Source organism: Lactuca saligna, chromosome 7 (assembly GCF_052625555.1).
Source record: "Lactuca saligna cultivar CGN05327 chromosome 7, ASM5262555v1, whole genome shotgun sequence".
In the NCBI taxonomy this organism is placed as follows: domain Eukaryota; kingdom Viridiplantae; phylum Streptophyta; class Magnoliopsida; order Asterales; family Asteraceae; genus Lactuca; species Lactuca saligna.
Genome location: NC_136423.1, coordinates 16,141,616 through 16,213,704, shown reverse-complemented (window position 1 = coordinate 16,213,704; position 72,089 = coordinate 16,141,616). Strand labels below are relative to the sequence as shown.

The window sequence follows — 72,089 nt, the reverse complement described above, 5'->3', positions numbered from 1 at the left end:
GTTGATTTTTTTTATTTTATTTTATTTTTACTCATCACTAATCCATATTTATGGTAATGTTCGATTAACCTAATTAAGTTACCTAACTGCAAATGCAGCTAATTAATATAAAATAAAAAATACAAATAAAAACATCAAATTTAAAACTAACATAAGGACACGTCTATATTTCTACAACACATTTCATATGAAAACAATTATTAATTAGTTTTAAATTAAAAAATTTGACATAAAAAATGTGAAAATAAATTTGCCCAAGGATGAGCAACAAGATTTTTGTATAAAATATTTGCCAAGTTGCATGATGCCTACGTCGCATTTAAAAAAATTCAAACGATTAACAGACGTGACTACAACTAAATAAATAAAATCAAAATTAATTATTTGGAGCAAATATTATTCAAATAAAGAAAATGTTATGTTGGTGACACTTAAGCACGTGAAATATATAAAATTCATACCATTAAAGTTAATGTTACATAAATTATTACGAAAATGGATAATACCATATATTAAATATTTAATTATACTCGAACTAAATTTCGAGTAGTATCTGTATATTTTATTTGACAGTTAGGGTATCACACTTGTATCTCTTGAACATTCTCTTTTATATATATATATATATATATATATATATATATATATATATATATATATATATATATATATATATATATATACCCTTAAGGTATATAAACTTAGGTACCCAAACACACCATAATACGTTGTTTTCATAGATATATGCATTATAACGTTATTAAACTTCAACCCTAACTTGATTTACTTTCAAGATATTCAAAATTTCACTATTATCTTTCTTTTAAATCATATTTTTTTTCCAAACACATACTAGGCTATATATATTGTAATTGAAAATGAAAATTATGTAAGAGGGAGATAAATGTGTAACTTATAAAAATATTAGAAGTAAATCAAGTTAGAAGTTAAATTATAAGAACATTAGACAATTAGAATGTATTATATGATACAAAACGATGTAGTATGGTAAATTTGAGTACCTAAGCTTATATTCCCTTAAGGGTATATTCACTTTTCTCATATATATATATATATATATATATATATATATATATATATATATATATATATATATATATATATATATATATATATATATATATATATATATATATCCAGCTAAGCGACGGGTGCAAATAATTTCTTTTAGAAGTCAGTTTCTAAAGGCGATTAGTTTTTTTTACACAAATTGTTTTCTACATTTAGACAATTATCCATAAGAGTCATGTTAGCAGAAATGAAATCAATTAGTTTCTTTTCGGCGAACAATAATTAGTTTCAATTTAGCGATTCAGTTTCTGTACGACAAACATTGTATTATTTAATGTATTCGTCGTTTTTTGTATGTTAGATAAGTGTTTTCATATGTTTGATCTATTATGTTAAACTTTAGATCTACATTTTTTAGGGTTTGCGGAGGGATGGGAACCTACTGATCGCTAACATTCTAAACTAAAATTGTGGCTTCCTGATAAGCTCTTCAAAATGCCATGTTATAATTGGTTAGTTATAAAGAAATTGAAAGGGCGAAGTTAAAATTGATTGATTAAAAAAAACTAAAACTAGAATGCTATAATCGGTTATATTTTCAAAACATAATTTTCGTTGTTTTGGATGTCGATTTAGTTTCAGCTAGTGGAGCCTAGTTTCCTTCCGACGAACAATTTCAATTCAACTATTTCATTTCGGATACTTGTATTACAAAAACACGAATTGTATCGTAAGAATATACTTGGCTTATTGTCTATTTTTGGAACCAGTTTGATGTAAACCATAAGTTTATATTTTGTATTAGATCCAATTATAAATCGTAAAATGAATGCACGTCAAATTGATCAAAATTCAATTCAATTGTTTCATTTCCGAAACATATCATATTACAAAAACATGGTTGTATTGTAAGTATATATACACTTGATTTAGTGTCTATTCTAAAATGTCTTAGATATAAATCATAAGTTTATATTTTGTATAAGATCCAATTATAAATCGGAAAAACAATGCACTAATTATTTAGTTGTTGTTAAATAACAAAATCTAACCTATTATCTAACCAAAACATGAACAACTGATAACTAACTTTTAATCATCAAATGATCAAATTTATATAGGAAAATAAAAACACTAAGTGTTACATAAATATAAGTGTAGAATAAATTATCATTTTTAAGTAAACTTGTTTTATTTTAATAAAACACAGTTATGATTAAAAATAAATTCTTACTCTAATGGATCCAGGAACCCGATCAATACTCGTTTAGAAAATAAAGTAAAAATATAATATAGAAAATCTAAAAACTATTAAGAAAACATAAGCATTGATTACGACAAACAAATTTTGATATATAAATGTTTATTGATACTTTGTATCCAACTCTTAATATATATGGCTCAATAATTAACACTCAAAGAAATTACTTCTCAAAAATTGATGTTTCGTATTCAATGAAAATTTGATTTCCCCACAAAATGTGTCAACACTCATACATCTAGTAACCAAGCTTTATAATATATATACTAAAATAAAATATCTATTATAACATAGTTAAAATCAATACATAAAATGTGTAGCATCCTCCCCCTGGAATTGTGTGTTAGAACTAGAATTCTCCCCTAGAAAGTAGAGCACGTGCATTGAGGTTCTTTCGCAGTGGACGGCTGTTGAGGCATGTATTTCGCAGCATCATCGATAATCTTCTTAAGTTCGTCGACTTTATTATCCGCTACTTTAGCTTCAGACGTGATAGCTTTCTCAGGTTTATCAAAGACTAACATGAACTCTTCATAAAGGTTGGACACAGGAATTACAGTTGGATAAGGCTTAGGAAATATTTTCTTGATCTGACTTTCGTTTAACTGAATTCACTTTAGATAATTGTCATCAAACGTTACATAGTAGGTCTCTTCTATTTTCTTGGAGCGTTTGTTGAGAACCCTATATGCCTTGGATGTTAGTGAATATCCCAAGAATATACCTTGATCAACTTTCACATTGAACTTGTTATGTTGTTCTTTGGAATTGAAGATAAAACACCTGGAGCCAAAACATGGAAAAACTTAACGTTAGGTTTGCAATTATTTATGATTTCATAAGGAGTTATTCAGAATCGCTTGTTTAGGATAGATCGATTCTGGGTAAAACTAGCGGTAGTTATCGCATCAGCCCAGAAGCAGAGAGGCAAACATGCGAACATTATCATGGTTCGTGCAGCTTCACATATGGAACGATTTCTTCTTTCAACTACACCATTATGTTGTGGAGTGTAGGAAGCAGAAAATTTGTGTGTGACTCCTTTTTCAGCAAGAAATTCTTCAAATGCTTGGTTTTGAATTCTAGCTCGTTGTCGCTGTGAACGTTGCAAACCAGCTTTCGCAGTTGAAGCTCGATATGCTTGATAAAGTCCTTGAGCTTTGGCGTTGCTTCAGATTTCTGCTTAAGAGAGAACACCCAAGTGAAACGTGAAAAAATCATCTACACTTACTAGAATGTACTTACTACCACCAACGCTTTCAATAGCAGAAGGTCTGCAAAGTCCAATGTGTAGAAGTTCCAAAGGTTCGATGAATTTCGTGTTCACAATAGTAGGATGACTTTTTCTACTTTGCTTTCCCATCTTGCAGGCTGCACACAAATGATCCTTATCAAATTTCAGTAGAGGAAGTTGTCAGCATTTTAGCTAGGAAATTCTATTTATGTGTAACCGTTCATTTATTGTAAAACATGTACTCTAAGTAAATCTCACTCAATGCTCATTTAGATTCATCAATTATGTTCATCAAAGAGTCTGAAAACCCTAAGAATCCCGGTTTGAGTCCATATTGGACTAGGATTTCCTTATTGGGCCTAATGGACCAATAAGCACCCAATTCAACTTTATTGGACTTCGAAGCCCTAATTGGATCCTAATTGGACCCGATTCATAAATCTAAAACATTTTGAACCATTTGGGTCTAGAATGATTCGTTCTAACCCTAATGGGCCTTATTGGGCCATAACTAATCCAATTAACCTTAGTGAGCCATAAGCCCATTCTTTTATTCTATTTGTGTCCTGAATGCTTCCAAGGGCCCAATGGGCCAAAAAAAATTATGTTTAGGATCCAAAGATCCTAAATAAAGTTAATGGGCCTAAACTACTCCACCCCTTTCTCCTAGCCCAAGAACCCTCGACCCATCATCAAATAAAAAAATGAAAAATGAAATGGAAAAGTGGGGGAGTTGACTTTGGAGGTGCCACATCCATAATACTCACCATGTATCAAGGTATGATCTCTCATGTTCCCATGCAAGTCACCTCACTACCTCTCTCTCCCCTTTCTTCTTCTACTCTCGGTCGAGAGCCAAAACACACACACACACTCAAAAATTCTCTCCAAACATCTCTAAATCGTCCTCCTCCTTCCACCAAGATTTTCAAGATTTTGCATGCGTTCCAAGAAGATCCTTCACTAATCTCATCAATCTTTGGTAAGGTCTTGTACAACTAAGTTTGATTACTTCATTCTTTAGCTAAATCACTCCATATCAACATCTATTTTGTGATTTTACTTCCTCAAACTCCTTAAGTTCGAAATCAACTCAAGAAGTTTGCTAAGAATAAAAATTCTTTCCACTTCTTCTTCAAAAACCAAAACATCAAGCAAAGGTGAGTTCATGCCACCTTGTTTTCGGTTTTCATATGATTTTTGGGGGAGAATACATGTAAAATGTGTAGATCTATGTGTTATATGCATGTTTTGTGTGAATTCTTAGTTTATTTGGTAAAAATGTGTTAGATCTTGCAAATCTAGAAATTTTAAGTATTATTTAGCAAATATCTATGAACTATGACATTATATACATCACATTATCAAGCCAAAAGTAATCACATGTTAAGATACAAAAGATTTCAACAAAAACCTTGTTAAAAGGTCAAAATTGTCAAGAAAACAAAAGATAAGGGCAAAGAGTGTCATTTATGTTTTCATAAGGGCCAAACAGGTCCTACATGTATAAAAAGGTATTTTTATGTTAAACATACTTTAAAAGGGCCAAAAACGCAAATTTAAGCTTAACGGGCCAAAACTATTGGGCCTCATGGTTTTGGGCCCAATTTGCGAAAAAAATGAACTTTTGAGGTTAAAAAATGTTATTTGGCTAAATTTTGAGTCAAGAATGTAAATAAACCAAATTTAAGGGTGAAAATAACATTTATTTTCAAATTGGACCAAAAATGTAAAATTTTCCAAAATTGGGTCGAAAGTGTAAATTTTTACAAACAAGGGGCTAAAAATGCACTTTTCTGCAAATTAGGGTTCTAAATGTGAAAATATAACTTTTTGGGCTAAAACTGTAAATTTTTATACATTTGGGATAAAATTGCAAATCTTTATAAATTATGGACTAAAGTGTCATTTTTACAAACTTTGGGCCTTAATTAAACATTGGAAAATTATTGGTCAAAAACGTCGTTTTTTTACAGAAGAGGATTTTTATTATCAATATAATAAACCTCGAGCTAAAATAAACAACAGAGTAAACAAACGAACGAAACACGTCGATAACTATTTATTGGGCCTGATATTCACGTTACTTGGCCATTGGATCCTAAGGGCCCAATTAAGTGTATATTGAGCCCAATATTTTCCATGACATGTTTATTGGGCCTTGCGACCCACCTACATGTTAATTTGAGCCTAAGTTATGGATTACATGTTTATTGGGCTTTTGTGGTCCATTTACATGCTTATTTGGCCTAAATTACTCTCTTACACGTTATTGGGCATTTGTGGTCTATTTACATGCTAATTGGGCTTGGAATGTAATTCATATACTAGTGGATCATAACTATACCGTTGCATAATCATTGAACTTAGTATACTTATATATGTACTTTTCGAATACCAAAATTAATCACATGTACGTAAACATTAAACATAGTACAAAAGGGGTTGAGAATCTAATGAGACATGTCGGTTGGCACCTCTGAGTGTACAATCGTAGCTTGTAGTTTTAATCAGAGTTTCGTGGTAGGAAAGAGGGAGTTTGTGTATAGATCTATACGGGGTGACCCCCCACGCCTTAGTTGTTCTGCTAGACTAGGCCAGTCTAGGGCGACAAAATCCTTAGCAAGACCGGCATTTGGAAAAATACCAAGACGGGCAACCTAGTCATTATCATGTATGGTTATAACGGCTCATATAGGGATTCAATACCAAAAATTTAACCTTTCGAAGATAAACTCTTCGATTGTGTCGATGCAAAAACAACTTATTTAACGATACAAGAATCTAGACGTTGTTATAAAAATGAAAATATCGGATTTTCTAGGAAGATTATTCATTTACATTTATCATCTATTCACAACACAATGAATCTAAACTATACTCGTACAAGTTATAACTATGAAATTCACACATGCATTTATACTTGATTTTCACATCATTTTCCAGAAAATATCCGATTTTCTGGGTTTTTATGAACGATACAAAGACTTTTACTCAAACATACTTATGAACTCACCAACATTATATATGTTGACCGTTTTCAAAATAACGTGTATTCTCAAGTAATCGTTAAGCAGGAAGGAATTACGAGTGTGTATGGTTTCGTTTTGTGTAACAGCACTTATCGTATTTTTAACAAATTGAACTTTTGTATTTTAACAATGTACTTGATGTGAACAATGCTGGTTGTATTATGTAATATTGGGGATGAATGTGTTATGTTTCATGTATATTCATTGTGATGATTATTCAATTGTTAGTCACACGAGCTCTCAGACGTTTCCGCCGTCTGGTTCGGGGGTGTGACAGAAGTCCTCGCACATGATCACCAAGAACAAGCTTGTTGCTATCTTTAAAATTTAAGTGTGAAAGATGCTTATACCATAACCAGCTTTCGTCTGAGTGAGCTTTCGTAAGCAGACAAATGGCAGGCTTCCCTCGTATCGGGTTTAGATTCAGTGGATACATTTCAACCTTTCGTTGTGATTTTAGAAGAACAGTCTTGGAGTTCTTTTCAACGATTTCTGATCCTTCTTCATCAAATGAGACTTTCAATCCAGTTCCTACCACTAATTGCGAGACACTGATTAAGTTGTGTTGCAAGCCTTCAACGTAAGCCACTTTACGAATAGAAAATTCTCCATTCGTTATCATGTTATAGCCTTTTATTTTTCCAAAAGAGTTATTTCCATATTTTACGCTTCCAACATCCTTGAGAGCCCTGAACTCTTGCAATTCCCCCTTTCTTCCTGTCTTGTGACGAGAACAGCCACTATCGATGTACCATTCAGTGAACTGTTCGTCACGAATAAACTCCAAAATTTAAGCAGATTTAGGAACCCAAAGTTTCTTGGGTCCTTGTGAGCCTTTCACAAAATATGGAAAAGTAATATCAAGATTAACCAAATATGTTCGTTTTATAAGAATGGTTTCATCTTTTCGTTTGATGGTGAAAACTTTGATTTTGTTAACTTTTGAGTTAGTTTCTTTAAAATTAGAGGTTTCAGTCTTATTTTCAGTTTGATTCTTGATGGAATCCTTTTTAGCTTCCTTAGGATTAACATTTGGTTTCTTAGTTGGAGTTTTCGGCTCCGAGGAAAGCTTTCCCATGCCTTTGTCGTTATGAGACGTAAACTTTGTGGATTGAGAGTGATTAGGCTTTGGTCTCTCCTTTTGTTCCTTTGAGAAGAAGGGTTTTGGAATCCCCTTGTGCTGAGAACCCCCTGGACTATGAGAAGAAAAATGCGAACACAAATTGGAGTTTACTTGCGAAGGAACTTTCACTTTGTAGTTTATTCTCCTTTCATGGCGAACATAATCTGAATTTTGGTATTGCCAAAATTTTTCCTTTCATTGAGATTTCTTCTATATCTGTCATTCCTTTGTTGCTTTTGATCAACAAGTTGCTTTGATTGAGATTTCGTGGCGAACGAATCGTGGTTGGTTTAACCACCAGGCTAAAAGTTTTATCTTTTGGTTGGTACAACCACTCGATTGTCCACTTCTAATAAACGTAACTGTGCCAATTCCAGATTTGAACTACCGCAGACTTGTTTCATAATTTTCAACTGAGCGGCAGACCCAACACAACTGACAAATAAGTCGGCGTTAATTAAACTAGGAGTCAAATTTGGTAATGGGCGGTTCATTTTTCTAGTTCATTTTAGGATCGCAACTTTTGTCACAATAGATTCTGGGATGTTGGCTTTTCCCATTTGCTACAAGGCGAGATTTGTACCTGTCAAGAGTGCCATCAACCTTATATTTATTCTTGAATAAACACATAGACCTAACCACATTGGCCCCTATGGGTCTCGAAACAAGTTATTATTTATTAATATTTTCATTTGGGCAACCGTTGAATAAAATCAACTGAAAAGGGGTAATCGTTCGTACAATTTATTAGAAACAAGAGCATCAAATTCATCCTGCATGGCAATGGTCCAGTTGTGGTCACGAAGAGCATAGATGTGCGATTTAGGAAGAGGAGATTCAGAGGTGACATGAAGATTAAGATGGTTGATCGGTTTGGAGATCCCATGACGAGAGCAAGTGGTCATGGGGGTGAAAGGGAGGTGGGGGAGGAGGAGGTGGAAGAGAATCCCCGGTGGTAGTGGTAGGAGAGAGAAAGAGAGAGAGAGAGAGGAGTTGTTTGGAGTAGTGGGAGTAGGGATGGGAGGATTTGTTGAGTGTGGCTGAGAGTATAGGAGGTGACGAGATATGGGAGAAATGTCATCAGTGGTTTCAAGGAAATGATAAGAGGGGGGAGTGTTAGGAGACATGTAACGGAAGGGGAAGGATGACTCATCAAACACGACATGATGAGATATAATGATCTTGCAAGAGGCGATATCAAGGCACTGATACCCACGATGATCATATGGATATCTAAGGAAAACACAAGGTGTGATGCGGGGTGCCAGTTTATGAGGAGGGTGGATGTATGGATAGCATAGACATCCAAACACTTTGAGGTGTGTGAAGGTCGGTTTTGTTTGAATAGTTTGAGGTATGGAATTTGATTATCTATAGAGGTGGAGGGAGTAATGTTGAGAAGATGGGTGGCCATATGGAGAGCTTCCACCCAATAAGTGGGTGGAATGTGAGCTTGAAAAATGAGGTTATGTATGATGTTATTTATGGTTCGGATCTTACATTCGGACATGCCATTTTTTTGAGATGTGCGAGGGCAAGAGAAACGAAATTTAATTCCATGTTGGTCAAATAACCTGTGAAATTCGTGGTTATTGAACTCTCCCCCATTATCATATTGAAAAGATTTGATCTCTTCTTTGAATTGATTTTTAACAAAAGCACGAAAGTGTAAGAATTTGGTGATCACATCATATTTGTTGTGTAAGGGGTAAACCCAAAGAAAATGAGAGTAATGATCTAAGAAAAGAACATAATATTTTATTCCACTAATACTCAGTACAGGAGATTTCCATAAATCCGAGTGTATGATACCAAACTCATCAAATTCAATAGAAACTTTGTTGTCTTTAGTAAATTTACGGACATAGACAAGATTTTTGATAATATCGGGTGTAACAAGTACGCTATGTAAGTGATGGGGACGGTGTTTGGACGGAAGGAATGTGTGACCAGTGTGAGTAACAGGATTGGAGTATACCTGTGTCCGATGCTAAATGAGAAGTGGCACTTGTGTCCATGAACTAGGTGGAATCATTTGGCTGTTGAAGAGGCATGGAGCTAAAGGCTTCACCAATATTTGTAGCTTGATCACTTGCTATTGGAGGAAACCAATTCTATGGAGGCTGCATAGGAGTGGATTGGGAGACATGGAAAGCAGTTGAAGGCATTGACGCAGGGTGCTGGACGAGAATCTTAGGTTGCTGTTGGGAAGAAGATAGCAAGTTGCTGAGAGGTGGAGGCTGTTGTGGTGATCGGTAAGGGAACCAGGGGAAAGAGGCCACCAAGGTGAAGGATAATAAGCCCGGGGAAGCGGCTGAGAAGGCCGATGTTGCTACTGCTGTTGACGTCCTGCCGGGGGCTGTTGGCGACGGTTGTCACGACTGTTGTTGCGACGTTTTGTTGCATGGTGGACCTCGGTGGTGGTTGCTGCGATTTAGGGGTACAGGTAAGGTTCCCCCGGGGTTGAGATTGAGACCCATAAGTTGCAGTATGGAGAACCTGAGAAGATGAAGAATGATCCAAGTGGGCGGCATGCAAAGGACGAGTTCGATCAAACCGTTGTTCTTCAAGAACGAGCATGGAGCGGGCTTGAAGGAAGCTGCAAAGTGACTAACAATGGCGAATAACAATGACAATGTTGTCAAACTTTGGACCCAATCCATTGAGGAGATGCATGACCAAGGTTTTCTCGGGGACAGGAGACCTGATGTTTGTTAATAGTTCAACAACAACATTGAATTTCTGACAGTAGTCAACAATGGTTCGGTCCCCAAGTGCCATATAGCACAGTTCATTCTCCAGTTCTATATCATGTGCGTTTTTGTTATCTCGGAAAAGGTATTCAAGTGCTTTCCAAACGTCTCGAGCTTTGTAACCACTTTTGAGCACCATGGTGAGAAGAGGCTGAGTGAGAGTGCCATAGATCCACAGGGCAACGAGATTATCAAGATTGTGTCATGGCTCGTCATTATCATCCTTCGGAAGGGAGGAGCCATCAAGGTGACCATAAACTCCATAAGCTCTGCAGTGGGTCTCGAAAAGGACTCTCCAGGAGTCATAGTTCAGTTGATTCAGGTCAAGAATCAAGGGAACAAATGACTTAATGTTGTTGATGCTAAAAGGAATCAGATTGGAGTCTGCCATGAAAGAAAAGAAAGAGAGAAGAAGGGAAGAAAAAGCGATCGACAACAGCTAGGGTTAGAGGGGGAAGAGCTCTGATATTATAATAGAATGGAAATTCTCCTTCGTCGCCTTTCTCAATTATCAATCAAGTATATATACAATAAACAAATATAAAACTGGGTCTATACAGAAGAATGGGCTAATCAATACATGAGCTAAAAGTAATATACACTAATAGTTATGTTTTTTTTTATTAAAAATGAAGTTTTTGTTTAAATTAAATTGTTAAAAAATATGGTACCCCTCTTAGTGTGAGGCAGAGAACCATATTTTTGTATTAAAAGCAGACATAAAGCTTATGTTACAATGAAATAAATATGGTAAGTATGACACTGTGACATCGCTTAATTCGACTCACCCTTCTAATTATGAACACATGTCATTAGCAAGTCTACTCACTCTACGACCTATGTATGTCAACCTTGCTTGATTTTTCCATTAAAATTTCTGACTCGACCATTATTAGTATAGTATACTTCCAAAGTCATATATAATTTATTTGACAAAGTTATTAGTAAGCGAATATATTGTTTGAGACGCATAAGTTTTTTTTGTTGTATTAATAAGGTGGTTAGATTAATAAGTAATCAGTCACTCAAATTAAATATACAAGTTAATGTTAGAAATATTTTGGTTTTGTCTTAAAACCGAACATCAATCATCGTCTTTTACACACCTCGGTCAGTTGCACTATTAGTAATTTAGTATGCTTCATTTTACCTACTTTTCTATTTTCAAAATGTTTTATTGAATTAGTGTTATTGCATATATATATATATATATATATATATATATATATATATATATATATATATATATATATATATATATATATATATATATATATATATATATATATATATATATATATATATATATATATATATGGGTATGTTAAAATATAGATGATATCTATTGTGTAGACGTGTGTTGACAGTGTTATTCTATGATAATGACTAAGATAATAAGTTGTTTAGTCATGTGAATATCTTCAATCTCATACAAATATTGTCATTATCATGCATTCTCACTAATTATTTTTAATTTTTGTTCTCACGCATTGTTTTTCATTAATTTTCATTCTTACAAAATACGATTATCAAGAACGCATTCTGACATCCATATTTTTTTTTTGTTTTTTACTCTACGTATGAAGTAACTATAATGGGGATAAATTACCTACTTGCTTGCTACCAACACCAAATGAGACTATTCTCCGACATAACAATTTCCCCCGACTAATCAGTTTCTAGTTGGTGTAGGATACCGATATATGACTGACTGGTCACTTAATCCTACTTCCAAAAAGATTAACCACATATGATGTTATAATATTTAGATGCAAATTTGTAACAACATTAATAGAATCTTTCACTTGTTATCAAGTATTTGCAAAACAAAGTTCATTGCAAGATATTGAAAAAACAAACAAATAGGTTTTGTTTATAACCTTAACTTAGAAGCCAACAAGTTAACCATCCAATAAAAATTGATATCATAATTTGCCATAGCATAATTTAACGTTATATCTAACATAATACCGTTGATTACTCTTATGACAATCGAGTATAATAAGAGACTCTATAAAATTGGTTAAATAAACTCATTTTGAATAAAGTGTGCAGTTGAGGTTCTTGAGATAAAACCCATATATAGTAAATACAAAATGTAATTTGTCTGAAATATATAGTCCAAAATATATAGTCCAAAATTCGGATGAAAAATTATGAGATGTTAAAATTCAAAATATATAATCTTCCTATTCTAATAGAAGAATATGTTTATTCTTCTTTTGTCATGTGTCACTCTATTACCCTCCAAATCAATGACATGCAACTTATTGATTTTCCATTTCAAATTTTAATTTTACGACTTTAATTACATTATATTATTAACACTAAAATTAAAATTAATACAGATTATATGGTGATATAATTTTATATATTTATTTAAATCAATGATTATAATTATATATAACTAAAAATATATCTTAATTAATAATTTATTTAAAAAAACTGATTAATAATTTTGAGTTTTTATTATGAAAGTTTAATTAATTTAGTAACTTTAGTTTTCATAGGTTATAAACAAGAATATTATATATGAGATAAATGAAACCCAAATATATGAATTTACATTTTGGATATCTCTAGGTAACATCCGGATGATTTTTGACATTCCAAAATATATGAATGTAGATTTTGGATATATTTATGTCACATTTCAATGGTCTTTGACATTCTAAACGATTTTTGACATTCTAAAATATATGAATATAGATTTTGGATATATCTATATCACATCTCAACGGTTTTTGACATTTTAAAATAAGATCAATGATATTTAAAATAAAATTATGATTTATAGAGATATTTAGGTCAAATCTCAATGGTTTTTAGTTGGATCGTTTTGAAAAAAATTCAGATAATTTACTTTGATTATTTATAATTTTATGGTATTTTTATGATTAACACCGAAAAAACATATGATTTCCTTTTGTAAAAATATATTTAAGTTGGGTTTATGCTATTTTATTAATAATCAAATATCAATGGGAAAGAAAATGTAAAAGGGAGAGAGTAAATACTAAATTGTACAATATTATGACCTGTCCATGTCTTCTAAAACAACACCTCACCCTTGTGGGAGATCTTTGTGGTTCTCCATCTTGCTGCCTTTTTCTCTTCTTTCCTTCAAGAAGATTCTTCATACATAAACCCAACCCACTCTTTAATTTCATCCTACTTTTAGTAAAGGTTTTTTTTGTTATATATTCGTGTTTCCAAATTTCTTCCGTTCTCCTTGATTTCCTTCCACTCTTCGAATTTCATTCACAGGGTTCATCTCCCTTTCAATACGTATGAATTCTTGAAGGAAAATGAAGAAGGATGTGGATTATGAAATCCAAAGAAAAGAAAGAGCTTAGAAAAGGTAATAATTTTATTGTTTTTGTAATGGGGCTTTGATGCACCGACGTATCAGATGGAGTTAGATGGAACCAGTAATTGGAATAGAGGGATGCGCGACAACTGTTTGATGAAATGCTTGGTTCTTTTGACAGGGAAAGAAGTAGCATTTGTTTGGTTTTTTTCGTTTTCTTACTTCAATTTCTACAAGGGATTTTGAAGTTTCCCTTGTCGGTTTTTCTGTTCAACCATGGGGACCAAAATCAAAGGGGTTTTTAAAGGGTTCAAATTCATCTCTCAAATCTTTGGTAACCCCCCTCTCTGTTTCTATTTATGATGTCGAAATTAGGGTTCTTTATTGTCATCAAGATCGTTTATTTTGTTGAGTGTTTGATGTTGGATTTCGTGATATAGTTATGAAGGAACGTGAAATGGAGATCGGGTACCCAACAGATGTTAAACATGTTGCTCATATTGGCTGGGATGGATCATCAGGCAGTGCTCCTTCATGGGTAATTTGGTCACTTTACTTTTCTATCTCCTCTTTTTTCGTACCCAAATCTTTGTATATATGAAATCGATACCCTTTTCTTGAAATATAAATATAAATATATTTTCTTTTTTGAAAAATTTCAGATGAATGAGTTCAAGACAGCTCCTGATTTTGCAGCAACTTCCATTGGAAACTCTGGTTCTGCTCTGTCTACCTGGTCTTCTCAAGGTATTTTAATGGTTTTTATTGGAAATTGATTATTGTATATCATTATATTTAGTTATTTATTAGAAATCATCAATCATTAAATCGAAAATTTTAAATAAAACACCATACTTTGAAGGAAAGTACGATTTTTTTATGAATTGTTTGCAATTCGAATATTATGATAATCCATTTGCAAGGAAAGATTACATGCAATAATTTGATTGGAAGGGTCGATATCTAATTTCTAATAATATACTATTAAATTTCATAATTTCAACTTCAAAAAACGAATTTCTTATTGATGGTTTTAAGGGACATTTATTTATTCCGTTAATGAGAATATCAATTTAATTTTCAATTTATGGGTGTTTTTTTTTTGACATTTCTTGAATTTAATAATCAATACCTTTTTTGGTAGCAACAATCTAAATAAGCATGTTAAGTAGTAGGTTCTTTTGCTCGATCGGGGAAAAGGTTTGTTGAACAAAAAACGATGGGAATTTAAAGTATAAAGATTAAATAACTCAACTGTCGATACTATGTTTCTAAAAAAAGGAACTTTTAGCAAAAAATGTTTTAATTGGAAACACGAAATCAAATAACTCCTATCCTAAAATAAGATGTCTTGTCCCTTTTAAATATGTTACTTTCTATGTATTAAATGCTAAATATATACTTATAATACTTTAATATATACATATACCCAAACATATATGTAAATACACACCATGTGGGTGGGTAATTGGTTTGAATTTTGAAGAACATTAGTCTCTTAGGGGCAAACGTGGGCCATTTCACGGGTTTTGGACACTTTTCTTGAAATAAAGATAGATTTTGTCCCTTATTTTGTCCATAAATAAACTAAGTTTCTTGTACCATTTGAAACATGACTTGTACCAATAAAAAGGTGACTTGTACTCTTTCGAAAGTTGGTTTTTACCAAAGATTCTTGGCTACCATCGATTGAAATTGATTTGGCTTTTTATGTCACAAGACCTTTTTGCTTTAAAAAAATATGAACACATACACATGATATATGTAAACAATTTCTTGAAAGCAACAATTTATATTTGTTATTTCAAGTGAGCCAAAAATTAAATTTTTTTACAAGTCCACATTATTATTGCTAACCATTAACACATATGATTTTGAACATGTATTATGTAATTTCGTTCTGAATACAAGTCTACCCAAATCGTATAGCAGATACTAGCAATAAAGCTGAAAATAAAAAAAATATATATGTTAAGATTATTTTTGACATATCATAGCTAGCTGATAAACTAACTTATTTTTTGAGTTTTTTAGGTTGTAATGTTTGGCAAACCAAAAAGTTGCTTATAAGCTATCTTTTTAAAAAGCTACTAGGGTTATCATTTTCAACGAACTTCTTGAACTTTTTTAATAACAAACTTAATATATTTCAGTTAGTTTTACCAAACATCATTTTTAGAAGCTAGTAACTAGTTTTTCAGTTAATCCATCAAACACAGTGTAGGTAAGTTTTATCTGATTTATTCTTATATACGTGTAGATTTTGGAGAAGCAATGGGAAGACGGCCGACGGATGATACATTAAATGATATACCACCCGTAGACCTTCCAAATATACCGAAAAAACAAAGGCGTAGAAAGTCAAAGTCAACATGCTCACCGAAATCATCATCTTCATCAAAGTCATCTCGAGCTGCAAAGGCGAAGGCTAACATGGAGATCATGTAAACTGTTCCTATCATTTTATGACCAAAGTTTTTGAAAAGTGATGAGCATATGATGTGAGAACAAAGTTAAAAAAAAAAAAAAGTAGATCAAATATGAAGCATATGCAAAAGGGGGTGTTTTTTTTCTTGAAGGTGTGACATTATTTTGGTGGGAGATGTAACCTTTCTTGTTATTTTATTTTATTTATTGTTATTTAATTTTAAATTTTGTCCCCCTTGGGAGTATACAACAAAGAATCAACATGTAAAAAGTAGATTCTTTGGTTGTGATGTTGGAATACTAATCTAGCTTTTCCAAATGATAACATGTTATTTGTTTGTATATATAATATTTTATCTTTTTTTTTTTTTTTTGGGTTTTATATACATATGTTTCTTTTGACATATGGTTTTACTTTATTTCATCTTCACATGAAAATAAATTGAAGTTGCGATCAAAGTTTTAATTCTTCTTAAGGTTATATAATGTGGTATATGAGTGTCAAAATTTTAAATGTCTTTAACAAATTGATTCACAATTTTCCTTCGATTTCATGAGAGATGAGGAATTTGTTTCATAAGACTTGACCGAGTGATGCTTGGCAAATCAATATGCTTAGTCAGCTCATCAAACACCTCTTCAGGTTAGTGGTTAGTCTAGAACGTAAAATCAAGTGGTTCACTATTAAAGTGAAACTGATAGAAAATAATGAAAAAAAATACGGTCGGGGCCGGGTCGTAAACCTACTGTGTGTAAACCGAGAGAATAAATGATCCGGTGAAATGCATTTTTTTTTTGCCTTGTTTTCCTTTATTTGTCTTTAACTTGTATTGAACTATTTTTTTATTTGATTATAATTTAAATGAATCGGGTATTTGGCCTATTAAAATATAAAGTGTTGGCTTTAAAAATATTTATTTATACATAATTGTTTTGCTAAGAACATTAAAGATAATTTAAGGTAGTTCATTTCAAATACTTAAGATATGTCACAATTTATAGGAAAAAAAATTAGGTGGATCAAGTGACCCACCTTCAATACATATAGACTCGCCCCTGCTGGCGAAGGCACAACAGGCCGAGCTGAGTAGCTAGATGCCAAATGTTGAATCTCTATCATCCTCTCACTCCATCTCAACCTTATCATTTTATGTCAAACTGATACTTTATTTTCTCTCTATTACATTTGAAATGTCTTCATCATCTTCCGCTTTGGGAATATTGTATTTGTGATGCAAGTTAATGGGCATTGTTAGAGTTGGAAAGAACGTTCCATATGAGAAAGTACGATCATACTTGACGCAATGGTCTAACAGTATCATTGGATATCTTATATTTTCTTTAACTCTTATTCGCTCTGTGACATCAATGTTTAGGTCATCACAATTATGCATTTTTAACATTTTAATATCTTATTATGTATTTTTTATTTTATTTCATTTAATGATTTTTTTTATCTAAATGAAATTGTTTAAAAAGAATAAAAAAAATAAATGTGGCATGACATAAAAACTAATTTCCTGTGGCAAAAAGTAGGAAATGTATGGTAAAAATCATGTTATACGATAAGGAAATATGATTCAACAATTGTCGATCGGAAGTATTACCACTTACACGATTTATTACACTATTACAAGTTTGTATGAATAATATAAGGGGTTTCTTGATGTGTTGTTTAGTATATAATAATGTGAGATTAAATCATCAGAATCGAATATTATAGTGACATGAGTTACATACGATAGCATGTGAAATAGCTTCTAGTTTTTAAAGTTGTAATAATCGGATAACGAGTTGATATGATTTATTTGTAAATCTTATCATTTGGACTTTTAAGCAAATATTAATTAACGTAGTAAAAAACCATATTATCGTGAGATAAATATGAATATTTTTTAAACGACTAGTGAATACTTTCTAAATTCTATTTAAAATTCTATTTTATTCATTATAAGATTGGAAAACAAGTTGTTAAGATAATTAATTTTTCGGTATGTTCATATCTAGGTAATTTATTTTTTTTTACACATTTAGGTAACAAACTTGTTAAAAGTGTTCACATATGACAATTATGACTTGCTATAGCAGGTTAAATCCTAGATGTGAACATTTTCAACAAGTTCGTTACCTAGATATGTACAAAAAAAAATAGTTACCCAAATATAAACAAAACCTTAAGTAAAAATAAATTACACAAATGGTCCTTATGGTTTGGGAGAACTTATGGTTTTGATCTCTAACTTATTTTTTTTAACTCGGATGGTCTCACTGTTTATTTCTGTTACGCGTTTGGTTCCTGTCTTACCTAAAAAGACTATTGTGCACTTATTAATTTATTTTTTAATTATTTTTTATTTATGTATTTAATTTTTATATATTTAAAAAAAATAATAGACCCCACATATTTGTATTTCGTCACCATAAACCTCAAACAATATTTGAGAAATTTGATTCGGATGGTCACTACTGTTTATTTTTGTTGCACGTTTGATCCCTGTCGTACTTAAAAAGAGTATTGTGCCCTTATTAATTTATTTTTTAATTAATTTTCTTATTTATGTATTTATTTTTTATATATTTAAAAAAATTAATAAACTCCACATATCTGTATCTCCTTACCGTAAACCCGAAACCACATTTGAGAAATTTAATTTGGGTCTTACCGGTCACCATCCCATCTCTCATTCTCCCTAACTTCTATTTCTTTTTCATCTTTAGTAATATCGATGTCTTCCTCATCCATCCTTTTTTGTACTTCAACTATGGCGAACCAACACTGTAACCTACTGTCTCTTTATCTTTAGTTGGTTGTGGTGTTGATTTGACGGAGTTGGATGACCGAAAAAAGAAGGGATGGTGAAGACGTCGATATCATTAAAGATGGAAAATAAATAGAAGTTGAGGAGGATGAGAGATGAGATGGTGAAGAGATACAAATATGTAGGGTCTATTAACTTTTCTTAAATATATAAAGAATAAATACATAAATAAGAATATTAATTAAATTAAATAAATTAATAAGGGCACGATACTCTTTTTAGATAAGACAAAGACCAAACTCGTAACAAAATTAAACAGTAGAGATTATCCGAGTTAAAAAAAAAATTAATTAAAAACTAAAAGTAGGGATCATCCGAGGAGATACAAATATGTGGGGTCTATTAATTTTTTAAAATATGTAAGAAATAAATACATAAATAAGAAAATTAATTAAAAAATAAATTAATAAATGCAAAATAGTCTTTTTAGATAAGACAGAGACCAAACGCGCAACAAAAAAAACAGTAAGGACCATCCAAGTTAAAAAAATAAGTTAGGAACCAAAAACACAAATTCCCTCAAACCACAGGGACCATTTGTATAATGTACTTTTACTTTTCGTTTTGTTCATAGCGTACCGTTTTTTTCATATTTTAGTAACTCTTTTTTTATAAACATCTAGGTAATGAACTTGTTGAAAACGTTCACATCTAGGATTTAACCTGCTATAGCAGGTTATAATGGTAATATGTGAACATTTCCAACAAGTTTGTTACCTAGATGTGTATAAAAAAAAGATAGTTATGTAGATGTGAACCTACCGAAAAGTTAATTACCTTAATAAGTCATTTTCTCTTATAAGATAGGACTGTAATCTTCATTTAAAAAAACACATTTTCAAATATTTCCTTTCTAAGTTCTATTTTATTTGTTATTAGATTTTAATCTTCATTTAAAAAATATTTTCAAATATTTCATACCGCTAGAAATATTTAATTAAAAAGCCTCTTCAATCATATAAAAAATGATTCAATTAAATAGCCTCTTAAATCAATGATGACGAATAAACAATTTTATTTTATTATTTAAGAACTTTTTCATGTCACTTATTTTGTAATAAATTATTCAAAAGTAATTATTTGAGCGAAAGTAATAAAATAATCGAAAGCATAATACATAGGTTAAAACAATGAAAATCAAAATTTATGAACAATTTGTTATAAATTGATTATCAGTATTTACTAATGAGTGCGTCTACGTACTTAATTTGGATTGCCAAATGATTAGTTTGGAAGTCCTCCTATAGAGAGCCCGAGTTACATCGGGTCGACATGTTGAACTCAACATTCTTATATTTGAGAGTTTTTATCGACTCTTTCACCCGATCACACACATTTATTCTCCTCCTGACTTCTTCTTTCTACCCTAGTGCTTGTTGTTCCCTATTCCTTTAGGGGTTGACTAAAATACACCCCGATTTGTCATATAGACACCCTAATTAATTTTTGAAATATTTTTATTGGTTGAAATTGTATTAATTTCCGAAAAAACTAATTATAAGTAGTTAATTATTGATTGATTTTTCATAAATATGCTAATAGGTTGTCTAAAGGGTGTCTTAATAGCAACACACTTTGTTTACCATGACAAAGCGATATAGAAACAAGGTTGACGTGGGCACACTTTTAAGACATGTGGAGCCTAGCAAAGACGACACCACTTCCCTCCGATTTAAGAGTAATATGAAATAGACATACCTAATTCATATGGTAAATATCTAGTTTAAGGGCAATTGATATTATAAAAACATTAAACCTATACACGTCAAGTACGAAGTCGGCTACAAGCAACAACCAATCTTATTATACACCATAACTATGTCCCAAGCTTTTTATATATAAAACCCCATGCAAATGATACAAACACGAGAAGACAATACCTCATGTAACCCTCAGAAACATTGTATCACTCTTTCCAGTTACAACTTAAGATTCAAAGAGTAGTTACTTGACCTTCCAAGGAATATTCCTAACTTTTAATGTTTTAGTCTTCAAGTTATACGATTATTCGGACAATATAATCACTGGCATCGAGATTGAAGGATCAACATGGTTGGTCAATACCATTCATGGTCTTGCTTGAGGACAATCCTCAATTTGAGGTGCACGTCGATAAAGTTAATGTCATTGAGTATTTCATTCTAAATGTTGTCGGTATTTGACAAAGTGTTTGGTGGGAATTATAGTTGGAGGATTTCCAAAGCAGCAGCAGCAGAGAGACCATTCCCACACAGATCAGCAGCTACTACGAGGTGACTTACCTTCCAGTAGTGGTGGGTCTAAGGCCACAATGCCGGCCCACCAGTAGGAGATGTATGATAGATGATTGTCTTTGTGATATCATCTAGGTTTGCTACTACCTGATATGTTATATGCTAGCATGATATGTTGTATGTGATAGTAGTAGAGTGCGGTTGTTAGAACCGAAGGGTAGTCAGACACCCCAGATACGTCTGATAGTATATGATGATATGTTTGCATGCTGACTTTGTACGTTATATGCGATAGAGGTAGTAGGAGGGGACTAGTCCTCGAGTTCGGTTGCTAGGACCGAAGGGTAGTTCAGGCACCTTAGATATGTCCGATAATATGTTATGTTATGATATGTGTGATAGTAGCAGTAGGGGTGAAATAGTCCCCGAGGTTCGGTCGTCAGGACCGAAGGGTAGTCAGCACCCCAGAATGGCTTGACATGGGTAGTCAGCACCCTAGAATGGCTTGACACGGGTAGGTCGGCACCCCAGAATGGTCGTACCGGGTAGGTCGGGCACCCCAGAAATGCCTGGCAATATGTATGATATGTGATTGTATGGTATGCGGTATGATGGGGGAACTCACTAAGCTTCGTGCTTACAGTTTTCAGTTTTGGTTTCAGGTACCTCTTCTTCGAAGGGGAAAGAGCTGGCGCGGTAGCGGCCCATCACACACATGCTTCGTATTCCGCATCATGAGATCTTCCTGGGGATTTGTACTCTGACATTATTATGTTTTATGAAATGTTTTCCAGACATGCGATATCTTTATAAAATGTTATGATCAGTAAAAGTTTTAATTCGAATGTTTTGCTAAATATATGTTTTCAAAAATGAAAATTTTGGCTCGTATTTTTGGGGTGTTACACTATGATCCCTTAAAAATGCAATTTTCCTTTATTAAATCTATATTAATTGACTAAATTACCCTTGTAATTAATTAAGATGATATTTTCAATTATTTTTCATTCAATAATATACGTTAATCACTTTCTTAAAATAAGTAAATTTGATTGACCCACATTTATGCATTAAATTAATACAATAATTATTTTGAATAGAATAACTTAAGCATATATATATATATATATACACACACACACACACTAGACGAAAACCCTAAAACAACCCGAATAAGAACACACAACAGAAAATGAAGAAAGTCTGAAGCTTTATACTTCCAAATGAAGCTTCTCAGACTGCTAAGCTCATATCTAAGTGCTTCGGCTCTTACTCCTTCATCTCCAAAGCTTCCATTCCACTCATAAGGTTCAAGAACACACCCACAAGCTCTTAAGGGCACTCTCTAGCTACAAGAACGAGGATTAGGGTTTTGGATGGACAAGTCTCTAGAAATGGTGGCCAACATTGAGGTTATAACGTTGTTTAAATAGGGGACTCATTTAGAACTAGGGTTTCATTATGGGCTTGGTACGCCCTGCGTACACCTTGGTACGCCCAGCGTACCAGGCATCCTTTGCGTCATTATTACGCTCACGAGTACGCCCGACGTACTACCTATTACGCCCAACGTGCTCGATTATTACACAAACTACACAAGGGCTAAACTGACAACTTAAGGAAAGAAGAAGGGACACGAAGATATACGTGATTTCAGGATGTTACATTTTGACAGAAGTTCCATGAGAAATTGGGCACAAGGTTGCACTTCAGCACTGCTTATCATCCATCGACCGACGGCCAGAGTGAGCGGACGATACAGACACTTGAGGAAATATTACGCACTTGTATTATTGATTTTGGTGGGAGTTGGACTCCTACCTACCACTTGTAGAGTTTTCCTACAACAACGGTTAGCATTGGTGCTTCACCCTTCTAGCTCTTGTATGGGCGGAGATGTCATACTCCAATTTTTTGGGGTGAGGTTGGTCATAGTATTATGGGGCGTACCGAAGTGGTCCTTCAGACCACAGAGCTAATTTAGCAGATTAGGCAGAGACTGCAGACCACTCAGAGCCAAAAAAAGAGCTTTGTTGATCGTCACAGATCCGAGTTGTAGTTTTAGGTCAGCGACATGGTATTACTGAAGGTATTGCCTTAGAAAGGTGTGATACGCTTCAGGAAGATGGGAAAGTTGGGCCCTCGATATAATGGGCCTTTTCAGTTGATTTTCAGGGTTGACAAGGTTGCTTATAGATTAGATCATCCTGAGGAGCTTAGTCAGATAAACAACACTTTCCATGTTTCGCAGCGGAAAAAGTGCATATTGGATGAGGAGAGAGTTGTTTCCTTGGATGATATTCAGGTCGATGAGCACCTGAAATATGTTGAGAGGCCAGTGGGGATCCTGGAAAGGAAGGTGAAGGTTTTGCGTAAAAAGGAAGTACCTTTAGTGAAGGTTTTCCGAGTGGGCCTGGGAGCCAGAGGCTGAGATGCGGGAGCATTATCCGGATTTTTTCACCGCAACAACTTTGACGATGAAGTCTAGTTCAAGTGGGGGAGAATTGTAACATCCTGGAGTTTAGTTACTTCTAAATTCATCCCTATAACTCTACTTTATGTCAAATTGGTCCCTTAGTCCAACAATTATGCTTTGAAGCCCTAGTGGCAATTTCATAATTTGGGCAGGAGAAGTACGCCAAACGTACATGTGTCTACGCTGGGCATACACTTATGTATGCGGGGCGTACTAGTGTCAGGAGGAAATCTTAATTTTTAGGGTTTGAGGGGTATTTAAGCACCATTATGGCTCATTTCTTCCGACCTCTTCCGCCTCCACCTCCTTTCAGACGTTTTTGGAAACCCTAACCTTTGAGAGTGTGTTTTGGAGCGACATGATTTTTCAAACCAAAATTTTCATTTTTTATATTAATAAAACATATGTCTCAAAATTAATTCTAAAAAATCAACACAAGTTTTCAAAATAATTGTTCAAATCTAGGATCCACAAACTGACTCCAAATCCCGAGTGTGTGTACAATCACGCTGGTGCCTTCCCGCGATCTTCCGGAGTACCTTCAAAGCACATAACACATAACACGGTAAGCATGAATGCTTAGTGAGTTCCCCAAAATACCACATACAACAATTCACCACTCAAGGCTATATTTTGTACGACCCTCTGGTCAATGTGTCTCAACGGAACCCTCCAGTCCCGTAGCTCGTTGGACCCTCTTGTCCGGTCTAGCTCGTTGGACCCTCTAGTCCGGTCTGGTTGAGCCTTCCGGCCTCATAAATCGTTGGACCCACCGATCCGGGCAGAATGGCACATAGCATATAAAATCACAATACACATAATATCAAACAAACACATATGACCTTCCGGTCCACATATAGATACCACCTTAGGTAATGTATAGTGAGAAGACTCACCTCGGTAAACTTGAATGATCTCGAAATCAAAACACTGATCTAGCCTTTGCCTAATCATATACAATAATTATCTCTACTTAATAATGGCTCTCAAAAGCTAGACTAATCCCTTCCTATGCTCTCTCAGAAGGGTAAAAAGACCATTTTACCCCTCCAATGGTCCAAAAGTCCACTTGTTGACTTAACCCTAAAAGTCAACCTTAAGGAGTACGCGACGCGTACCAGATTCCTACATTGGGGATACTCGACCACTATGCTGATAACAAGCTGATTGCACCCTACGCCCCACGTACTGGGATTTACGCTCAGCGTACCTCCTAGTTTCACTATTAACTCATTTATGGTCTTAATCAATTAAGACCTTGGCTCAAAATACAGATTTGGACCCCCTACAGCCTCCTAATCCATAAATTCGAGGACTTTACGCCTTTGCATGGCTGTAAAGATCACCATCAACCAAAACACACCACTTTCTTCACTCAAGAGCACATATCTTATGCATGGCTCACTCTTAACGTCCAAGATTGGACTTTTATGGATCTATAACACTTCATACGCTGAATTAGGACAAATTAAGGTCTATGGAGCTCCCTTTGTTCACAAAGTCTCCACCTTTGGGACATAAACCCTAGAAATGGCCCATAATGCACAAATCAAAAAGATTAAGACATCTTTGAGCTTTTTACCTCTAATTAATGCTCCAACCTCTAAAAAGCTCAGATCTATGGCTTGCATTCCACTCTAGCTTCTTCTATGACACCTTCTTCTCTTCAAAGGCACACAAGAACACTATCAAGTTCAAACACACACACACACACAAGATCTAGAATGAGGGTTTGGCACACTTAGGCTTTTGCCCTCTGGAAATGGTGGCTAAAAGTGAGGCCAAACGTTCCTTATATAGGGCTCACCCCGATAATTAGGGTTTCCATCTGGACCTAGTACGCCCGGCGTACATTATGGTACGCCCAACATACTAGGTAGACTCCACATCAAGAACACTCTCGTGAGTACGCACAACGTACTCTCCCTTACGCCCAACATACTGAAAAGCCAAACCCTTCCTTCAAGGACTAATTGTGATAACTTGGGGAAAGAAAAAGGATCAAAGGAACATACATGAATTCTGGGATGTTACAATTCTCCCCCACTAGAATCGGACTTCGCCCTCAAAGTCTTGCTCCATAAATAACTCAGGGTACTACTCCCGCATCTCCGGCTCTGGTTCCCAAGTCAAATCAGACCCCCTCTGGTGCTGCCACTGGACTTGAACCAGAGGCACTTCCTTGTTCCTTAGAACCTTCACCTTCCGATCTAGGATCACGATCGGTCTCTCGATGTAATTCAGGATCACATCCACCTGAATGTCCTCTAATGGTACTACCACCGTCTCATCAGCCATACACTTCTGCAACTGGGACATGTGCAAAGTGCTATGGATCTGGCTCAACTCCTCAGGTAGCTCCATCTGGTATGCTACCTTGCCAACCTTGGCAATCACCCTGAAAGGTCCAATATATTAAGGCCCCAACTTTCCCCGCTTCCTAAACCGGATCACTCCTTTCCATGGGGAAACTTTCAGAAGCACAAAGTCTCCAACCTAGAACTCAAGCTCGGATCGTCGCCTGTTCGCATAGCTCTTCTGACGACTTTGGGCCGTTTGCAACCTCTGTCTGACCTGCTGAATCTGCTCGGTCGTCTTCGACACAATCTCAGTACCACCCATAACTCTCTGCACTACCACTCCCCAGTAGATGGGACTACAAAACCTCCTCCCATAAAGAAGCTCAAAGGGAGGCATACCGATGCTCGAGTGGTGGCTGTTGTTATAGGAAAACTTAGCCAAAGGTAGGTATGAGTCCCAACTCCCACCGAAATCCATAACGCATGCCCGAAGCATGTCCTCGAGTGTCTGAATCGTCCGTTCACTCTGTTCGTCTGTCTGCGGGTGGTAGGCGGTACTAAAATGCAGTCGTGTTGCCAACTCCTCATGGAACTTCTTCCAGAATCTGGAAGTAAAACGCACATCCCGATCCGAAACTATGGATGTCGGCACTCTATGTCGGGGTACCACCTATCGCATACAAATCTCTGCCAGCCTCTCAATAGAAGAGCTCTCACTAATATCAAGGAAGTTTCGTCAATCGATCCACAATCACCCAGATCACGTCAACCCCACGCGCCGTCCTCGATAATTTGGTGATAAAGTCCATCGAGATTTGCTCCTATTTCTACTGGGGAATCTCCAAAGGTTGCAATGGACCATGAGGATGCTGGTGCTCGGCCTTGACCTAGCGGTAGGTTAGGCACCTCTCTACTACCCACGCTACATCCCTCTTCATACAGGGCCACCAATAGTCTCTGTTCAGATCCAAATACATCTTAGTGGCCCCGGGATGGATCGAAAATCTCGATCTATGCGCCTCCTCCATCAAAGTGCTACGAGCTCCACACGTATAAGGCACCTAAATCCGACCTCGAAAGGTCATAAGCCCCTGGCTATCCATCACAAACTCGGATACCTGGCCGATAAACCGCTCTTTCTTGCAGTTCTCTGGTCTTAAGGCCTCCGCCTGGGCCTCTCGTATTGTATCCAACATCGGAGTCATCACTATCATCCTCATGCATATATCCTGAATCGGGGCACTCTCCACCTTGCAGCTCAGGGCATCAGCTACCACGTTAGCCTTGCCTGGGTGATATAGAATCTCACAATCGTAATCTTTTACCACGTCAAACCATATCCTCTGGTGCATATTCTGGTTGGGCTGATCCATCATATACCTTAAGCTCTAGTGGTCCGTGTAGATGGTACACCGAACCCTATATAATTAATGGTGCCAGATCTTTAGGGCGAACACCACTGCCCCCAACTCTAAATTGTGGGTGGGATACCTCGTCTCATGAGGCTTCAGCTGCCTCGATGCATATGCTATCACGTGCCCCTTCTGCATAAGCACTGCACCTAACCCTGATATAGATGCATCACAGTAGACCATGAAGTCCTCCATTCCATCAGGAAGAGCTAACACTGGAGCTTCGCACAATCTTTGGCGAAGAGTCTCAAACGAGTTCTACTGATCGTGACCCCAAACAAAAGAAATACCCTTCCGGGTCAACTTGGTGAGAGGAACAAAAATCTTGGAGAAATCTCTGATAAACCTCCGATAGTAGGCGGCTAACCCCAGAAAACTCCTGATCTCGGTAGGGGATCTCGGCACCTCCTAACTCATAACCGCCTTAATCTTGGTCGGGTCGACCAAAATCCCATTTTGATTAACGAGGTGTCCTAAAAACTGGACCTCTCGTAACTAGAAATCACACTTGGAGAATTTGGTATAAAGCCTCTTTGATCTGAATACTCTGAGAACCTCTCTTAAATGCTCCTAATGCTGCTCTCTAGACTTCTATTACACCAAAATATCGTCGATGAACATGATCACTGAACGATCCAACATAGGTCTGCATACTCGGTTCATGAGATCCATGAATGCTACCGGTGCATTGGTGAGCCCGAAAGGCATCACCAAGAACTCGTAACGCCCATAACGAGTTCTAAATGTTGTCTTCTGAATATCCTCCTCACGAACCATCATTTGATGATACCCAGACCTTGAATCATTCTTGGAAAACCAAGATGCACCCTGCAACTGATCGAATAAATCGTCGATCCTCGAGGGTGGATAACGATTCTTGATCGTTAGCTTGTTTAACTCCCAGTAATTAATACAAATCCGATGCGAACCATCCTTTTTCTTGACAAAAAGGATCAGTGCTCCCGACGACGAGTTACTAGGCCGAATGGCGGCACAAGGCGATAGGGTGCCTTGGCGATAAGTGCCGCCCCTAGAAGCAAATCAATGCAAAACTCTATCTGCCTCTCGGGAGGCACACCCTGTAACTCCTCGGGGAAAACATCTGGAAACTCGCTAACCACTGGAACCTCAGTGACAGTACATGGTGTCTCCATAAGATCCCACATATCCGACACATACGCTAGAAAAGCCATGCAACCCTGCTTCAAGCTCTACCTCCCCCGAGCAGCCGAACAAAATGATGAACCAGATCGGGTACCCTCATCAAATATCGTAAGTACTCCCCCACTAGGGTTTCGGATGGTCATCAGTTGACGCTCACAGTCGATCATGGCTCCGAATCGGCTCAACAAGTCCATGCCCATGATGACACAGACATCCCCCATCACGATAGGCACCAAATCTATCGGAAACTCGACTCCAAAAATCTCAAGCACACATCCCCGGATCACATCAGTTGCATAAACATCATGCTCATAAGCTATGGAGACTCTCAAAGGTCGACTCAAGGCCTCACGTCGGCTACTCATATGACGACTAAATGCTAGCAATACAAAATATCGACTCACACCCGAGTCAAACAACACTAAAGCAGGTACAGAACTCACAAGAAAGGTACCTAAACATACCACAAATAAGCATCATATATATATATATATATATATATATATATATATAAAAGAATAAGTAAAAGATCACATACCAACAACAACATTGGGTGCTACGCGGACCTCCTCCGCTGTCAATTGGAAGGATCTGCCGCGAGCCTCCAGTCCCTCGGCCTTCACTGGCCGCCCCTCTGAAGCTCGAGTAGTAGAAGGCGCAGATCCCCGTGTTGATCCTTGAAGTAACTACGGGCACTCGGCCTTCAGATGGCCAGTCTGGTTGCAATGAAAGCAAACCGAAAATCCCTTGGGGCAATCCATCACGATATGCCCCTCCTTCCCGCACTTGTATTACACCTGATCTGCAAGCTCCATCATGGATCTTTCCACACTTCCCACAAGTGCGACCCTTCTGACCTCTTGATCCCACATCAGCGGGCTTTGGCCGCTTGGCTACCAGCTGAAATTGTGCCGACCACCTGTCCCTCCTTTGAGACTCCGCCTCCTTCCTTGCCTGAGTTTCCAACTCAATCTCCCTCTTTCGAGCATTTTCCTGGAGCTCGACAAATGTTCGGTATGTCGAGTTCGCCACAAACTCACAAATGTCTCTCCTCAAAATATTCAGATATCAGCTCATACATGCTTGCTTAGTAGACACGTGCTCAGGGCAAAACAACAACCTCTCATGAAACATCTGGGTGATCGCAGTCACAGACTCAGTCTCCTGCTTTGGGGACAAAACTCTTGGGCCAACCGTTCCCTCTCCACTGGGGGAACATACTCATCTCGAAGCATGGTGGTGAACCTCTCCCAAGTCATCGCAGTGAGCTCTGCAGTAGAAAAGTCAGCTGTCACAACCTTCCACCAATCCTTCGCTCCCAAGCAAAGTTGGTTCAGTGCGAACCGTACTCTAAGATGCTCCGGACAAGAACACGTGTAGGAGCATCCCTCAATGTCAGAAATCCATCTCATCACTGTTATCAAATCCTGAGTCCCATAAAACTCTGGTGGCTTCGTGTTCCGGAACTCCCGGTACAGCAACGAGTCACCCCCTGTGGCCTAGCAGCAACAACGGCTGCGGTGGCCGCAGCAACAGCAGCATCGGTAAGAGCAACGTACCGCTCATCAAATGTTTCAATCAACGTGGTCTTGATAGACCCACACATCTCCGGTATCTCAACTCGAATGGTTGCAGCCACCTCATCATGAATCATCTTGCGAATCTCATCATCGCTAACACTGCTGCTCCCTGGAGTGTGGTGCGTACCCACAATGATGTCTCTAAAACACAAAACAAAAGAAATTAGAGACTCACTCGAGTATCCTCGCACTCGACCACTCAACCCTACTTGTTCCTTAGCAGCCTAAGGATTCTTACTTTGGTTGCTTACTGACCCGGTGTTTCCAGTAGTATGTGCCCTATACTACCTTCCACACCACATCAACATTCACCTCAAGTCCTCCTCCTAGGATCCCATATCGTAAGTACTCTATATCTTGCTGAATGTAGGCTACCCTCCAGTACACCTCATAAGCTCCTCTCTGCTACTTACTAACACTCAAAGTTCTTCACGGTAGCAGCAATTCCTAGGCTAAGGCATCACAAATCAGGCCACTCTATTCCTAAATATGAGTAGCTAGCCTACTCTAGCATGCATAAAACATCGCATAATTTCTCATATCACATAATGTAATAGTATTTTGGGAAATCACCGTATGGGCACTGGCTGATTATACACACTGCTCTTTTCCGCTCTATTGAATCTTTTACTCTTTCTAGAAAAATCATTTCTTTTGAAAACTTTTCTCAAATCCTTAGTTTGAGTTCAGATATGCCTGAAGGTGTATCCGAATCCCTCAAACCAAGGCTCTGATACCAACTTGTAACGACATGATTTTTCAAACCAAAATTTTCATTTTTAATATTAATAAAACACATGTCTCAACATTAATTCTAAAAAATCAACACAAGTTTTAAAAATAGTTGTACATATCCAAGATCCAGAAACATAACTCCAAATCCCGAGTGTGTGTACAATCACGTCGGTGCCTTGCTACGATCCTCCGTAGTACCTGAAACACATAACACATAACACGGTAAGCACGAATGCTTAGTGAGTTCCCCAAAATACCACATACAACAATTCATCAGTCGAGGCTATATTCTGTACAACCCTTTGGTCAGTGTGTCTCAGCGGGACCCTCTAGTCCCGTAGCTCGTTGGACCCTCTAGTACGGTCTAGCTCATTGGACCCTCTGGTCCGGTCTGGTTGAGCCTTCCGACCTCACAAATCGTTGGATCCTCTGGTTCGGTCAGAATGGCACATAGCATATAAAATCACAATACACATAATCTCAAACAAACACATATAACCTTCCGGTCCACATATAGATACCACCCTAGGTAATGTATAGTGAGAAGACTCACCTCGGTAAACTTGAATGATCTCGAAATCAAAACACTGATCTAGCCTTCGCCTAATCATATACATAAATTATCTCTAATTAATAATCTCTCTCAAAGGCTAGATAAATCGCTTCCTATGCTTTCTTAAAAGGGTAAAAGACCATTTTACCCCTCCAATGGTCCAAAAGTCCACTTGTTGACCTAAACCTAAAAGTAAACCTTAAGGAGTACGTGGTGCGTACCAGATTCCTACGCTGGGCGTACTCAACCACTATGCTGATAACGAGCTGATTGCACCCTACGCCCCTCGTACCAAGATTTACGCTCAACGTACGTCCTAGTTTCACTATTAACTCATTTATGGTCTTAATAAGTTAAGACCCTGGCTCAAAATACAGATTTAGACCCCCTACAGCCTCCTAATCCATAAATTCGAGGACTTTACGCCTTTGCATGGCTGTAAAGATCACCATCAACCAAAACACACCACTTTCTTCACTCAAGAGCACATATCTCATGCATGGCTCACTCCTAACGTCCAAGATCGGATTTTTATGGATCTATAACAATACATACACTGAATCAGAACAGATCAAGGTCTATAGAGCTCCCTTTGCTCACAAAGAGTCCACCATTGGGACAGAAACCCTAGAAATGGCCCATAATGCACAAATCAAAAAGATTGAGAAAGCTTTGAGCTTTTTACCTCCAACTGATGCTCCAACCTCTAAAAATCTCAGATCCAAGGCTTGCAGTCCACTCTAGCTTCTTCTATGACACCTTCTTCTCTTCAAAGGCACACAAGAACACTATCAAGCTCAAACACAAACACACACACACACACACACACCCACACAAGATCTAGAACGAGGGTTTGGCACGTTTAGGTTTTGACCTCTGGAAATGGTGGCTAAAAGTGAGGCCAAACGTTCCTTATATAGGGCTCACCCCTATAATTAGGGTTTCCATTTGGACCTAGTACGCCCAACGTGATGGGTAGACTCCGCGTCAAGAACAGTCTCATGAGTACGCGCAACGTACTCTCCCTTACACCTAACATACTGAAAAGCCAAACCCTTCCTTCAAGGACTAATTGTGACAACTTGGGGAAAGAAAAAGGATCAAAGGAATATACTTGAATTCCGGGATGTTACAAAAGGATACATCCTTTTTTAGGAAATGAGGTGCATTAAGTCATAAAAATGCTATCTTGGCTCATTTGGTGCATGCACGTAAGTCATAGAGGTCTTAAGTGGTTAAGATAAACTAGGGTCTTGGTTTTGGGCCTTAATAATACATGAAAAACCATGATGTTGGAAACTTTATGGTTTGGAACACCTTTTTAGGCTTGGATATGAAAATAGACGTTTGGACTTGTTAGATTAAGCACTTGATGGGGATTTTGGGTGGTGCGAGGGTACGCCCTGCATACTCGGTCAAGCACCTCGATGGTGGTTAATGCAAGGCCTGGAGTACGCTAAGCGTACTGACAGTGTATGCCCCGCGTACTCGCACTGAGTCAAATCGGTGGGTTGACTCGATTGGTTTAACTCGACTGGGTTGACTCAGTTGACATAGTAGGTTTTGAACAGTGGAATATAACCAAGTTATACCTTAAGGGTATTTTGGGTTTTGGGGAAACTTTGATATTGAACATGTTTTGAAAACATCTAAGTTTATAAACCCATAAAGGTGTAACCCTCTAAATTTTCAAATAATTTTTTCATTTTTAAAACTTCCACACAAATCATAGTTTAACATTTATCAAGCCTATTTGAATTTTTCCCAAACACAAAACATAAGAAATTGTTTGTCAAATATCCCAGAATCCACATAAACACAAATAATTAAGCCGGTGTGTACAATCATGTCGATGCCTTCCTACGATCCTGAGATGTACTTGAAACATATTTCAGTAGGCACGATGCTTAGTGAGTTCCCAAAAATACCAGGCACACATATAATTATCCTTTCATGGCTATATCTTGATAAGGACACTCCAGTCATGTGTCTTAGTGAAGATCCTCCGGTCTCACAGCTCGGTACAGACCCTCCGGTCATGTGTCTCAGTGAATACCCTCCGGTGTCACTGCTCAGTATGGACCCTCCGGTTACAGCTGAATATATGCTAAGAGTAATGTAACATCATAAATCACAAAGACATAATGTATAATATCACATATCTCAGTATAAGCAGATAAGACCCTCTAGTCAATAACATAAACAAGACCCCCCCAGTCGCACAATAATTACCACTCAGGTAAGTATAGTGAGAAGACTCACATCGTAAAGTAAAGAAAGAATACCCCGTACCCGAATTGTCGGTCTAAACGTCGCCTAACATATGTCACATATACCTCTAATTAATAATTGGTATTAACAACTGTAACACCCTGTTTAATTATTAAATAAATAATTAAATTGATGAATGTATATTAGCCCTAAAACAAATAATTATATATAAAAGGTTGTTCTTGAGGAGGTAAATGTCATGATTTTAGAGGTTGGGGGTTAAAAGTGTAAGTTTCGAATTGATTTCGTAAATAATTAGGAAGGTAGGGACTTATTTTGCGATTATGGCAAAATTATGGCTGAAGTCGGGTATAAAGGGCGTGTAACCCTAACCCTAATGTGGGAGAGCAGCCGTCACCTCTCTTGTAAGTAACTCAGCCGCAGTGTGAGGGCACTCTAGCCTCCATCACCACTCGTTGCGTTTTTCCGACCGATCACGTCCCCGAGCGACCGTCGTTACCAGCCGACCTTCTTGCCATCACGGTGGAATGTTGTTTAGCTCCTTCGTTGCCCCATTGTCGACGATTGTGAGAGCCTAGAGGACGTTTTCAGGCTGCTGCTCTTACTCACAACCTCCGCCTCAACTCCGATCGTTGGTGCCAAGTCCCAATCTGCGATTCCATCGTCACCGCCATGCAGGCGTGTTCTTTTGTTGTTTCTACCTCCGATCAGAACCCCTGTCGTCGTTGTTGAAGATGGAGACCACCAGGAGGACGAAGCTGCCACCTGCTGCCGCTTGGTGGTTGTTTAGGTGGGTAATTTCTTTGGGTCCAACCATTGCTACGAGTTATGTTTGGGTGTATTTGGACAGATCTGTTGCATTCGGTTTTCTTTAGGTGGTTGCAATTTGTTTAGCCGGAAAAAGCCAACACCACCGTGAGGTGGTGGCTGCCACCATGCACCACCGTGTTTTTGTGTGTGTGTGTTTTTAGCATTAGTGTGTGTGTTTATTTCGGAATTTAGCATTGTACATTGTAACAAAAATGGAATAATGGAAAGAAATTTAAAAACCACCACCTTAGGGTGGTGGCTGCCGCCTCCTGCTGCCACCGGCTACCGTGTCGGGTGGCGGTGTGTTTGCCTTGTTAGTTTGATTCGTTTGGGGGTGCTTGAAACCCTAATGGGCCTTGTAAGCTCAAGTGGGCCCAATAAATCTTAATGGACTCCAATGGGCTTAATATTATTTTAGTGGGCTTAATAGGCCCAATAAAGCCCTAATTAATCTAAAAGCCCAACAAGTTGATAATGGGCTAATATTTGGATTGGAAAACCCTAATGCCAATGAAACCTTAACTTTAAGAATTAATCGGGTCACACACACAAGAATTATTTAATAACTTGAGATATTAAATAATAACCATTGGAAAAGATTAATCTAAGCAATATTGGACTTAATGGATTAAGTCCTTAATGGGTTAAGTAGGAAACTTAACCCTAATCGGTGTTTTATGTGAAACCCTAACTTCACTTGGGTTTATTGTTGGGCCTTTCTATTGGGCCTTCATGATTGGATTATTAATGGGCCATCCAAGAATAATTATATGGGCTAAAATAATTTAATGGGCCTAGGGTAAGTCCCATGTAAGGGGTTGGGCTCAATTTGGAAAATTGGGCCATAGATGGACCATAGTTAGGCCTTAATGATTGTATAATGTTGGGCCATAAGACCACATATAGGCCTGGGCCCAATTTGGAAAATTGGGCCATATGCTGGGCTTTGATTCCTAGTTCGCTTTGGACCTATGGTTTGGGCCTTGGGCTTGAATAAAGCCAATCTTAGGGTAATGTAGTAATTATCCAAGTATGTATTTATGGTTATGTGTTGGGACCCAATTATTAATTGGGTGCTATTTTGGTGTTGACAGTTCGGGAATCTGTCATCCAGCAGTTGGGGTTGAGTCTGCGGGACTTCAGCAGTGTGGGGTTGTGTCTACGGGACTTCAGCAGTATGAGGTGAGTTACCTTCCAGTAGCGGTGGGTCTAAGGCCACAATACCGGCCCACCAGTAGGAGATGTATGATAGATGATTGTCTTTGTGATATCATCTAGGTTTGCTACTACCTGATATGTTATATGCTAGCATGATATGTTGTATGTGACAATAGTAGAGTACGGTTGTTAGGACCGAAGGGTAGTCAGACACCCAAGATATGTCTGACAGTATGTGATGATATGTTTGCATGCTCCCTTGTTATGTTATATGCGATAGAGGTAGTAGGAGGGGACCAGTCCCCGAGTTCGGTTGTTAGGACCAAAGGGTAGTTTAGGCACCCCAGATATGTCTGATATTATGTTTGTGTTATGTTATATGTGATAGTAGTAGTAGGGGTGAAATAGTCCCTAAGGTTCGGTTGTTAGGACCGAAGGGTGGTCAGCACCCCAGAATAGCTCGACATGGGTAGGTCAGCCCCCCAGAATGGCTTGACACGGGAAGGACGGCACCCCAGAATGGCCGCATGGGTAGGTTGGCACCCCAGAATGGCCGTACCGGGTAGGTCAGGCACCCCAGAAATGCATGGCAGTATGTATGTGATATGATTGTATGGTATGTGGTATGATGGGGGAACTCACTAAGTTTCGTGCTTACGGTTTTCAGTTTTGGTTTCAGGTACTTCATGTCTAAAGGAAAGAAGTCGGCTTGATCGCAACACATCACACTATGGTTTTCCGCACATGAGATCTTTGGGATTACACTTTGGTTTTGACATGACATGATATTACAAATGTTTAATTATTTCTACTTTGGTTTTGACATGACATGATATTACAAATGTTTTATTACACTGTTGGTTTTAAAATGACTTATTTAAAAATGAAATTTTTGGCCTGTATTTTTGGGATGTTACAACAACCCCCAAAGAAGTTAAGCTACTAAACCTCAGAAGGGTAAGAGACCATTTTACACCTCCATGGCCGCCAAAGTCCACAACTTGGACAAAACCCTAAAAGTCAACGGAAGTCAACACCAGCGCATAAGTTGGGCATACGCCCCTCTATACTGGGCGTACAGCCAGCCATGCATGCATAGGGGTGGCTCAACACTACGATGTGTGTAGCTGGGAGTATGCACGACATACTCCTTGGATTTCCTCTTTTCACTCTTTTAGTCTTAGTCCATTAAGACAATTGCTACTACTCTAGATCTAGGCTGAATAAGGTCCATTACTCCATAAAGTTGGTGACTTTAAGCCTTAGCAAGGCTGGAAAAGTCTAAAATTCATAAAATCTAACCCTTTAATCACAAAAGTCCACATATCTCATGAATGGAGAGATCGTGACGACCAAGATCTCATTTTCATGAACCCAAACATCTAAAAACACCAAAAAGGATTGAAGCCATGCTCTAGATTTCATCAAACTCATAAAGCTTCAAGCTTGGGACATAAAACCCTAAAAATGGATGAAAACATGAACTATTCTAAACTATGAGAATTCCACAAAAAAACTCAGATCTAAAAGCTTGGACACCAACTCTTCTTCCTTAAAGGTTCCTTATTCACAAAAGAATTCTACAAAAGAACTCAATAAGCCACAAATGCTCACACAAGCTATCAAAACGGGATTTAGGGTTTAAGGGGAGTTGGAGGATGGAAATGGTGGCTGGAAATGAGGCCATGATGCTCCTTTTATAGGGACACACAATACAATTAGGGTTTACATTCTGAGCCTAGTACACCCAGCGTACCCTCTGATACACCCAACATACTAGGTGGCCTCCGCGTTCATGATACGCACATTAGTACGCTAAGCATACACATGTGTACGCCCCGCGTACTCATTTGCCACCTTTTTCTCAATTAAGGGCTAGTTTTGACAATGAAATAAAAGTTAGGGTCCTCGGTACATACCTTATCTCGGGATGTTACAATTCTCCCCCACTAGGATCAGACTTCACCCTCGAAGTCATCCTCTGGAAATAGGTCTCGGTACAGCTTGCGCATCTCAGATTCTAGCTCCCAAGTCCACTCCGAACCTCTATGATACTATCATTAAACTTTAACTAGGTGAACGTCCTTGTTCCTTAAAGTCTTTACTTTCCTATCCAATATTGCTACCGGCCTCTCAATATAGTACAGGTGATCATCAACCTGAATGTCCTCTAAAGGAACCACTGTTGTCTCGTCGTCTATATACTTCCGCAGCTGGGATACATGGAAAGTGTTATGAATCTAGCTCAACTCCTCAGGCAGCTCTAACCGATAAGCTCCCTTACCCACCCGTGTATCACCCTGAAAGGACAATTGAATCTAGGGACGAGCTTGCCCCACTTCCAAAATCAGATCACCCCTTTCCATGGGGATACTTTTAGGAGAACAAAGTCGCTGACTTGGAACTCTAGCTCTGAATGCCTTCGATTGGCGTAAGTCTTCTGACGATTGGGCTGTTAGCAACCTCTATCTAACCTGTTGGATTTGTTTTTTCATCTTGAGGACTATCTCGGTGCTCCCTATCACTCTTTGTCTGACCTCCCCCTAACAGATAGGAGTCCCACATCTCCTATATAAAAGCTCAAAGGGAGGCATCCCAATGCTGGAGTGATGGCTGTTGTTGTATGAAAACTCAGCCAAGGGAAGACTGGAATCCCAACTCCCACCAAAGTCCATAAAACAAGCATATAGCATATCCTCGAGCGTCTGAATCATTCACTCACTCTGCACGTCTGTCTACGGATGGTATGTGGTGCTAAAATGTAGCTAGGTACCCAACGCCTCATGAAATTTCTTCAAGAACATGGAAGTAAAGCGCACATCACGATCTGACACTATCCATGTCGAATCTCCATGCCGAGCCACCACCTCTCGAACGTAGACCTCAGCCTGTTTCTCCGCAAAAGAGTTCTCACTTATAGCTAGGAAGTGATCACTCTTTGTCAACCGGTCTACAATCATCCCAATCGTATCGACACCCCTCGCAGTCCTTGGTAATTTTTTAATAAAATCCATAGAGACCTATTCCCGCTTCCATAGGGGAATCTCCAGAGGCTGCAACTGGCTATGAGGATGTTGGTGCTCTGCCTTGTCCTTGCCACAGGTCAAACATCTCTCGACAACCCATGCCACATATCTCTTCATATAGGGCCACCAATAATTATTTTTCAAATCGAAATACATCTTAGTGGCCCGAGGATGGATGGAAAACCTCAACTTATGGGCCTCCTCCATCAAAATACGTCGACCTCCACCCGTATAGGGAACCCATATCCGCCCATGAAAGCATAAGCCGCAGACTATCCATCTCAAACTCTGAAATCTGCCTGATCAACCACTCTCTCTTACGGTTCTATGGTCTAATGGCCACCGCTTGGGCCTCTCGGATGGTATCTATGACTGGAGTCATCACCATCATTTGCATACATACATATCGAATCAGACCACTCACTGCTCTACGACTCAGGGCATCAACTACCACATTATCTTTGCCTGGATGATACAAGATCTCACAATAGTAGTCCTTCACTACATCCAACCACCTCCTTTGTCTCATATTTAGGTTGGGCTGATCCATAAGGTACCTTAGGATCTTATGGTCTGTGTATATGGTACATCGAACTAAATAGAGATAGTGATGCCAAATCTTGAGGGCGAATACCACCGACCCCAACTCCAAATCATGGGTTGGATATCTTGTCTCATGAAGATTTAGCTACCTTGATGCATACGCTATCATGTGCCCCCTCTACATCAACACAACACCCAATCCCACTATGGATGCATCATAGTAGACTATGAAGTCCTGCACTCCTTCCAGGAGGGCTAGTACTAGAGCCTCGCACATACTTTGGCGATGAGTCTCAAATGATGCCTGCTGCTCAGGCCCCCAAGTAAAAACAACTCCCTTTATGGTCAATTTGGTGAGAGGAACAACAATCCTAGAGAAATCCCTGATAAATCTCTAATAGTAACCTACCAGGCCAAGAAAACATCTGATCTCGGATGGGGATCTCGATACCTCACACTGCATAACCGCCTCAGTCTTGACCGAGTCAACCAAAATCCCATTCTGATTAACGATGTGTCCCAAGATATGGAATTCTCATAACCATAAATCACACTTGGAGAATTTGGCGTAAAGCCTCTACTTCCCCAACACTCCAAGAATTTCCCGAAGATGCTCTTCGCTATGTTCCCTAGACCTCGAGTATACTAAAATATTGTCAATGAACATACACGATCACCGACCGATCCAAAATGGGCCTACACACCCGGTTCATGAGGTCCATTAATTTTGTCGGTGCATTGGTGAGCCCGAAAGGCAACACCACAAACTCATAATGCGCATAACGAGTCTGAAAGGTCACCATATCCTCCTCGCGGACCCTCATCTAATGATATCCAGATCTCAAATAATTCTTGGAAAACCAAGACGCTCCCTGTAACTGATCAAATATATCGTCGATCCTCGACAATGGGTAGCGGTTCTTAGCCGTCAACTTGTTCAACTCCCGGTAATCGATGCACATATGGTGTGAACCATCATTCTTCTTAACAAAAAGAATCGGCGCTCCCCATGGCGAACTACTCGGCCGAATGAAAACCTTCCCCAACAACTCTTGAAGCTACAAGGATAACTCCTGCATCTCGGGCGTCGTGAGACGATATGGTGCCTTGGCAATAGGTGCCGCCCCAGAACCAAATCGATCCGGAACTCCACCTGCCTCTCAGGAGGCACACTCGAAAATCCCAAAGAAAAACATCTAGGAAGTCACATACAACTGGAGCATCGGAAATAGAAATCAATCTCTCCTTGACAACCCGAGTATCCACTACATAAGCTAAGAAGCCCATACATCCCTGCTGCAAACTCTGTCTTGCCCTGGTGGCAGAGAAGAAAGTTGATCATGATATAGTTCCTTTGACATAAACAGTAAGTACTCCTGTACTAGGGTATCGAATAATCTCCATCAGACGCTCACAATTAATCATAGCTCCAAAGCAGCTCAACCAATCCATGTCCACTATGACGCAGACATCTCCCATCACTATCGACACCTGATCTATCGGAAACTAGACACCAAAATCTCCAAAACACAACCCCGGAATACATTAGTGGGCAAAACTGCATGCTCGTCAGCTATAGAAACCCTCAATGGTCAACTCAAAGCCTCACATCTAATACTAATGCGACGACTAAAGGATAAAGACACGAAGGATCGAATCGCGTCTAAATCAAATAACACCAAGCAAGCACAAGATTCACAAGAAAAGTACCTATATTAAACACAACATAAGCATAAAAAAGTCATAATAACAACATGAATAAGGAGATACGTACCAGTAACAACGTCAGGTGCTGAGCGGACCTCCTCCGCAGTCAGCTGGAAGGCTCTCCTACAAGCTCTCGGAGCCTCGGCCTTTCTCGGCGGACCACCAGTGACCTGCAAGGTGGCAGGATCAAGGGCCTGGGATGGCCCCTGAGTGAGCTGAGGACACTCGACCTTTTAGTGGCCAGTCTAGTTGCAATGAAAGCAACCCGAAAATCCCTTAGGGAAATTCTTCGCCACATGGTCCTTCTTGCCGCATTTGTAGCAAATCCCCTGTCGGCAAGATGCCTCATGAGTCTTACCGCACATGCCACAAGTGTGAACCTTCTGGCCTCCTGGTCTAGAATCAGCGGGCTTGACCCGCTTGGTTTCCAACTGTGACTGCTCTAGTCTCCTATCTCTCCCATGAGATTCTCTCCTCCATCGTCTAAGTCTCCAAATCGATCTCCCTGTTCCTGGCATTAGTCGATAACTTAGCCAATGTCTAATATGATGAGTTGGTATGTAACCTCCTGGCCTCCTGCTCTAATCTCGAACTCTCGAACTCACACATGATTGCTCCGTAGCCATGTGCTCAGGTAGACTAACGCCCTATTATAAAACATCCTCATGATCTCTGTCACCATTTCGATCTTCTGCTTGAGAAACAGGAACTCCTGGGTCAACCATTCCCTCTCCACCTGGAGAACGAACTCATCTCGAAATACCCCAAGTCACTGCAACATGATTTGCAGCAGTGTAATCAGTCGTCACAAACTTCCATCAGTCCTTCGGTCCCAAGCGAAGCTGGTTCAACGCAAATCGAACCTTCAAGTTCTTAGAGCATGAACAAGTATAAAAGCATCCCTCAATGCCAAAGGTCCATCTCATCGCAATAATTGAGTCCTGGGTCCTGTCAAACTCTGGTGGATTCGTATTGCTGAACTATCGAAACATCATCGAATCACCCCATGTGGCCTTGCAGCTGCAAGAGCTGCGGTGCCTGCGGCAACGACAGTCTTAGTGACGACAACATAACGCTCGTCAAAAGTCTTGATCAACGTGGTCTTAATAGACCCAGACATCTCCGGAGTGGCCTCTCTGATATCTACAACCACCTCATCCGTAATAATCATGCGGATCTCCTCGTCACTGGTAGTCGCCCTCTCAGGGTTGCTGGAGCCCGAACCTCGAGTAACCACCATAGTCTCTCTCTGGAATACAAACACAGAAATCATCAGGAATAGGCTAAAGTATACACACACATTTACACGCCCTACATGATCCTTAGTACGCTAAGATTCTTACTTGAGTCGCGTACGGATCTGCTACTTTCAGTAGTATAGGCCCAATACTACCTTCCACACCAACCCGTATTTGTCCTAAATCCTCATCTTAGGACCCTAATTTATAGGTACTCTATCCCTCATGGATATCTAACTATTCTCTCAGTAGACTTCTCAAGCTAAACATCTAGGTACCCCTCCTAGATTACTCTTCAACTATGATCTATCTCTTAAAGATGTATGCCATGTACAACTATGCAACACGCATAGAAAATGATAAATAGTGTCGATCAAGAAATGACCTCCTAGGCTAAGGCATCATGAATCAGGTAGCTCTAGCTCAAAATCCCTGAAATACATTGCCTACCATCTAGCATGCAATTCTAATAGCTCAAGAGTAATTTATGTCATAATATAAGCAAGTAAGGATATTTTGGGAAATCACCAGTCGGGCTCTGGCTGATTGTACACACTGCTTAGTTTGGTTTCCTCTTAAAATCCTTTGCTCGTTTCAAAAATCATTCCTTTTTTAAAATTCCTCAAATCCTTAGTTTGAGTCCAGACATACCTGAGGGTACATCCGAATCCCTCAAACCAAGGTTCTAATACCAATTTGTAACACTCTAAATTTTCAAACAAAATTTTCATTTTTAAAACATCCACACAAAACATAGTTTAACATTTATCAAGCCTATTTGAATTTTCCTCAACACAAAACATAAGAAATTGTTTGTCAAATATCCCAGAATCCACATAAACACAAATCATCAATATGGTGTGTACAATCATGTCGGCGCCTTCCCACGATCCTGAGATGTACCTGAAACATATTTTACACAAACATTGTAATCATAAAGCTTAGTGAGTTCCCTAAAATACCACATACACACATAGTTAGCCTGTCATGGCTATATCTCGATAAGGACCCTCCGGTCATGTGTCTTAGTGAAGTCCCTCCGATCTCACAGCTCGGTATGGACCCTCTGCTCCCGTGTCTCAGTGAAGACCCTCTGATCTCATGGCTTGGTATGGACCCTCCGGTCATAACTCAATATGTGTACCGAGTAATATAACAACATATATCACAAAGACAGAATGCATAATATCAGATATCTCAGTATAAGCAAATAAGACCCTCCAGTCAATAACACAAATAAGACTCCTCGATCGCACAGTAATTACCACTCAGACAAGTATAGTGAGAAGACTCGCCACGTAAAGTAAATCAAGTATATCTCGCACCCTAACTGTCAATCTAGACTCCGCCTAACATATATCACATATATCTCTAATTAATAATTGATATTAACAACCCCCAAAGATGTTAGGATACTAAACCTCAAAAGGGTAAAAGACCATTTTACCCATCTATAGCCTCTAAAGTCCACAACTTGGCCAAAACCCTAAAAGTCAACGGAAGTCAACACCCAGCGCGTACGTTGGGCGTACGTGCCTCTACGCTGGACGTACAGCTATCCATGCATGCATCGGGGTGGCTCAGTGCAATGCTGCGCGAAGCTAGGAGTATGCACGACGTACTCCCCAAATTTCCTCTTTTCACTTAACTATTTCCGTGACATGCCCGCTTCCTAGTATGAATTGCAACCCGAGAACCATTCTTGCCGAACCTATCCGGGAAATTGATTTTGGGGATCAACCGGTCAAGGATTTGTCCCTTTACCATAACTTTGTAGGTTCCTTACAGTACCTCACCATCAAATGCCTAGATATTTCTTTTTACGGTTTAGCAGATTTTTCTTTTCATGCATAACCCTCTAGAGCCCCATCTTCATGCTCTCAAACGAATTCTCTGTCATATTCATGAGACTTTGAACCACAATCTCCTTTTTCATGCACCTTCCCTGCATCTACTTGTCTACTATGATGCTGACCAGGGGATGCCCTTCCACACGATAGTCTACATCAGGTTACCATGTCTTCTTGGGAGATAATTTTTTTTTCATCATCTTCAAAACCACAAGGTGTTGTCTCTCGATCCCCACATAGGTTAAATAGTGTGAATTAGCCAATGTCATTGTTAAGGTGAGTTTTCTTTACAATCTTCTTTGTGAGATTCGTTGTCCTCTGGACAAGGCGATTATTGTGTTCAGTGACAACGATAACTTTGTTGATATGTCTACAAGCCACGTTTAACATCAACATATAAAGCATATGATGATAAGCATATACTTTATTCATGATCAATTTACTATTGGTTGTTCGTATTCATCTTGTTCCTTTATCAACACAAGTTACAACCATTTTCACTAGAGGGATCTCTTCAACATTATTATGTGACTTCAGATTCAACATGAATTTTCATCAGTCTACTCTCGCTCAAACTAAGAAGAGTTGTTGATATTATATTTGTATTCATTTGTATACCAAGCTTATGTTGTATTTATGCTTGTACGTTTCATTATTTTGATCAATTATTAATACTATTGACGATGTTGAGTCTAACCATCGTCCTTATAATCACAGTCGTCTAAACTCCACGTTCTTTTAATCTCGTCTGCATAAACTCGATTTTGGCGGTTGTTTGCGGTTCCAACAATCGGTTTCGACGACCCAACTCCTTCTTTTCCCCATGTTTTACAACGGGCGATTAACCTGCAAATTTCCCCCTCCCCTCCCCCCCCCCGGTGTTCTCCTCCATGGTTCTTTCGTATCCCCGTATCTCTCCAAACTCTGCATATAAATAAAGAGGATATTGAGGCGTAACGCTGTTTTTTGCTCAAGCGAATGAGACTCCGGCAAGGGTGATGAGGCTCTCTGATAGCAACTCCTCTTGCGATTTGATCCTTTGATCAAGTATGAGCCGATGATTTCGATGCCGATTCACCACCAACTACTCTCTCTCTCTCTCTCTCTCTCTCTCTCTTTGAGGGCATTCACATAATTTTGCTGTTGTTGTTGTTGATGTTGATTTGTACTTCAGATCGATGAGGCGATGATGATGAAATGTAGCCTGGGCAAAATTGGAGTTTGGAGACCTGATTTGTATCTTGGCTGGGTAATCCGGAAGGCATTTTTTTGTCTTTGGAGTTTTCTCTCTCTAAATTGACATGCATTGTAACTGTGATTGCAGCCATGATGGATTTAGGCAAAACAAACTCCATTACAACAGATATGAGCCTCTGTTTTTTGTTTTTAATAGAATATGTGATAAGGCCAAAATCAAATCCCGTTCTCATTGATATCGGTGTATATATATACAAAACAACATTACATTTGACCACCTCATAATATAACATAATTACAAAAACAACTAGTCTAATATACCCCCTCAGTCTAAGGTGGAGGTTCACGGATGCTTAAATTGGACCGAAAATCGTTAAACAAAACTCGTGGGAGGCCCTTCGTGAAGATGTCAGCGAACTGGTACCGGGAGGGCACATGTAACTCCCGAATCTGGCCACGTTGCACTTTTTCACGAACGAAATGAATGTCGATTTCAATGTGCTTTGTACGTTGATGTTGAATCGGGTTTTGAGAGAGATAAATGGCACTGACATTGTCACAATAAACCAGTGACGTGTGTTTTGGTGGCATACCAAGCTCAAGTAATAGGTTACGCAACCAACAGATTTCAGCTACGACATCAGCGACACCTCGGTATTTTGCCTCGGCGCTGGAGCGAGAGATAGTTGTTTGGCGTTTGGAAGACCAGGAGACCAAGTTGTCCCCTAAATAAACGCAATAGCCAGAAGTGGAGCGCCTAGTGTCTGGGCAACCTACCCAGTCTGCATCGGTGTAGGAGACGGGGTTGGTTGGTGAGCTCGTAGACATGTGTAAGCCCATGCGAACGGTGCCTTTAACATAATGCATAATGCGTTTGAGAGCATCCCAATGAGCATTTTTTGGGGCGTGCAAGTGCATGCACACTTGCTGGAAAGCATAAGAAATGTCGGGCCTGGTGAAAGTTAGGTATTGAAGAGCGCCAACAAGGCTACGATAGGTAGAGGGATTATCGATAAGACTGCCTGCGTCACTGCTTAGTTTTCCTACTATATTGACCGGGGTTTGTACTGGATTGCAGTTCTCCATTTTGGCCCTGGAAATGATATCCGAGGCATATTTCTCCTGAGAGAGGAACATGCCAACAACGTCTCGCTTGACAGAAATGCCAAGAAAATAGTGTAAGGGCCCGAGAACTTTCATAATGAACTCAGATGACAGACATGAAAATAGCAGGGTGTACAATGACGTAGAAGAGGCGGTGAAGATGATATCATCCACATAAAGGAGAAGGTATGCTGTATCTGGGCCGTGGCGGTAAATAAAGAGAGAGTGATCGCATGTTCTATGTTGAAAACCAATAGTGGTAACATAGTCAGTGAAGCGCTGGTACCACGCACGAGGTGCTTGTTTTAGACCGTAAAGTGAGCGCTTCAACCTACAAACATGATTAGGGTGCGTAGAGTCCCGAAACCCAAGAGGTTGGTGTATGAAAACTGTCTCAGAAAGGTGTCCGTGAAGAAATGCATTCTTTACATCGAGTTGGTTTATGACCCACCTTTTATGTAAAGCAATGCTAAGCACCATGCGAATGGAAGCCGGTTTTACTACCGGACTAAAAGTTTCATCGCAATCAATCCCTACTTGTTGTGACCTGCCATCACAGACCAAACGCGCTTTGTAGCGCTCTAGTGACCCATCAGCTTTAGTTTTGTGCTTAAAAATCCACATGCAACGAATAATATTCATATTTGGACGTCGAGGTACCAAATCCCAAGTATTATTATCGATAAGAGCGTTAAACTCGTCAGTCATGGCATGGTTCCATTCCGGTACGGACATGGCTTCGGTTGGATTACGGGGTAAGGGAGCTATAGCGGTGGTAGTGGAGGTGTGAAGAGAAGTGGGTTGTTTTGTTTTGGGGATACCAGACATGCTGCAGGTGGTCATAGTGCGAGTGGGTAGAGGAGGAGGGGAGGTAAGAGAAGGCTCGACATGTGTTTAGGTAGTAGTCGACTGAGTGTAAGATGGTCGGCGTCGTGAGTAGGTGTGGAGTAAGGGTGACGTGCCGACTGTGGTGGAAGGAGGTGGGGTTGTAGGTTGGGAGGAAGAGGGTGGTGGGCTGTTGTAAGGAGATGTGTGAGGAAGAGTAGGAGGGGAAGATGTAGTTTGGGCGGTGGGATAAGAAACTGAATCCCAGACAGTAGGATGTACGTCAGATTGGAGAAAGTTGTATGTTGGTGGAGACGAATGAAGTGTGGCGAATGGGAAGACATGTTCGTAAAAAATGACATGTCGAGAGATAATGATTTTACGGGAAGAGAGATCATAGCATTTATACCCCCTATGATTGGAGGGGTATCCGAGAAACACATAAGGGGAGGACCGGTTTTGAAGTTTGTTGATGGAAGTGGAATGTGTTAAAGGGAAGCATAAGCAGCCGAAGACTTTAAGGTGATCGGCCCAAGATGTGTATTGGCTGTCATCCGTATCAAGGAGGATTGGTATGTAATTCTTGATGTTCGTGATAGTGACTACAGGGTGAAGGGGGGTTGTCGGTCCTGTCATTAGATATTGGTGGAGGTGATCAAAAGAAGAAGAACGAGAAGAGAGGGAGAGAGGCGATTAGGGTTAGCGCTAATTAGGAAGGGATGTAATGCTCTGATACCATAATAGAATATGTGATAAGGCCAAAATCAAATCCCGCTCTCATTGATATCGGTTTATATATATATATATATATATATATATATATATATATATATATATATATATATATATATATATATATATACAAAACAACATTACATTTGACCACCTCATAATATAACATAATTACAAAAACAGACTAGTTTAATAGTTTTTTTTCAAAATTTTCATAAGTAAGCATGCCAACTGTTTGTATTATTGCCTCTATGTTTCTTTTGGTTAATCTGAAAATTTAATTGTTATTAATAATCTAAGAAGTCGTGTACACATGCACTACTACAGATTTTGCCTTCTATCCTTTGTAATACCTCTAGAACACAGGTATATCTTGCATCAAGCAAAATGTTTATATTGGGCAGTTTAGATTACATGTAATAGGGGCACTTTTGTATATGTTATAAAGGCCAGAAGCTCTCCCATTCAATGCCTAATATCATCTTGATTACAGGTTCGTCTGGATTTTAATGTCAAACACATACTTCTATAGAAGAAGAAATTAATGTGGTGAGGTTGTTTTTTTATAAAAAACCGACATTGCAGATATGGTGCTCTGATTGAGAGAAATGTTTGATTGTGCTTTCAGTTTTCTATACTTTTTATGTTATTGTTATTGATTTTAGGTTATTTTATTGTTGGTTATTGATGCAGGTGATATGAATAACATAGCTAGAGTATGAAATTCAATTGTGGACCATTGGCTGACAATTTGAAGTTCTTCAACATGTTTGTCTATGGCATATCCATAAGGTAATTACTGAATCTCATACCCATAATTCATAATCCATACTATGTCTAGCAAATTTTAACTTCCTCATGAAAGAATGTGTGGTTTTCCCCATAATTCTTATATACGGAGTTATTAGATACTATTTGTGTGTGTCCTCATGAAATTAAGGTAGTTTGGTTATGCTTTTTTTTTTTTAAATGAATTCTGCTAAAATAATTTTGATAATTATTGTTCTCTGATTATTTAAGAAGCAATTTTACCCCCCTCCCCCCACCAACCCATTTGTATTGAAATGTTTTTCGCGTTGTTGTATCTTGTCTGGTCCACACTTTCAATCATATTTTGACCCCATTAAAATGCCTAATAGCTTAAGCACCTAGTTATGAATTTTGTTTGTTGGAAATAATAGCATTGTACTTATTTTCAATAAAAATTATGTTACTTTTTCTTATTTAAGCGTTGCACTTTTAATATAGCATCATACTTTATATTTTAGTTCTTATTTTCAAAAAAAATTATGTTATTTTATTATTTAAGTATTGTACTTTCAAATATAACATCAAACTTTAATTTTTAATTCATATTTAAAAAAATATATGTTTTTTTTTCTTATTAAACCATTGTACTTTCAAAGTGTTAAATAAGAAAATAAAACAAAAAATTAAAAAAATTAAGATTTAGAAATGAATGTTAAATATATTATTAGACAAACCAAAAAAAAGTAGATTTTACAAATTAACATTTAAAATTATAACAAATTCCTAATTCGTTTTAATGATATTGGACCATTTTATCCCTCATACATCATTTATGATTTTGGATCATTTTACCCCTCCTCCCCACATTTTTATTGAAATGCTTATATGTTGTCAAAGAAAATATGAATCAGAAAAATAATATATATATGTTTTGAAAATATGATGCTATATTTGAAAGTACAATGCCTAAATAGTTAATTGTTTTACCTTAGTAAAGATATAATGAAATTAAACTTACAAAAAAACTTAAATTTCTATAACAGAATAAGGATTTCCTTAAATTATGATCCCTCTTAGGTGTTCTATCATACACCTGTAAGACATAGTCAAACATTAAACTTGAAAACATCATCAAAGCATCAAAACCCCCAAAGAGTAAATTTATCTAGAAGAAATTGAACCAAAATCAAATAATCGAGTAAGGAATTTAAAACAGATGAAGATTCAGATTCATTACCTTAACCAACAACTTGTAAAAAGCAAAATATATGTATCATTTATTTACAATTATAAAAAATTACTAAAATGATTTTGGACCATTTTACCCCCGCTGCATCATTTTTGATTTTGGACCATTTTACCCCCCCCCCCCCCCCCCACCCCCATTGTATTGAAATGTTTTCGTGTTGTTGTATCTTGTCTAATCCACACTTTCAATCAGATTTTGAACCAATTAAAATGCTTAATAGATTAAGCACTTAGTCATGAAAGTTGTTTGTTGGAAATAATAGCATTGTACTTATTTTCAATAAAAATTATGTTATTTTTTCTTATTTAACCATTGTACTTTCAAATATAGCATCATACTTTAATTTTTAATTCATATTTAAAAAAATATATGTTTTTTTTCTTATTAAACCATTGTACTTTCAAAGTATAATGGTTAAATAAGAAAATAATACAACAAATTAAAAAAATGAAGATTTAGAAATAAATGTTAAATATATTATTAGACAAACAAAAAAAAGTAGATTTTACAAATCACTATTTAAAATTATAACAGATTCCTAATTCGTTTTAATGATTTTGGACCATTTTACCCCTCATACATCATTTATGATTTTGGACCATTTTACCCCTTCTCTCCCCATTTTTATTGAAATGCTTATATGTTGCCAAAGAAAATATGAATAAGAAAAAAACATATTTTTTTTTGAAAATATGATGCTATATATGAAAGTACAATGCTTAAAAATTGAATTGTTTTACCTTTATTTAAAATACAAATGTGATACATTGATTTATAAAAGTACTTGCATATCTAATAAAAGTAGCTTTGCAGGTTTTGTTAGCATAACTCGTGTTTTCATTGACACTAATTTGTTCACTCCTTCATGCTAATCATTTGTTTTTTTTTTTAATTATTTATAATATTTGAGTGCAAAATTATTGTTGAACTTGCAATTTCATGTGAGAAACCAGGTTTACGAGTGTTTGAAGGATTCACAATGAGTTTTCATCCAAGATCATGGAAAATTGTGAGAATTTATATTATATTTTATAAATCATGATTAATTTGAAGTTATGTTGTGAGAATTTATATTATATTACAGGGAGGAGATGTACTTCCATTTTTTGGTTCTTTAAATTAAAGTTTTGTTAGAAAAATACTATTTTACCCATTGTCTACTTTATTGCGGCTTTGATACAGACCATACCAGAGTGATGTATCACTATATATGACAATTTCATCCCTTTCATTTTAAGTAAAAAAACTGTCCATAAAGGTATATACTCATATCTACCCACTTACCTTTGCTTCCATTGATTGGATTCTATTTTAATTTAATTTTTTTAATTGTTTGTGATTTTTAAGATTTATACAAAGACCGGTTTGGATGTTAATTTGTCTGTTTCAAGGGCAACCGGATTGTCTTCAACATTATTGAACATTTATTGGAGATGTACAATTATTTGATGTATCTATTATTCTATATTTCATCATGACTCGATTTTTAATAAAATTTATAAAATTTCAGGTGAAAAAACTAGTGAGAATCCGTAAAAGCAAAATACATGTATTAATTTTGTACAATTATAACATATTCCTAATTCGTTTTAATGATTTGGGAGCATTTTACCCATCCTACATCATCTATGATTTTAGACCATTTTACCCCTCCTCTCCCCGTTTGTATTGAAATGCTTATCTATTGCTAAAGAAAATATGAATAAGAAAAAAACATAATTTTTTTAAAATATAACGCTATATTCAAAAGTACAATGCTTAAATAGTTAATTGTTTTACCTTTATATAAAATACAGATGTGGTACATTGGTTTATAAAAGTACTTATATAACCGATTCATTCTTACCCTTTTTATCCAAACGCAATAAGAAAATAAAAACAGATGATTTACACCCCCTACCAAATTAATCAGACAAACAAAAAAAATACATTTTATTTTATTAGTTCTTGATTTATCTTTAATAACCCATCATTTTATTACCATAATCAACAATACTCTTTAAAAAGCAAAATATATGTATTACTTTTTTACAATTATAATAAATGCCTAATTGATTTTAATGATTTTGGGCCATTTTACCCCTCTTGCCTCATTTTGGACCATTTTACCCCTCCCCCATTTGTATTGAAATGTTTTCGTGTTGTTGTATCTTGTGTGATCCACATTTTCAATCATAATTCATTAAAATGCTTCATAGATTAAGCACTTAACTTTCAATCATATTTTGTCTACCTCTCCACCGGACGGATATGACACTAGTTAAGAAATGAGACTCATTCACAAGATTGATCCACAACAAACTTATGTTTTTGGATTCACATTTTCGTCTCCACATGATATAAAAATAAACATAAATATAATAAAATGAAATAAAATGTGTTAAAAAAATGGAAAAAAAAAGAAGATAAAAAAGGGTTGAACAAAAAACCTGCAAGCCCGGAGGCCAAAATTATCTTTCATAATCCTCTAGTTCTCTCTTTTAATCCTTATATAAAATAATGATACGTGTAATCAATGAATAAAACTTTCAAGTTAAGAGACTAAAAATCCAAAACCGTGGTAATTTATATCGCAAACAACAACGAAGGTCTGATAGCTAGCCGGGGGCGATGCTTTTTATTCCCATGAAAATGCTAATTGCTATCGGAACATATAAAAGACTTCGAATAGATATAATAAAGATAGTAGCTAGATATGAAAAAGAGTAGCTTGAAATAGTAACTTCTCTGAGAGAAAAACAACTACTAATATGCAGTGAAATTTATGGAGTTTTGAGTGTAATCATATTAATCATTTAGCATACTCACACGGTTGCTCACAACGAGTGATAATAGTTTGAACATCGATCAGATATTAAACTCTTTCCCACCATGGAGACTTTCGTTTAATAGTATCTCTCAAATGTGTATAATCCTTAAGATGGATGTTCAAATCTTTTTAAAGATAAATGCAGAGGTGTGTATTATTATTATTATTATTATTATTATTATTATTATTATTATTATTATTATTATTATTATTATTATTATCATTATTATTATTATTATTATTTTTACTTTTTTATTTTATTTTTGCCGATTCACCAAAAAAAGATAGAAATCTCTCTCTCTCTCTCTCTCTCTCTCTCTCTCTCTCTCTCTCTCTCTCTCTCTCTCTCTCTCTCTCTCTCTCTCTCTCTCTCTCTCACAGCAATTAAAACTTCAATCCTCCATAATTAATGCATATGCACATCCTCTCAATACCTCTGCATTAACTCCTTTGGCTGTCATCTCTTCAATCCTCCAACCTCTTCCTTTCCTTTCCTTTCCTCCTCTTCTCTCTCTCTCTCTCTCTCTCTCTCTCAGACTTTTTTTCACAATAAATTCGGTGATCGTCATTCCAAACACCGCCTGAAATTACTCTTTTACTCTCTTGAAAGTTTTCCATTGGCATTGTTCTCTTTCCCGAATACCAGATCTTTCACTTTAAGCTTCACAAGCAAAAAAAAAAAACCCAGTAAGTCCATCTTCTCCACTTTTGTAAGCAATAAACTGCTTATTTTTTCTACGATGTTCTACTTTGAAAGAGAAGATACGGTAGGAAATTGAAATGATTATGGAGGTTTTAGTTATATTTTATTTTGAACTGATGTATGTTCTATTTATTTTGGGGCTAAACTTTCTCACATTTGGTCTCATAGGCCAGATGGATTGAAAATTATATTTGTTACACTGTCCTAAAGTAATTAATATAAATTTCCATTTAAAGTCCTATTATAAGCTTTACTTCTTTTGTTAAACGGGCTCTTATATATATATATATATATATATATATATATATATATATATATATATATATATATATATATATATATATATAGAGAGAGAGAGAGAGAGAGAGAGAGAGGAGGAACAAGTCCTAAAAGTTCAAAGTCATTAAAAGTTGACTTTTAGAATAAAAATATCGTTTCTTCTGCAATATATTGTTTTTCATTTGTGTTTACGTGTGCAACTAGCTAGTCAAAGTTAATTATTAGCGTATCCCCTTTCTATTCTTTATTTATATTTAATGTTTTGTTGTTTTAACCTGGAAAATTAATGAGTCACAAAAATATTTGTTTCTCCTGAGCTTGGATATATGTAATTTTATATCATGTATTATATATTTTTATTTTCAGGAAATTTCTATTATCAACCTCAAGCTAAGCTCTTCATAAATTCGAGCAGAAGCAGCCTTGAAAGGAGAGATGTTTCAGCCAAACATGTTTGAAAATCATCATCATCATCTTCTTGATATGAGTCATAGAGCCCCAGAAGATAATCTTGTTATGCTTAGAGATGACGATCATGATAGTAAATCCGGGAACGATATCACGGAAGCTGGTTCAGGTGATGATCAAGATCCCAGTCAACATGTCAATAAAAAGAAACGCTACCATCGCCATACTCAACATCAAATCCAGGAAATGGAAGCGTGAGTTATTCTTTTACCCTAATCTTGTATATCTCATTTTTCTTGTTTTCACTCTAATGGGTGTGGCTCGAACACAGTTCATGTATGTAGTAATGGAGCTAGAATATCTAGTACGCTGAGTTTACTAAGTGTATACATAAATTTTTTGAGCGGCTAAAATTCTTTAATTTCGTTTTTTTTTTTTTTTTTTTTTTTTTTTTTTTACTGAAATCTCAAAAATTATTTCTATCAAATACAAATTTGGAAGGAGTTGAGTGCGATTGTACATGTTATTAATCCTTCCTTGACTCTTTTAGGAGAGAAGTTTGAATTACTGTTTTCGGTTGTTTACCTTTATACTATTTAATATACTTGTAGGTTTTTCAAAGAGTGCCCCCATCCCGATGATAAGCAAAGAAAGGAACTTGGAAGAAGACTATCCTTGGAGCCTTTGCAGGTTAAATTTTGGTTCCAGAACAAACGAACACAAATGAAGGTAAGTAACTTGCACAAAAACATAAATTTGTACTATGAAGGTTCAAAGAAGTTGCTATGTAATTTGTACAACATTTTTTTCTTGGGTTATGTTATACAACTTAATTATGTATGCGACTATAATATGATCCTGGATCTCTTTATTCAGTGTTATCATTTTCAATGAATATCATAAATGACTAGCAAGACATATTTAGTCATTGATATAGTTGGTTGTCTATATTAGAGCTAAGAGGCTCAATATCGCAATTTCCGTATTGTTCAAAGTCGTATAATATGTACACAGGGATAAATCTTGAATGGGTGTATCCGAATCAGATGGTCATATATGGAGAAAAATTATTTATGATCATATATACATCCATAATCCTTTATTAATTTTCGTATTCTGACATCAATTGGTTTAACTATATATAGTTGCAATTTTGTAAACGTATATTAAGTAACGAAACTAATTAGCAGCTGTTTTAACCTTTTTTTCCTCTCCTGTGATGGGTATATACAATATGTTGACTGTATTTGCACTTATACTTGTATACAGACAAGCAACATTATTCTAAATAAGCTAGCTGTTAAAAATGGATATTATACTGTATAAGCTAACTGCTCAAATCTTGGCCTTTTTCATTTTCCTTCTATATTAGGCTCAGCATGAACGCTTTGATAACTCACAGCTGAGGAATGAAAATGAAAAGCTCCAGGCAGAGAACATACGGTACAAGGAAGCCCTCGCAAACGCCACCTGTCCTAAGTGTGGAGGGCCAGCAGCTATTGGTGAAATGTCTTTTGATGAACAACAGTTGAGGATTGAAAATGCTCGTCTACGAGAAGAGGTACGTTAGATTTTACCCTAAGAAATAATATTTTCCTCACAAGTTTAAGTAGGGTAAGTGCTATTTTTATAACATACCAAAGTTATTTCATTGGCTTTTTTAACAGATTGATAGGATATCTGGAATTGCTGCCAAGTATGTTGGCAAGCCAATGCTCTCTTACCCTGATGCATCGTCTCAAGGACCCCCTCGCTCACTTGACTTACCTGTGGCTAGTTTTAGTCCACAACAAGGGATGGTAGGCGAGATGTTTGGAGCAAACGACCTTCTTCGGTCCTTGGCTGGCCCTACTGAGGCTGAGAAACCTATTATCATTGAGCTAGCTGTTACAGCCATGGAGGAACTAGTTAGAATGGCTGAGGTTTGCGAGCCCTTGTGGGTTCCAACCTCAAATAACTCTCATGAGATTTTAAGCGAAGATGAGTATCTGCGGTCATTTCCTAGAGGCATTGGACCGAAACTGATGGGATTCAAATCTGAAGCTTCAAGAGAATCGATGGTCGTCATCATGAATCATATGACTGTTGTGGAAATTCTAATGGATGTGGTATATATATATATATATTTACTAAACATGCTATCTTTTTGTGGTAACTTTATTATAGTTATGAAGCACTTCCCTAATCTAACCTTGATTTTTCAGCATCAATGGTCAAATGTGTTTTGTGGCATTGTTTCAAGAGCAATGACTTTAGAAGTGCTTTCAACCGGGGTGGCAGGCAATTATAATGGAGCTCTTCAAGTGGTAAGAAATCAGTCATCCAATGTCTTGTGAATCCACTGCAATAATTCAATTGATTTTAAATATTTTTGGGTATATTATATTTGAAATTAAAAAAGTTGTGAAGTACATGCTTCACAATCACTTTCGAATCTTAGACTTAAAAGTGCAGACCGATTAATCAAATTGATCGGTACATGTAACTACAAGAAATATCACCAATTCCGACGAAGCATAAAAGTGACGTCTGCTCTTCCGATCCACTCATCTTTTGAGGATTAGGGTTGGGGGTTTAGGTTTAGGGTTTAGGGTCATAAAAGATAAAGTAATCTTTAGGAATCTTGTAATCCCTATATCAGCCCTTAAATGTTGGATTTTCTAGATTTAAGCCAGAGTACACCATCATTCAGGGCGGTTGGAGACAGTTATGCAAGAATTACACTAAAGTGGAAAAGTAGGAGGTATTGTTTTACTTTTGTATTTAGGACGGCGTGGTTGAAGATGGCCGATAGGACCGTTATCTCATCGTCATTGAAAACTGTTTTCATAATCAATTGATTTTTGAAATGGTTACAAGGTGGTAAACCATTCTTTATGTCGACACATAAGGTAAGTATAATCACAATCAAGAACCCATATTAATCATCAATGTCGGTATATCCAACAATAACAACAAAAACCTCTTATTTGGAACTTCATAGGCTTAGTTTGTAGAATTGTCATCTTTACCCTTGAATCTATTTAAGTCTCACCCCTTTTATTTATAATATTTGCATGTCTGGTCCATCAAAAAGTACAATTTGTTTCATATTTTTTCTTAGCATACAAGATTTCATAAACCTGACTGAGAGTGCGGGTAAAAACTATAAAGTATGGTGTCTCTGAAATTGGAATATGAACCTAATGAAATAACATAAGCAAACCCAAATGTTCCTCATTATACGTCACTTCCATCATTGCCACATCAAAAATTTTCTCTTTGAAATCAAAAAATATGAATGATAAGGTTTCATTCATCTTGTAGTTTGTATAGAAACAACTTGTGCTTTAAATGCATTTTCATCGGTAAGATTTTTTTTTCATCCATATGGATTATAGTTTTAGCCAAAGAGCAGTTTCAATCTTCTCCTTTAGAACTTCTAGCTTGTTGAATGTTTGGAGAATGAAGTTGCATTTGAAGTAGGTCTTTATAATCTTTCTCCTTATTTTTCTTAATCTAGTATGATTTGAATTTTCGCTTTAAAAAGAATTCAATGAATCATCATAATTTGCTTAAGCCACTAATGCTCTAATCTTAGCTACCCATAAAGAAAAACTGGTATCACAATCTAATAGTGGTAGATCATATTTCATTGAAGTCGATTGCTCAATATCACCTTAAAAGGTATAGGAGACAACTAATTTGAAAGTATGCATGTTTAGAGAAAAACGACAAACCTTGCGTCGGTGTAGGATAAATTGACAAAACCTTTGCATGTTTAAGAAAGAAATCAAATGAAGGAAACCAATGTAGGTTTAGAAAATTAATATTAACTTGATTTAACACATTTTAAGAATTTGCCTATGATAACGCACTCATTTTCTATCCCTCAACCTCAACCCAGAATTTCAAGATCACCCTCGTCCTCCTTGTTTCCTGTTAACCCTTGTTGGCCCTAAATTCTCCCTTCTTTACCATATTTTTCACTCATTTAGTTTGTTTAACCTTACCTAATACACTAAATTCTCGATTTAACCTTCTTTACCCTTTTTATTCTTGGCAAACAGAAAATTGATCATCTCCTGCTTCCATTCGTTGAAGTTGTTATCATTCAACACATCATTAACCTGCATCTGTTTAGGGTAATTTGACGGATGAATGTAGTATGGGGAATTGACATGAATAGAGTTAGCATCGATGGGTTCTTTAGTCTTCTTGCCCCCCCTCCCCCCATTGCCCTTTTCTCCTGTCATGGCGGCTTCCAATCTAGGTTTTCTGCAACGGATCAGGCTCTGATACCATAAAGAAACTGAGAAACAAACATTCTATTCCATTAATAATTAATTTTTATCGTACAAGCAGAGATCCTATATATATATATAGGAGCAGATAAAATTAGCTAGAAATTTGGCTAAAGATAAACTAAACAATACGTAGTTATCTGAATGGAATATTCTAGATGTGTAAAATAGTTCCATTATACTTAAGGAAGTATTTTTCACATATGTTTAGTATGAAAAAGATTATTGTATCTGCACATTAAGATAAATAGTCGTGAAATGAAGTGTAGTATACATGTATTTGTTGTAGTGAGCTATACAATGAAGTGTAGTATACATGTGTTTTTCACATATGTTTAGTATGAAAAAGATTATTGTATCTGCACATTAAGATAAATAGTGGTGAAATGAAGTGTAGTATACATGTATTTGTTGTAGTGAGCTATACAATGAAACCCCAATTGTATTTATTTATATATTGTTCTAAACAGTTTGTTTTTTCAGATGACAGCTGAATATCAGATTCCTTCACCACTCGTTCCAACACGAGAAAACTATTTCGTTCGGTATTGTAAACAACATGGTGATGGGACGTGGGCGGTTGTTGATGTATCCATGGATAATATGGGCTCATCGTCAATTTCAAGATGTAGGAGAAGGCCCTCTGGCTGCTTGATTCAAGAACTTCCTAATGGTTACTCAAAGGTACACTCTCTAGCTTCAATCAATGTATTATTTTAGCTTTGATGAAGTAAACGGATTTCACAAATCATGTCTGGTTTTTGTTTTCCAGGTCACTTGGATTGAACATGTTGAAGTTGATAATGGGGACGTTCATGATATCTATAAGGTACTAGTAAACTCTGGTCTTGCATTTGGTGCAAAAAGATGGGTAGCCACTTTAGATAGACAAAGTGAACGACTTGCAAGTGCAATGGCTAGCAATATTCCTGCAGGAGATGTCGGAGGCAAGTGTCCTAGTTCACAATCATATCTTTCCTAGTATCCGATTAAAGACGTTTTCTAGTATCATTTAATAAAATCAATTAATGATTATCCTATTCATTCTTTTTATAGTTATAACGTCTCCAGAAGGGCGAAAGAGTATGTTGAAGTTAGCAGAAAGAATGGTGTTGAGCTTCTGTAGTGGGGTTGGTGCTTCGACTGCTCACACATGGACAAGTTTATCTGGTAGTGGAGGAGATGATGTGCGTGTAATGACCCGAAAGAGTGTAGATGATCCAGGCAGGCCTTCTGGTATTGTGCTAAGTGCTGCAACTTCATTTTGGTTACCAGTTCACCCAAAACATGTTTTCAATTTTCTCCGCGATGAGAATTCTAGGAGTGAGGTAATTATGCAACTAGTCTTTAATATAAAACCTTATATATTCATATGGAATTAGCTTTTTAATTCTATTTTTATTCATCCAGTGGGACATACTTTCAAATTGTGGGCATGTTGAAGAAATCGCACACATTGCCAATGGTCGTGATCCAGGAAATTGTGTTTCCCTTCTGCGTGTTAATGTAAGCTCTAGAAATAAATATAACACACTTAGTTCATCCAATATAAACAGCTAGACAACTATATATATATATATATATATATATATATATATATATATATATATATATGTGGGTGTTTGTGTGTGTGTGTGTCTATATATATATATATATATATATATATATATATATATATATATATATATATATATATATATATACATATAGAACTAAATTCAAATGTGGATGAAAGTCTATTGTGCGGATGTGTGGACAGTGTTATTCTGTGAGAATGACAAAGAAAATATATTGTTTTATAATATGAATATGTTTAATCTTACATAACTATTGTCATTATCGCACATTCTTACCAATTAAATCGTCTATAAGGTTATTATAGACTTATTATTATTATTATTATCATTCTGTTATAATGTTGTCATAATTTTTATTGGGTCGTATTTTATCAGAATGAAAATGAGTGAAAAACGATTTGTGAAACAAAAAATGAATAAGAATTAGTAACAATGCATGAAAATAATGACATTTTTTTTGTAAGGTTGAACGTATTCGCATTATTAAACAACTTATTCTGTTAGTAATTCTCATAGAATCGCACTGTCCACACGTCCACACAATAATTGTCCATCCACATTATAACCTAGCCCTATATATATATATATATATATATATATATATATATATATATATATATATATATATATATATATATATATGAAACTTTATAAATAAACATCTTAATCGCTTGCCAATTTATTAATCGGATAACTTTCAACTTGTTTACATTGTAGAGTGCCAATTCAAGTCAGAGCAACATGCTCATCCTACAAGAGAGTTCAACTGATTCTACAGGTTCATATGTTATATATGCACCAGTAGATATTGGTGCAATGAATGTTGCATTAAATGGAGGTGATCCAGATTATGTTGCATTGCTTCCATCTGGTTTTGCCATACTTCCTGATGGACCAGTACATTATGAAGGAGGAGTTCTTATTGGTGGAAGTGGTGGATCATTACTCACCATCGCATTCCAGATTTTAGTAGATTCGGTTCCTACATCCAAACTGTCACTAGGATCGGTGGCAACAGTTAATAGTCTTATTAAGTGCACGGTTGAAAGGATCAAAGATGCAGTAGCTTCTAATATGAGTAAAGCAATGGGGATTTTATAAGGTAAAACAGCCATCAACCCGAATAGTGTACTAGTGGTGGTGGTGGTGGTGAGTTCCACTTATGTGGCAACTCCTACGCCTGTTGTATACCTATCAGTCTCATACTAATTGGGGTTATAACATTTTTTTTGATTATATCTCTGCATTTATGTACCTTGCAGTGGTGTAACGGAAAGGGGAAAAACATCTTGGCGGGCGATAATTTCTCTTTTATCTTTAGGAATAGATGGAAGAAGTCAAGAACGAACCTGAACGATCCTCCCTTTAGAATTTTTCAAGCTTTATCAAGGTTCGGGTATTGACTTTTCATATCTTGAAGATTATAGAGTAAAATTAGACCTTGTCGAGTAAATACTAGTTAAAACTTTCAAACCTTTTTTTTTCTCTTGGGTTTCATTAGAGATTTTCAGTCTTTTGTGTTTTTTGGGTTAGAATTAAATTGGTAACCTGCATCAAGATACAGGCAACAACTCTTACTGCCGGATTAGCAGTTTTGTCCAATGTTTATTTATTCCTTGGTTTGATACTTATGTTGGGAAATAAATTTCATGTTTTCACTTATATATATATATATATATATATATATATATATATATATATATATATATATATATATATATATATATATATATATATATATATACTAGCCGTTTACCCGCGCAAAGCGTCGGGCGGCAAAGAGTTTCTTTCGGAAGATAGTTTTATCAGTGATAATTAGTTTCATTTAGACGTGAGCTATTTATTACGGCCATTTGGTAGACTATTTGGTGTCGAATAGTTCATTTCAACGGATAGCTTCTTGCTATGTGCATAATCATACAATACGACAGAAGTAGTTCAGCATCTTCATCTTTTGTCTCCATGCGTTTCTTCGTATTTGCATTTCCATGCAACTGTGATGCCTCCTTCACAATGTAATATTGGGGTGGAAACTCTTCTCCCTTGAAATAATTATCCAACATATCCTTCACTCCAGCAACATATCTCAACTGCAAAAAAAGATATATAAAAACTGTTGATGATTTGTTATATAATATAATATTTTTTTTATGAATTGAAAAAGGGGAAAAGGAAAAAAAGTAAGTTATTGCATAAATGATTGTGTAAAAGTAAGATATAAAAACGTTCTGAAATAATTCACATAGGTATATTAAACAACTTTAAAAAAAATATTAAAAAAGTAAGTTGTTACATAAAGGACTATGTAAAATATCCGATTAATTTATGTCTCCAAAATATAAATTTACAAATTTCTCAACCATATCCGTAATATAAAATAACTAAACATTAAACTTTTATATAAAGAAACTTAATCAATAGAAATAATCAACATTATCAAAAATGATAAGAATTATCAATAATAATAGAGGCAATTATCAACAACATTGTCACTAAATTTACTTATTTGAAAGCTTAATATTTATTAATTAAACCATGACCAAGGTCCAACAAAAAAAAGATCTTTGTGTATAGAACTATTTAAACAACTCTTATTATCAAATGTAGCCTTTTGTGGTGTAGCATTACAAAAGTTTAACCAATAGACAATATAATGAATCAGTATACTTATACATGCAACATATATGATTCTGGTTGACTGACAATTTTAATGAATAGTATAAATAAATTCAGGAAAAGTAGAATTGATCATCAGGCTTGGATTTCTAAAGAAAATTATTGGATCAATATCCTACTAATATTATATAACACAACTGAGTAGAGAGATGAAATATAACTCAAATTCTTGAAACTCCCGAGTTGTTAAAAAAACAACTACAGTCTGATGTGAAAAAGAAAACAAATAAGAGTTCTTCTCATCTCTTTTGAAAAGCGACCCAAAAACAAAGTAGAAAAAAAAAATCCGTAGCAATCTTTTATTTGGCTTTGTTCAGATAAGAGTGGTCTTAATTCTTCAAGATTCAAAGATATTTAATTTAACAGGTAATGTTTTGCGATCTTAAATATAGAAAAAAAAAATCTAATAACAGATTAAAGCCTCCCAAACTGTAATATTAAGTTATATAGACTTCTAGCCAGCTATTTGTTCATCTTGAACAACAACAAGAGGTACATTTGATTTTCAAGATCAAAAGAACTGATTAACAGCTTCAAATTTGGAGTTAATGCTTCAAACATTTCAAGAAAATTTGATAGCTACCTAGCCTACCTTAAATCTTATAAGAAATCACTAAAAATTTAAGAATCCACTTTTAAAGTGGATACATCTACTATATTAGCAATTTGCACAAAACAAAAGAGAGGTATAGTTTGACTTTTGATATCAAAAGAACTAACTTATAACTTGAATTTGGAAATAATTCAACTTTTCGAAAAAAAATCAGATAGCTACCATAAACTTTGTAACATACACAAAAAATTGGAAATCTTATGGTGTCAAAAATGAGTAATAAATTCCATTTCAAGTTCAAAGTTCCAAAATTAGGTCGTTGACCTTAATGTATGACAAGACTGGAATAGACAGCACTGGACTTGACAAACTTTCTAGGCTACTCTTGATGATGAGATTGATAAGGACATTCATGTCATTTTTCACAAAAGAGAGAAGGGCATAATGGTCAGATGGTGTTTTTGGAACATATAAAGTAGGTAATCCATTCAGTTGGAATATTAATGAAAAATATAAAATATAACACAGAAAGAGGAAAATCAATCTAAATGACCTGCTTAGACTCATCTTCGGAAGTGGTATTAGTTCTGCCATGGTTTATCCATGGTCTACACTTAATATACTTTCTTACATCTTCATCATCAATGTAGTTAACCCCTGGTTCATTCTTTGTTGTTTGTGAACTATTGTCTACTCTTTTTAGGGAAAAAGCTATAAGTGACTCAAAACCTGGTGGAATAGATGGAATTTCCATGTTCTCCTCTTTAACATGATGCCTGATGAGTTCTGTCCCCATCATGAATTGGTTTGCTCTTGGGACTCTTATTTCAGCTTTTTTGATATTTAAAACATGCTATCTGCATCAGCATTATCAGTAATAAGAAACACAACATGTGGTTTTATGCAGTTAAGCATTTATAATCATCAACAACACATAAGCAAGGGCGGTCCTACAATGGGGATAGTGGGGGTAGCTGCCCCCACAACAAAAAAAAAAAAAAAATTAAAAAATTGGTTTTTTTCCAAAAAAATATTTTTTTTAACCATTCAAAATTATATATTTTGAACCTTCAAAAAAATTTGCCCCCATAAAAAGTTCAATTTTTTTCCCCCCACATCGAAAAAATTTTGGGTCCGCCCCTGCACATAAGCATGTTCTATCAGCAACTTATGAAGCTATTTGAAACCTGAAAGCAGTCTTCAAAACTCAATAATATAGGATCAATATAACTGAGACAAATATGTGATTATGAACAACTAAAATTCTAGCGCACTTGCATGTTCATAATCTCAAAAGTTTTTGCATCTACCTAATGCAGCTCAGTTCCAGATGTTGAAGATAGCTTTTAAAGCCTAATGACAGAATAAGCGAAAGACAAGTAGATTTAATATTCACAAACAACTAATCAGTTCAAAAACATATTAGATTGAGATCAACAGCACATCCCAGTCGGCAAGCATCAATCGATGAAATTAGGGTTACAAAACTATATAACGAATTTGCAATTAAAATAATATAGACTTGAACAGGTCTAAATCCGTAGGTTTGCTAGAAAAAAATGTGCATCAATAAAATAACCACATAAGGTTTACATCCAAGAAATCCCTAGATTGGAACAAAGTTAGGGAGCATCTGTGTTAATAAATGCGCTAAAAATAGAGAAAAACACAATCATATCAGCATATAATTGTTGCTTACATTGGAAAATATGATTTTATTTTCATACCTATAGAAGAGTTGATTATAACCTAGTGTATGTTTCGTTTCGTATGACATGGCAAAATCAAAGTATCCAAATGGGAAATTGAGCAGGGTTTTCTTTGGATCTTAGTACCCGGGGTAGAAGTAAACGGAAAATCTGTCCACCAAGATAATTCCAGGCCTGGAGCATAAAGCCTTTATGATGGCAATCGAGAGAGAGAGAGAGAGAGAGAGGCGAGAGAGATCACTGCATCTTTGGTGGGGAAGTCGGCCGACGTTGGTGGAGATCAATGAATATTTGGTGGAGACGATGAGAAATGGTTTGATGGCGGCTGTGTTTAGGAGACGAGGGTCCGTGTAGTGTGTAGTATAATGTATATGATCAGTGTAGTGTAGTGTAACTATGCTTAATATTATTGTACATAAGGTAATATATGTTGTACCTCTTAATTTTCAAGAAATAGGCAATATCCTTAATAATATAGTAAAGATATACATATATATATATACATATATATATATATATATATATATATATATATATATATATATATATATATATATATATATATATATATATATATATATATATATGATTTTTAATTTTGTAAGCTTAAAAGTTGTGGGGCCTTGAATTGACTTCAATAATTGGTGCCACATAGGGTAGGATGCTTCCAACAGTTGTCATTTGATGCCTATATTATGGTGTGGTGCCATACAATGCCTCCAATATTTTGAATTTTTTTTAAAACAAATATTTCATAGAATGTTAAATCATTAAAATTACGAAATTCAACAGATTTAAAGACAAATTATGATTAAAATGTTAAAAATAGACAAACCTTTCCAATAAAGTTGATTTGCAATGTTTCTTCATCTTCGAATCCTTGCTCCATTTCCCTATTCCGTTTTTAACCATCACAAGCAATGTCAATTGGAATTTTTTTAGATGTTTAATACAAAATAAAGTAGAGTCCATAATTAAAACAATATGTAATGAAATGCTTAGTTGGATTCCATATTCTTATTTGAACAAAACCAGTAGGTTTTCTATTGGTTTAAAGAAAAACAGGGTAATTGTACCTACCAAACATAAACCCAATGTCACAAATCAGAATAGCTATATATATATATATATATATATATATATATATATATATATATATATATATATATATATATATATATCAAACACTCATTGTCGCATGAACCAAAAGCAACATCCATCCAAACAAAATATAAACACCCAAGGGCAAAACAGTCTAGAACCAATGGAAACAGTGGAATACTCAGGAAATTAGGAATAAAAAAAGAACTCAATAGTGAAATTAGAATCATAGCTGCATAAAATCACACCTAAGTTCTAAAGGAGACAGTATACTCTAGGGGAAACACCCAAATGCAATGAACTTGGCGTCAGAAATTCTAACAACATATTGATGTCTAAGAAACCTGCAATTCAACCAAAAAACTATAAAGTTGTGTAATAATTACTAAATTGAAGCTAAATTGACTTTTACAAAAAATAAATAAATAAATCAACCAAGCTAACCCACTCCTATTAAAAATTCAACATTTCCATATTCACAAACTTATCCAATGTAACAGACCTTACAAAATAAAGCAGTAAACCTAATAATTAGTTGAATTGTTTGAAACTTCATTCTAATCTAACAATTTAGCAAATTTACCAAGTACTAAAACCCTTTCTTTTTATACTTCTATGAAAATCACCTTCAATTTAGCAATTTCAAATTAAGAAAACTAAACATTCAAGACCAATTAAACTTTTCATACATAAATCTAAATAGTAAACTACTAAATAACAAAACGAAAAAAATTGATCCTAACTTAGAAGACTAAAAATGAGTCTTATTTATCATTTAAAGATAAAATTACATGAAAGAAGTTAAAACAATCTATAAGAAAAGATACACAAGAATTCAATAGGTGAGATCCTTATGTTCATTTCAAAATTTCTGTTAGAGAGAAAAGTATCTAAGATACTATATGCTTAAAGTTGTGATAGAAACCTGAATGCTTGAGTTGGGACTTCAGTTCCTCGACCTATGTTCAATGCTCAGTCCTCATTCATCGCCAGGTTGTCCGTGCCACTCAATATAACACAGATCAAAGATAGAAGTAGAATTGTTAAAAACCCTAGTCTTGTCCGTATCGACGTTTTATAAACCAAAAAAACTAATGAATAAGAAAAACCTCAATGGTAGGCTCGTTATTCTCCCAGTCTCCTCGACTTCTTAATACCCTTATATTTTACTATATCCACAATCCAAAGATTTAAAAATATCTTACACGATCGATCATTTACCAAATACAAAGAATGTGAATTGAAATTATTTATATGTTTAATACAAAACAAACTAGAGCTCATAGTTAAAACAATATGTAATGAAATGCTTAGTTGGTTTCCATTTTCTTACTCGAACAAAACCAATTGGTTTTCTGTTGGTTTAAAGAAAAACCGGGAAATTGTACCTATGAAACATAAAACCAGTGTCACAAATCAAAATTGCTCGATATATATATATATATATATATATATATATATATATATATATATATATATATATATATATATATATATATATATATATATATATATATATATATATATATATATAATCAAACAGTTACAGTCGCATGAACCAAAGGTAACATCCATCAAAACAAAATATAAACACCCAAGGGAAAAACAGTCAAAAACCAATTGAAACAGTGGAAAACTCAGGAAATTAGGAATCAAAAAAGAACTAAATAGTGAAATTAGCATCATAGCAGCATAAAATCGCACCTCGGTTCTGAAAGGGACAATGTACTCTAGGGGAAACACCCAAATGCAATGAACTTGGCATCAGAAATTCCAACAATATTGATGTCTTAGAAACCTGCAAATCAACCAAACAACTATAAAGCTGTTAAATAATTACTAAATTAAAGCTAAATTAGCTTTTAAGAAAAATATATAAATAAATAAATAAATAAATCAAACAAGCAAACCCACTACTATTAACAATTCAACATTTCCATATCACAAACTTATCCAATGTAACAGACCTTATAAAATAAGGAAGTGAGCCTAATAATTAGTTGAATTGATTGAAACTTCATTCTAATCAAACAATTTAGCAAATTTCGCAAGTACTAAAACCCTTTCTTTTATAATCCTATGAAAATCACCTTCAATTTAGCAATTTCCAATTAAGAAAACTAAACATTCAAGACCAATGAAACTCATGATACATAAATCTAAATCGTAAACTACTAAAATGAAAAAAGAATAAAAAGAAAAAAAGAAAAAAAAATAAACCCTAACTTAGAAGATGAAAAATGTGTCTTATTTATCATTGAAATATAAAATTACATGAAAGAAGTTAAAACCATCTTTAAGAAAAGATACACAAGAATTCAATAGGTGAGATCCTTAGGTTCAATTCCAAATTTCTGTTAGAGAGAAAAGTATCTAAGATACTATATGCTTAAAGTTGTGATAGAAACAAAATCGCTTGAGTAGGGACTTTAGTTCTCGGCCTATTTTCTATGCCCAGTCCTCAGTCCTCATTCATCGCCAGGTCGTCCCTGCCCCTCAATACGCCACATGTCAAGGATAAAAGTACAATTGATAAAACGCCTAGTCTGTTTTATAAACCAAAAAAACTAATGAATAAGAAAAACCTCAATGGTAGGCTCGTTATTCTCCCAATCTCCTCGTCTTCTTAATCCCCTTATATTTTACTATATCCACAGTCCAAAGATTTAAAATATCTTACATAATCGATCATTTACCAAATACAAACAATTTCAATTGAAATTTTTTAAATGTTTAATACAAAACAAACTGGAGCTCATATTTAAAACAATATGCAATGAAATGCCTAGTTGGTTTCCGTATTCTTACTCGAACAAAACCGAGGTTTTCTGTTAGTTTAAAGAACAACAATGTAATTCTACCTATCAAACATAAACCCAATGTCACAAATTAGAGTTGCTATATATATATATATATATATATATATATATATATATATATATATATATATATATATATATATATATATATATATATAATCAAATAGTTAGAGTCACGTGAACTTGAAGCAACATCCATCCAAACAAAATATAAAGACCCAAGGGCAAAACAATCAAAAACCAATTGAAACAGTGGAAACTCAGGAAATTAGGAATCAAAAAACAACTCAATAGTCAAATTAGCATCAAAGCAGCAAATACTTGCTAAATTTGCTAAATTGTTCAATTAGAATGAAGTTTCAAACAATTCAACTAATTATTTGGCTCACTGCCTTATTTTGTAAGGTCTGTTACATTGGATAAGTTTGTGAATATGAAATGATGAATTGTTAATAGGAGTGGGTTAGCTTGTTTGGTTTATTTATTTATTTATTTATTTTAAAAAGTTAATTTAGCTTGAATTCAGTAATTATACACAACTTTTTAGTTGTTTGGTTGAATTGCAGGTTTCTAAGACATCAATGTTGTTGGAATTTATGATGCCAAGTTCATTACATTTGGGTGTTTCCCCTATAGTACATTGTCTCTTTCTTTTATACTTCTATGAAGATCACCTTCAATTTAGCAATTTCAAATTATGAAAACTAAACATTCAAGACCAATCAAACCGATTATACATAAATCTAAATCATAAACTAGTAAAATAACAAAAAAAATAAAAATTGACCCTAACATAGAAGACTAAACATGAGTCTTATTTATCATTGAAAGATAAAATTACATGAAAGAAGTTAAAACCATCTTTAAGAAAAGATACACAAGAATTCAATAGGTGAGACCTTTAAGTTCAATTCCAAATTTCTGTTAGAGAGAAAAGTATCTAAGATACTATATGCTTAAAGTTGTGATAGAAACCAAATCGCTTGAGTTGAGACTTCAGTTCTCGGCCTATGTTCTATGCCCAGTCCTCAGTCCTCATTCATCTCCAGGTCGTCCCTACCCCTCAATACGACATAGATCAAAGTTAGAAGTAGACTTGTTAAAAACCCGAGTCTTGTCCGTATCGACATTTTATAAACCAAAAAAACTAATGAATAAGAAAAACCTCAACGGTAGGCTCGTTATTCTCCCAGCCTCCTCGTCTTCTGAATGCCCTTATATTTTACTATAGCCACAATCCAAAGATTTAAAATATCTTACACAATCGGTCGTTTACCAAACACAAACACTATCAACTGAAATTTTTTAGATGTTTAATACAAATCAAACTAGAGCTCATATTTAAAACAATATGTAATGAAATGATTAGTTGGTTTCCATATTCCTCCTCCAACAAAACCACTAGGTTTTCAGTTGGTTTAAAGAAAAACAGGGTAATTGTACTTATCAAACATAAACCCAATGTCACAAATCAGAATTGTTAGATATATATATATATATATATATATATATATATATATATATATATATATATATATATATATATATATATAATCAAACAGTCATAATCGCATGAACCTAAAGCAACATCCATCCAAAGAAAATATAAACTCCCAAGGACAAAACAGTCTAAAACCAATTGAAACTGTGGAAACTCAAGAAATTAGGAATAAAAAAAAAACTCAATAGTGAAATTAGCATCATAGCTGCATAAAATCGCACCTTAGTTCTGAAAGAGACAATCTACTCAAGGGAAACACCCAAATGCAATGAACTTGGTATCAGAATTTCCAACAACATTCATGTCTTAGAATCCTACAATTCAACCAAACAACTATAAAGCTGCGTAATAATTACTGAATTGAAGCTAAATTAACTTTTACAAAAAATAAATAAATAAATAAATCAAACAAGCTAACCTAGTCTTATTAACAATTCCGCATTTCCATATTAACAAACTTATCCAATGTAACAAACTTTATAAAATAAGGCAGTCAACCTAATAATTAGTTGAATTGTTTGATACTTCATTCTAATAAAAAAAATTTAGCAAATTTAGCAAGTACTAAAACCTTTTTTTTTTTTTTTTTTTTTTTTTTGATAATTCTATGAAAATCTCCTGTCAATTTAGCAATTTCCAATTAAAAAAACTAAACATTCAAGAACAATCAAACTGATCATACATAAATCTAAATCGTAAACTAGTAAAATAACAAAATTAATTTTTTTTTAACCTAACGTTGAAGACTAAAAATGAGTCTTATTTATCATTTAAAGATAAAATTACATGAAAGAAGTTAAAACCATCTTTAAGAAAAGATACACAAGAATTCAATAGGTGAGATCCTTAGGTTCAATTCCAAATTTCTGCTAGAGAGAAAAGTATCTAAGATACTATATGCTTATAGTTGTGATAGAAACCACAATGCTTGAGTTGGGACTTTAGTTCTCGCCCTATGTTCTATGCCCAGTCCTCAATCCTCATTCATCGCCAGGTCATCCCTGCCCCTCAATACGACACATATCAAAGATAGAAGTACAATTGTTAAAAACCCTAGTCTTGTCCGTATCGACCTTTTATAAACCAAAAAAACTAATGAATAAGAAAAACTTCAATGATAGGCTCGTTATTCTCACAGTCTCCTCGTCTCCTTAATTCACTTATATTTTACTATATCCATAATCCAAAGATTTAAAATATCTTACACAAATGATCGTTTACCAAACACAAACAATGTTAACTGAAATTTTTTAGATGTTTAATACAAAACAAAGTAGAGATCATATTTAAAACAATATGTAATGAAATGCTTAGTTGGTTTCCATATTCTTACTCAAACAAAACCATTAGGTTTTCTGTTGGTTTAAAGAAAAACAGGGTAATTGTACCTATCAAATATAAACCCAATGTTACTGATAAGAATTGCTATATATATATATATATATATATATATATATATATATATATATATATATATATATATATATATATATATATATATATATATATATATATATATATATATATATCAAACAGTCAGAATCGCATGAACCAAAAGCAACATCCATCCAAACAAAATATAAACACCCAACAACAAAAGAGTCTAGAACCAATTGAAACAGTGGAAAACTTATAAAAATTAGGAATAAAAAAGAACTTAATAATGAAATTAGCATCAGAGCAGCATAAAATCGCACCTCAGTTCTGAAAGTCAATGTACTCTCGGGGAAACACCCAAATGTAATGAACTTGTCATCAGAAATTCCAACAAAATTGATGTCTAAGAAACCTGCAATTCAACCAAACAACAATAAAGTTGTGTAATA

The 72,089-nt window shown here is 35.8% G+C and overlaps 3 protein-coding genes across 6 annotated transcripts; 2 read left to right on the top strand and 1 right to left on the bottom strand.

The window, feature by feature from the left end:
- The first annotated feature begins 13,485 nt into the window (after positions 1-13,485).
- RIC10 (ROP-interactive CRIB motif-containing protein 10) lies at positions 13,486-16,543 on the top strand. Its single transcript, XM_078965438.1, has 5 exons — positions 13,486-13,796; positions 13,927-14,079; positions 14,186-14,283; positions 14,408-14,492; positions 16,006-16,543. Exons 2-5 carry the CDS (start codon positions 14,022-14,024, stop codon positions 16,191-16,193), a joined length of 429 nt encoding a protein of 142 aa, XP_078821564.1. The 5' UTR covers positions 13,486-13,796; positions 13,927-14,021; the 3' UTR covers positions 16,194-16,543.
- A 36,580-nt stretch (positions 16,544-53,123) lies between these two features.
- LOC145004846 (homeobox-leucine zipper protein MERISTEM L1-like) lies at positions 53,124-61,565 on the top strand. The gene is made up of 12 exons (XM_078963852.1): positions 53,124-53,341; positions 54,003-54,298; positions 54,656-54,773; positions 55,417-55,605; positions 55,712-56,152; positions 56,249-56,350; positions 58,811-59,011; positions 59,100-59,274; positions 59,384-59,655; positions 59,738-59,833; positions 60,622-61,006; positions 61,167-61,565. The coding sequence occupies exons 2-11, from the start codon at positions 54,072-54,074 to the stop codon at positions 61,003-61,005; spliced, it is 2,205 nt and encodes a 734-aa protein (XP_078819978.1). The 5' UTR covers positions 53,124-53,341; positions 54,003-54,071; the 3' UTR covers position 61,006; positions 61,167-61,565.
- Positions 61,566-61,741: 176 nt separating this feature from the next.
- On the bottom strand, positions 61,742-65,255 carry LOC145004182 (putative inactive lysine-specific demethylase JMJ19). 4 transcript variants are annotated; one of them, XR_013662310.1, is made up of 3 exons: positions 64,861-65,255; positions 63,863-63,990; positions 61,742-61,994 (listed from the first exon to the last, which is right to left on the bottom strand). XR_013662310.1 is itself a non-coding variant. In XM_078963070.1 (3 exons), the coding sequence occupies exons 2-3, from the start codon at positions 63,930-63,932 to the stop codon at positions 61,785-61,787; spliced, it is 456 nt and encodes a 151-aa protein (XP_078819196.1). In that variant the 5' UTR covers positions 63,933-63,990; positions 64,883-65,250; the 3' UTR covers positions 61,742-61,784. The 4 variants fall into 4 exon arrangements, 3 of the variants coding, with proteins under 3 accessions (XP_078819196.1, XP_078819197.1, XP_078819195.1); XM_078963070.1 differs by having other exon boundaries at positions 63,687-63,990; positions 64,883-65,250; XM_078963071.1 differs by having other exon boundaries at positions 63,687-63,990; positions 64,969-65,249.
- Between the last annotated feature and the right edge of the window lie 6,834 nt (positions 65,256-72,089).

What these genes read in the sequence shown, in the direction of transcription:
- LOC145004182 (XM_078963070.1), bottom strand. Translation starts at nt 63,932, where the DNA reads ATGATGGGGACAGAACTCATCAGGCATCATGTTAAAGAGGAGAACATG. An exon ending in CCGAAGATGAGTCTAAGCAG is followed by an intron (nt 61,995 to 63,686) that starts GTCATTTAGATT and finishes CTTTTTTTGCAG; the next exon opens with TTGAGATATGTTGCTGGAGT.
- LOC145004846 (XM_078963852.1), top strand. Translation starts at nt 54,072, where the DNA reads ATGTTTCAGCCAAACATGTTTGAAAATCATCATCATCATCTTCTTGAT. An exon ending in ACAAACGAACACAAATGAAG is followed by an intron (nt 54,774 to 55,416) that starts GTAAGTAACTTG and finishes CTTCTATATTAG; the next exon opens with GCTCAGCATGAACGCTTTGA. An exon ending in ATGAGAATTCTAGGAGTGAG is followed by an intron (nt 59,656 to 59,737) that starts GTAATTATGCAA and finishes TTATTCATCCAG; the next exon opens with TGGGACATACTTTCAAATTG.
- RIC10 (XM_078965438.1), top strand. Translation starts at nt 14,022, where the DNA reads ATGGGGACCAAAATCAAAGGGGTTTTTAAAGGGTTCAAATTCATCTCT. An exon ending in ATTCATCTCTCAAATCTTTG is followed by an intron (nt 14,080 to 14,185) that starts GTAACCCCCCTC and finishes TTCGTGATATAG; the next exon opens with TTATGAAGGAACGTGAAATG. An exon ending in GTCTACCTGGTCTTCTCAAG is followed by an intron (nt 14,493 to 16,005) that starts GTATTTTAATGG and finishes ATATACGTGTAG; the next exon opens with ATTTTGGAGAAGCAATGGGA.